General features: G+C 41.8%; 2 protein-coding genes across 2 annotated transcripts; both read left to right on the top strand.

The window, feature by feature from the left end:
* Positions 1 to 21,741: 21,741 nt before the first annotated feature.
* LOC309401572 (uncharacterized protein) lies at positions 21,742 to 37,993 on the top strand (the record flags this gene model as incomplete). Its single annotated transcript, XM_081970642.1, has 7 exons — positions 21,742 to 21,779; positions 29,691 to 29,830; positions 30,685 to 30,723; positions 32,094 to 32,240; positions 37,300 to 37,344; positions 37,733 to 37,774; positions 37,951 to 37,993. Exons 2-7 carry the CDS (start codon positions 29,733 to 29,735, stop codon positions 37,991 to 37,993), a joined length of 414 nt encoding a protein of 137 aa, XP_081826768.1. The 5' UTR covers positions 21,742 to 21,779; positions 29,691 to 29,732.
* Positions 37,994 to 54,983: 16,990 nt separating this feature from the next.
* On the top strand, positions 54,984 to 59,688 carry LOC309401573 (somatotropin-like; the record flags this gene model as incomplete). The annotated part of the gene is made up of 5 exons (XM_081970643.1): positions 54,984 to 54,993; positions 55,776 to 55,942; positions 56,423 to 56,539; positions 57,811 to 57,972; positions 59,488 to 59,688. The coding sequence occupies 5 exons, from the start codon at positions 54,984 to 54,986 to the stop codon at positions 59,686 to 59,688; spliced, it is 657 nt and encodes a 218-aa protein (XP_081826769.1).
* Between the last annotated feature and the right edge of the window lie 10,328 nt (positions 59,689 to 70,016).

The following is a 70,016-nucleotide window of genomic DNA, read 5'->3' on the forward strand; positions in this document are numbered from 1 at the left end:
GTGGTTCGGCTCCTACCTCTCCGGCCGGACGCAACGTGTGTTGGCAGGAGAGCAGAGATCGACCCTGAGCCCCCTCACTTGTGGGGTGCCACAGGGGTCGGTTCTCTCGCCACTCCTGTTCAACACATATATGAAACCGCTGGGCGAGATCATCCGTGGCTTTGGGGTGGGATACCATCTGTATGCTGATGACACTCAGCTATACATTTCCACCCTGAACCACCCCAACAAGGCCGTCGAAATGATGTCCTGGTGTTTGGAAGCCGTACGGGTCTGGATGGGTGACAACCGACTCAAACTCAACCCCTCCAAGACGGAGTGGCTGTGGCTTCCGGCTCCCCGGTTCAACCAGTTGCTTCCATCTCTGGCCATTGGGGGCGAGCAACTGGCCCCCATGGAGCGGGCGCGCAATTTGGGCATCCTCCTAGATGCCCGGCTGTCCATGGATGATCATGTAACAGCCGTGGCAAGGGGGGCGTTCCACCAGGTTCGCCTGGTGCGCCAATTGCACCCCTTATTGGACCGGGATGCCTTACGCACAGTCACCCATGCGCTGGTGACGTCTCGCCTGGACTACTGCAATGCTCTCTACATGGGGCTTCCCTTGAGATGCACTTGGAGACTGCAGTTGGTCCAGAATGCGGCCGCGCGGGTGATTATGGGGAGGACTAGGTACTCCCATGTAACACCTCTCCTGCGCGAGCTGCACTGGCTTCCTGTGGTCTACCGGGTGCGTTTCAAGGTTTTGATTACGATCTTTAAAGCGCTCCATGGCACAAGACCTAGTTACCTGCGGGATCGCATCCTGCCCCATACATCCCTACGACCAATCCGCTCACACAGAGAGGGACTTCTCCGGGTGCCGTCCGCTAAACAGTGTCGGGGGACGATGCCCAGGAGCAGGGCCTTCTCTGTGATGGGCCCAGCCCTGTGGAATGACCTCCCCCTTGACATCAGGATCACTTCCGATCTCCACTCCTTCCGTGTAAAGCTCAAGACCCACCTTTTTCAATTATCTGGCCTGGCTCAACCATAGTTTATCCTTTCCTCCTGACAGTCCTTTTAAATTTGTAATTTTACTATGGGGTATTTTTAATTGTTAATTTATTATTATTATTGTGATATAAGTAATTGTTACCTCCTCCGTGTATGTATATGTATGTCTATGTGTGTATGTGTATGTTTATATGTATTTATGTATGTTTTTATTGTACGCCGCCCCCGAGTCCCTTGTGGAGAGGGAGCGGCTAACAAATTAAATTATTATTATTATTATTATTATTATTGTTGTTGTTGTTGTTGTTGTTGTTGTTGTTATTATTATTATTATTATTATTATTATTATTATTATTATTATTATTATTATTATTATTATTATTATTATTATCTGTGTAGCGGCAGGATTACTCTGCATCTCCCGGGTGGCCTCCCTGCCTAAGCTGCCACATGGTGCCTAGCCTGCGCCCCAACTGAGCTGCCTCCTCCTCCTGCCTACAGGTAAGTCTTGCTATCTCCCCCTCCCCCGGAGCTTCCTGGCTTTTGGCTCCCAGCAGGCTTTAGGGAGGCCTACTAGGCCCAAAACAGCATAGGAGGCATGGGGGGGGGATGCCCAGTTTTCCTCCCAGCAAGCTGGCCTGTTGATCCCAAAATAGGACGGAGGAAGGGGAGGGGAGTACACCCATTTTGGCTCCCAGCAGGCTTCAGGTAGGCCTACTAATCCAAAATAGAGGGGGGAGGGTTCAAGAGAGAAAGAAAAATCGGAGATCACTTCCGGTCCCTGAAGGCAATGGACATTCGCGTCTGCTGTTCGTCTTCTCGGTGGGCTCCCCTTAAGTTTAGGGGGAGCACAGGGAGCCTTGGAGGGGCCCCCTGCCATAGGGCAGCTTGTTGGGACCCCCTGAATCGGCGGCGGCTGCAGGGGGTTGCCAGCTTCGCCCCAGGAGCCGGGGAGCATGGGGGGGTGCGCAACAGTGCACCTTCGCCGAGCGGAGCCTGGAAGGAAACAACTAATCGGATGTTACAGCTGAAATGCGGTGAGGAGGGAAGCTTCCCTCAATCTCCTTTTAAATCTATCTAATTGATGAGCAACAGCCTTTCTAAATTGTGGATTCAATCCTTTGAAAGGTTAAGATTGGAGGGGGGGATTTTCCACCCCCTCTTGGAAGAGCGGCAATTGGAAAATTCCTCTCTCTCGGAAGAGAGAGAGAGAGAGTTAAAAGTTACTTTCTCTTCCTTTAAGCAATGGGAGGATGACTTCATGCTACAATTGCCAAAGGAGGATTGCTGAATTAATTCTTTTAACTACTTTATGGAAACTTTGGACGTTACTTTCTGATTTCCTGTGAAGGCAGAGCCAAGATGGCCAACTTCCTCCTTCTTCTTGCACTTATGAATGAATTTCCCTTTTGAAAGAATTTCTGGCTTTGTACTATATCACACCCTAGAGATCTCCAGGAGCCTCTTCTCGCACGCATCTCCCTTGGATTTGGAACATTGATTTATATCACCTGTCTTGGAGCTGTATAGAGACCTACGCTCTCCTCTGGACTTGCTTGTCTTGTGACTTCTCCCGGTTGTGTCTTTCCACAGACGCAATTTCTTTGTGCAGACTTATAGCTATCTCTGAACCAAATATGGGTCCTAAAAAATTACCACCTGGTAAGCTGTCCTCGGCCCCAACATCATCTACCTCCAGCCCGATTACCCAAAAGACACCATTGGCTTCATTTTTACAACCTAAAGTGACTGAAGAAAGCTCAAAGGAACTATCAGTTGAGCAAATGTTTCAAACTCTCTTAAAGGGACAGGACGAATTGAAAAAACAACTGGCAGACTTAAACGATCAGCTCAGAGAAACGCAACAACAAACAACACAAAATAAACATAGAATAGGGGTGCTGGAGGAGGGCGCGACTGGGCTGAGGAAAGAGGTTAAGGTAATCCAGAAGGGGAATGTAGAATTTGAAAACCATATGATAAAGGTGGAATTTGAGAGAATGTCTTTTTTTCTTAGATTCCAAAACTTGCCAGAAACAGAGAATGAAGATCTCAAGGAGATTATGACCACAATTTTAGCAGAATATATTAAAAGAGACAAACAACAGCTATGGTGGGATATTGATTTGATCTATAGGATTAATTCAGCATACACTAGAACACACAACATGCCAAGGGAAGTACATGTTAAATTTCTTAGAAAGACCACAAGAGATGAGGTCTTAGGAGTGGGACCACTAAAATATAAAGACAAAGAAATAACCATTCTTAAATAGATTCCAAAGAAAGTAAGAGATAAGAGGAAGAAATACTCTTTAGCAAAGAAATTATATAACAATGGAATCTGGTTTAAATGGTTGTTGCCAGAAGGAATGCTAATTTTCTGGGAGGGCAGTAGAATTAGAATTAACACAGTTGCGGAGGCGGAGGTCTTTATTAAAAAAAAATAGTGCCCACCTAGATCAAACAGGGGACAGTACACAACATTTGAAAGAGGGAGGGGCCGTGGCTCTGCCAGCAGACAGGGGGGAGGACGCAACACTTAGAAGACTCAGATCACAAAAATGAATTGAAACATTTTTGCAATTGTTGTTATAATGTAACTCTCGGAAGTGATACAAAAGATGATTGAATATATTGATGATTGAATGTAAAAACAAAAAGCTGCCAATGTTTATTCAAATTTTGATGTTTTTTCTTTTCTTTTTGGTAAAGTTATGAGATTCGGGGGGGATTTCTACCTCCCGCATGATGTAGCTGTCAAAATTTTTCTACACCTATTTACCTTTTCCCCTAAAACATTTGTAAAAAACCAATAAAAAGTTTACAATAAAAAAGAGACAGAGTGAGAGAGAAAGAAAAATCCTTACCATTTGGGGATCCCCAAGTGCATGGAGCAGAGAGGTCTTCAAACTTGGGAACTTTAAGACTTGTGGACTTCAACTCCCAGAATTCAACTCTGTTGACTGGAGAATTCTGGGAGTTGAAGTTCACAAGTCTTAAAATTCCCATGTTTGAATTCCTCTGGCATGGAGTTGAGAGCTTATTTAAAGTGGGGCTAGTTATCCTTGCTCAGGCTAAGCAAATCAATAGAAGAAGGAAGGAAGGAAAAAAGGAAGGAAGGAAGGAAGGAAGGAAGGAGGGAGGGAGGGAGGGAGGGAGGGAAGGAGGGAGGGAAGAAAGAAAAGGGGAGGTGAAAACAAATGAGATATGGATGGATGGATAGAGAGAGGGAGGGAGGGAAGGGGAGAGAGAGAGAAAAAGAAGAAGAAGGAAGGACCACAAACCTGGCACTAGACGCAGCTTCAGAGGATGATTTGAAACAGCACAGCAATCCAGGACTGGAAGGGATCTCAGAGATCATCTAGTCCAACCCCCTGCTGCAACAGGAGACCTTGCATCACCAGAGGTTTATAAGACTCAGGAATAAAACAATATTGACTTGATGGCAAAATAACAAAATTAGCTGTATAAGACTGTTCTCCTTGCAGGAAAACATTTAACTTTCCTCACTTCACTTTTCAGGAGCAAAAAAATAAAATAAAACAGCTTTTGAAAACGCTTTCATGGTTCAAATTGAGAGATGTGAGAATATAAACTCTTTCTAAAATCTTAATCCCAAATCAAAGGAGCACTAGATGTTGAGTCCAAAAACATCCTATGCAGCTAATTGGAGTAGCATGTAAAATTTCTCAGTCTTCAAAAATCTTGCAGCATTATTTGGGCCATTGAAATTTTAAGACTCTTTGTAAATAATGCACTGTGGAAGATGACCATAGCAGAATGAAGGGTAGACAGGTTGTAGGAAAAGTGACAACCAGCTTATCAGCCAAAACTGATGAAGAATCTTTATTTCTTGTCAGAGGCTGCTCAAATTTTTAGCGGCAACCTTGGATCGGGAAGCTCTCTGATAACTCCATTCAGAACTGGATGAATACTTTAAACATATATGCACACTGGTATTCCCTTCTTGTATGCTTAGTTTCAAGATTCCTAATCATTATTCTATCCATAACCACATCATTCTTTATATTCATTGAGGAAAAAATAAATAAACTCAAAGTCATCTACCCTTTGTGGTATTTTTGGATCTCTCTCATCCAGAAATTGATCGAAACATCAAAGTTAACATGGAAAAAAAAAGAAAATCCTTAATGGGACTCTGCTACAATCACTATTAGAAACTAGCCATTCAAGCAAGAATATAACTAGTTCAAGCCTCACATCCAGCATACAATTTATATAGACTGTCCAGAATAATAGAAGGGTTGATGGTATCAAAAGCTCCAATGACATCAAAGTGGAACTTTATTTGTTCCTGAGGTGTTGCTGTTCTTCTTTTAAAAATAGAGCTATTGATCGAAAGTCACATGCTAAAGCACTGTGTCTGCCTTGCTATCTGGGTTTATAGTATGAAAAACAAGCATTCTTGCAGCTATGGGAAAATTATTGTATATATAGCAGAAGCCACAAAGTGAAGCCATCTTGTTATTTTTACACTCTCAAGTGGTAGATGAAGAAAATAAACATAATTGAGAGATTATCAATTACAATTATAATAAATAAAGCATATTAAAAAGAAAGGAGGAGAGGCAATATTTACATAGTAAAGGTTTTGGGGAAGTGGCAAGTGCCCAGTAGATGTCTAAGAACCATGTCCGTAAATATGTGAGAGATATCAGGAGAGGCACCATTTCAGTTGAGGTAGAAGTGGAAGATTGCAGACAGAAAATCCTAGGAATCTGATTTGATGGCAACTGTTGGGGAAGGTTGGCAAGTCCTGGTCTGAGTACCTGGGGTTATTTCTTTTTATTTTATTTTATTTTAATTGAAAAGACAGTGACATGTCAGGATAATAATTGCATATAAAGCAAAGCCAATGAAAAGTTAATATAAATTTTAACACACAAGCTAGTAACTGTAACAATAATATAACAGTAATTATAGTCATATGACCAAAAAGAGCAAAGAAAAAGAGCTTTAACTAAATTTCTACTTACATTAGCCTATTTACAATTTTCCCCTTACTATAGTCTTAGTTTTATACATCTTTATTTTCCATACTAACAATTTTTTCCAAGGTTTTTATTTTTTTATTACAAATTTTGACATATTTTATAAACAAAGTGTTGTCCGGGTCTTTTCTTTTATATGCTCTCATATACATGATCCCTTTTACATCATGGTTCTGTTTCCAATTTCAGCCATATTATTCTCTTTCCGTATTTTTTATCTTAAGCTTATTTTCTTCTTAGGACATAAACAATATCACTAATTGCCCCTTCAAGTTAAACCAAGTTATCATTTCATATTTCATCTGTTGGTCTATTATACTATAAGCAACATACATCCTCAAGTTCAGTTTTTACATAGAGAACATTTAACTTAATTATCCACAATTAACAATGTAAGTATAATTCCCTTATATCTTAATTGACTACATACCATTAACAATATTAATTAAATTCCCTTTAATCTACTAATATGTTTCTTCTTTCCCTTCCTCTCCTCTAACCCCCTTCTCTTATTTCCTGGTTTGTATGCTGCATCTGAATTTCTGTCTTTTTCTTACCATTTAAAGTTTCACACACATTTTTTAGCATCTCAAATAGTTCATCATATATCCAAGACTCCATCTTGCCGGTTTAGCTAATTTAACAAATTTTTAAAACTTTTGGGTTATACAACATTTAATTAAAATATAAAGTCCATGCAATCTTTTTTCCCCCTTTTATTTCCAGATTCTAATATCCAATTCTAGTATTAGTCCAGTCCAATCCAAGTTGAGAATTTATTTTCTTCCACGGCCATAGAGAATCAAAACCAAACAATGTAGCAAAAACAAACACTCCTTAAAAGTTCTCACAGTTCCAAATTATCTTTTCTAGTAGCCAAGGTCAAATTTTGCAGCTGCACTTTCCCTTTTGTCTTTCAACAAATGTTGTAGTATTCTTTCCCCCCCCCCCCCCGCCCCAGCAGATGGCTCTCTCCAATCTGCAATACACTCCAACCAGCTGATTGTCTAAAACAGTCAAAAACCACTTTAAATCCACCAAAAAAAAAAGAAAAAGATTTTTGTGAAGCTCGTTGGAGCCTGCTATTTTCAACCAGTTTTGCCGCAATACTTTCAATTTCTCTCCTCCATACTAACAATTTTGACATTTGTAAACTTATTTTCCCTCTCATTTCTACCTCTTGTATCTATCCATTCATAAAATTAATTCCATATCCGATAATATTTCGAGTCATCTTTATCTTTAACTTTTAAGGTTATCTATCCATTTCAGCACAATCCCAAATTTTCCTAATTATATCCTCATCCGATGGGGTATTCACATTTTTCCAATATTTGGCATATATAATTCTTGCTGCCATCACTATATGTAACACTAAGTATATGGTTGCTTTATCGTAATTTTCCAATAGTATACCTAAGAAGCACGTTTCTGGTTTAAACGCAATATGCTGCTCAGTTATGGTTTCCAATCAATTATGAATTTTTCCCAGTAATTCCTTGCTTTTCTACATGTCCACCACATGTGGTGGTAAGTTCCTTGGATCTGGTTGCATTTCCAACATTAGGCGGAGGAATTCTTATACATTTTTGCCAATCTAACAGGTGTCAGATGCCACTTGTAAAACATTTTATATAGGTTTTTTTTTTAACCATTTCTCTAATTCTATGTTGTTTTGGAAATTCTTTCCTGGGGCAATCATCATTTTTTTAACTAATTCTCCCTCCATTTTATAATTTAGTAAGTAATTATCTATATCTATATCTATATCTATATCTCTATATCTCTATATATCTATATCTATATCTATATCTATATCTATATCTCTATCTCTATCTCTATCTCTATCTCTATCTCTATCTCTATCTCTATCTCTATCTCTATATCTATCTATCTATCTATCTATCTATCTATCTATCTATCTATATATATATATATATATATATATATGTAAATATGTATATATGTCTTTCTGTAAATCTTGGTGGGAGGGGATGGGGTGTTGGCTTTGTTTCAGTAAGTGGAATGATTGGTTGTGTGGTTGTATCATGATTGGTAGATTGGTGCTGATTGGTGCTGGCTGTGTGTGCATTTATTTATTTATTTATTTATTTTATTAGCGTTTATATACCGCCCCCTCTCCCGACAGGGACTCGGGGCGGTGTACAGTCCGTATCCAAATACAACAGATTAAAACATAGAAATAGTTACATAGATACATGTATAAGAGGAGGATAAAATATACCAAACTGTACAGCTAAATAAATAAATCAATACAAAAGTTTAAAATATCAGGTTTAAAACATTATCCCTCTAAAAACCAGTACGAATGTGTATGCCAGGAGGTAGACGTTATAAATTATGCCAAACCAGCCAGTCGGAACAGGTGTGTCTTCAGTTTCTGTCGGAAGGAGCGGAGGTCAGTAGTGGTTCTAATGTCGGGGGGGAGGTCATTCCAGAGGGTTGGGCCCATCACAGAGAAGGCCCTACTCCTCGGTGTCGCCCGTTGGCATTGCCTCGTGGACGGCACCAGGAGAAGGCCCTCCCTGTGAGAGCGGATTGGCCGCAGGGATGTATGTGGGAGGATGCAATCCCGCAGGTAACTAGGCCCTATGCCATGGAGCGCTTTAAAGATGGTGATCAGAACCTTGAAACGCACCCGAAAGACCACAGGCAGCCAGTGCAGCTCGCGCAGGAGAGGTGTTACGTGGGAGTACCAAGTACTCCCCATGACTACCCGCGCGGCTGCGTTCTGGACTAGCTGCAGTCTTCGGGCACGTCCCAAGGGAAGCCCCATGTAGAGAGCGTTACAGTAGTCCAGGAGAGACGTCACCAGTGCATGAGTGACTGTGCGTAGGGCATCACGGTCCAGAAGGGGGCGCAATTGGCGCACCAGGCGAACCTGGTGGAACGCCCCCCTTGCCACGGCTGCCACATGATCATCCATTGACAGCCGGGCGTCTAGGAGGATGCCCAAATTGTGCGCCCGTTCCACAGGGGGCAATTGTTTGCCCCCTATGGCCAGTGATGGAATCAGCTGGCTGAACCGAGGTGCCGGTAGCCACAGCCACTCAGTCTTGGAGGGGTTGAGTTTGAGTCTGTTGTCCCCCATCCAGACCCCGACGGCTTCCAAACACCGGGACATCACTTCCACAGCCTCGTTGGGGTGGCTTGGGGTTGAGATGTACAACTGAGTATCATCAGCGTACAGATGGTACTCAACCCCAAAACCACGGATGATCTCACCCAGCGGCTTCACATATGCGTTGAACAAGAGGGGCGAGAGGACCGACCCTTGCGGCACCCCACAAGAGAGTGGCCTCGGGGTCGACCTATGCCCCCCAGTCAACACATATTGCATCCGGCCGGAGAGGTAGGAGCCGAACCACCGTAAAACGGTGCCTCCGACTCCCATCCCCTCCAGCCGGCGCAGTAGGATACCATGGTCGATGGTATCAAAAGCTGCTGAGAGGTCTAATAGGACCAGGATAGAGGAGCAGCCTCTATCTCTGGCCCTCCAGAGATCATCCACCAACGCGACCAAGGCTGTCTCGGTGCTGTGCCCGGGTCGGAAGCCGGACTGGCGTGGGTCTAGATATACGGATTCGTCGAGGTGACGTGGAAATTGCTGTGCCACCACATTCTCAACAACCTTCGCTAAAAAGGGGAGGTTGGAGACTGGACGATAATTAGCTAGCTCCGTTGGGTCAAGTGAAGGCCTCTTGAGCAGGGGCCTCACCACCGCCTCTTTCAAGGCAGTCGGTAAGGAACCCTCGCCCAATGAGGCGTTCACCAGGCCCAGAAGCCAGCCTCGCGTCACCTCCCAGGATGCCAGTACCAACCAGGAGGGGCACGGGTCCATTGAACATGTGGTGGGTCGCAGCCGTCCACGCAACCCGTCTAAATCCTCGGGGGCAACAGAGTCAAACTCCTCCCAGAGTGGACTCACAAGACTCACTGATGACGGCTCGTCCGGTCCACTGGGGGGGGCATCCGCTCCGGATCTGAGCGACTTTGTCTTGCAGATATTCCCCAAATTCCTCTGCTCTTCCCTGCAAGGGTGCCTCCCGCGTCTCCTGCGACAGGAGAGAGCGGGTCACCCTAAACAGGGCGGCAGGGTGGTTATCCGCAGACGCAATGAGAGCGGCACAATGTCTACGTTTGGCCACTCTCAATGCCACAAGGTAGATCCGTAAATAGGCTCTTACCTGTGTTCGGTCAGATTCGGAGCATGAGGACCTCCACCTGCTCTCTAGACGTCTCCTATGGCGCTTCATCACCCTAAGCTCCTCGGTGTACCAGGGAGCCCGGGTGAGTCGTTGCCGTAGGAGAGGTCGCAGAGGCGCAACCCGGTCCAAGGCCCCCGCCGTCGCCCTATTCCAGGGGTCGACTAGGTCCTCCGACCGAGCGCGGGTCAGGGCTACAGGTAAAGGCCCAAGCTCCGTCTGGAACCTATCCGGTTCCATCAAGTGCTTGGGGCGGTACCAGCTTGAACAAACTGGCTCCGCCTCCTCGCGGTGGAGGGTAGCGCCAGGGAAGTCCAGCCGGAGACATGAGTGATCTGACCATGACAGGGGCGTAATCTCTAAATCCCCTATTCCCAGATCACTCGTCCACTGCTCAGATACAAAGATAAGGTCCAGTGTGTGGCCGCCTTCGTGTGTGGGGCCCTGAATTAGTTGGGTCAGGCCCATGGCTGTCATGGAAGCCATGAACTCCCGAGCCACCTCAGACGTTGCTCCCGTCGACGGCAGGTTGAAATCCCCCATAACCAGAAGTTTGGGTATCTCAACCGCCGTCTCCGAGACCAGCTCGAGGAGCTCGGGCAGGGCCGCTGACGTATAGCGAGGAGCCAAGTATACAATCAGCAGACCCCACTGCCTCCCTGGGCCCCATTTCATACCCAGCGACTCACACCCGGGTATCTGAGGAACAGTGAACTCCCTCGGCTCTAGACAATCCCGTTTAACTACCGCCACCCCACCACCCTTACCCAGGGCCCGAGGCTGATGGAATGCACGGAAACCCGGTGGGCACATTTCCACGAGGGGTAAACCACCCTCGTGACCCAACCAGGTCTCCGTTATCCCTGCAAGGTCCAGCTCCCCCTCCAAGATCAACTCGTTAATGAGGGGGGCCTTGTTGGTCACGGACCTTGCATTGCAGAGCATCAGCCTCAGGCCCTGGCTCTGTAGTTCCCGACCACCTAGGCTGCGGGGGTTGGTACAAACGACCGGGCATAGCCAGCAGCCACGGTCTCCCAACCGACCTTGCGATCTTTTCTTGTCCTCGCATCCCCCCCTCCCCGCGACCGTTGTGATAAAACAACCCTCTACTGGAATAACTTGTTCCCTCTCCCCCCTCACCCCGCTCACTTCCTTCGTAGACTCACCTGTTCGTCTGGCGTTGGCTTCCCTCCTGGCCTGGTTATCCCCCCTCCCCTTCCTAAAACCCCCTAAAAACACAATAAAACATTTTGATAAAAAGCCCCTCAGCTTCCTTTTCTTCCACCTCTCGGGGTTCACAAACCCGTCATCAAGGCTGGCCCTTGAAAGGGCCAGGGGCCAAACCTGCGAGAGAGGGGCTTCTCGCAGGTGGAGCAGGTCTAACCTCGAGTAAATTGATTGAATAATAAAAGTCCCAGTAGGGTAAGGTGCTGATAGAACAAAGTTAATAGATAATAGCCGGCAGGGCTAGTGTCTCAATGAAGGACCAGAGTCTTAAAGTCTAGATGGTCAATAATGATAAATAATGTCTAGATGGTAACTTCAGAGGAAGATGGTAAGTAATAGATGGTAAATAGATGGTAAATGATGTCTAGATGGTAACTTTAGAGGAAGGGGGGGAAATGGGAGGTATTCAAGTGTCTCAAATGGTGGAGAGAGGCAAAGATGGTAAATGGGAGAAAGATGGTTCAAATGGTCCCAGGTGAATATAAATTCCTTAATGGGTGGGGGGGGCTTCTTGTCCCGATTGTTTTAGGCTGGGCAGCTGCTCAGGCCTGTCCATAGCCCCAAGTGCCTGCTCAGGCTGCTCAAGCCTGTCCACAGCCCCAAGTCCAGATCTCCAGTGGCCACAAGGCTCCAAGTTATCCCCAGCCATTATTTCCAGTGCCTCACCGGTCTTTGATGCCTCTCCGGCGCTCTCCGGCGCTCCGTTCTTCCTTCCTTGTTCCTCCCTGTGCCCCCGATGCTGGAAGTGACCCTCCGGTGCCTCCGGTAGCTCTCTGGGGGCTCTCCAGTGGCTCTCGTTCCTTCCCTTTTTGCTTTTCGGCTTTTTTAAATTTGCCGGCGTCAGCGCTGTCCGCGCAGCCGCACTGCGCCGTCGCCATCTTCATAGGCTTCTTCCCAGCCGATTGCCGCTTACGATCTTCCACTCCTTCCTGCCCTCCGATCTTCACCGACCACCCTGGAAGGCCAAGACTGGCCCAAAACAAGCCAGGGTGGTCGGGCTATCAACTCTCAGCCCCCTCTGATGTCATAGGGCCGGTTGCAGTCCTTTACCCGGTCAGGCGCTCCATTGTTCACTCAGGAGCTCAGGAGGCGACCGCCATCGTTGGAAGCTCCTCCTCCATTGTTGTTTTGTATTGTAATGGCCTGGGTGGTGGGTGGTGTTTGTTTGTTGACTAGGGCTGGTTTCTAGATGTTTGGTAGGCGGGAGGTGTCATCACGTTTATTCATGTTGTGGAGGTGTTGTATTTGTGCTGATCAATATATAAAGGGAGACTAGTATAGATCTATTTCAAGCTATTTAGCTCTCATCAGCTAGCCATACCCTTACTGGGATTTGAACCTGGGCTGTATTACACAAATACATACCTACCTCCCTGGCTCAGCTGATAAGGAGGACAAATACAACAAAAATATAAAAAGGCAACATTAAAAATAAAAATATGGTTTTCTGCCTGGATGGTTTTCTGTGATGAGCCGAAGGACAGAAAGAGGGAGTAGTGAGCTTCCTCCCATATTTGGGCATACCAGGGGTTGTAACACAAATACATACCTATTTCCCTGGCTCAGCTGATAAAAGGAGGAGAGCCTGTGCCTTAGTGGCTAAGACTCCTGCCTAATATGTAATACAGCCCAGGTTCGAATCCCAGTAAGGGTATGGCTAGCTGATGAGAGCTAAATAGCTTGAAATGGATCTATACTAGTCTCCCTTTATTTATTTATTTATCAGCACAAACACAACATATATATATATATATATATATATATATATATATATATATATATATATATATATATATATATATATATATATATACATACATACATACATACATACATATACACATACATACACACACACACACACACACACATAATTTTTCATCCAGTCCCCATAAAAATTTTATCCAATGCTGTTTGTTATTTATTTACACCCCATATTTTAACATCTTTTTCATACCTTGACTGAATCTGAAAATACAGCCACCAAGGTAAGTCCATCCCCTCATACTGCAGTTGTTGTCCGAATTTAAGTTCACCCTTTTCATCTAAGATATCTTTGTAACATACATTTTTCCCCAATTTATAAGGTTTGGATATATTATTGCCTCCATTGATGAGAGCCAGACTAGTATTTTCCTATAATGTTGTGATTTGCTTCCCCCCCCCCCAAATGTTAAGCAACACCCTCCTCACATAAGGTCTCTGGAAATATTTGTGCATCATATTTCTGCCATACCAATGGAAAGCATGACAGCTTAATTGCAAGTCAAGCCTTCTAGTAATAATAGTCTTATGTGTTTCAAATTTACCCAATCTTTTAGCCAGGTGAGAGCTGAGGCCTGATAATATAATTCCCAGTCTGGGAGCCCAAAACCCATTATTTCTGTAACAATTTCATTTTTATTCTCGATTTTTTTACCTTGCCAAATATACTTCAAAGCAGTGGTGGGTTGCAGGTGGTTCACTCCGATACGGGCGTAGTGGCTCCTACCTGGGGCACTGGATACCATTCCAGTAATGGTGCTCCATAGGGCCCGCTCACCCATGCTCCTTACCAATGCTTTATGTTGTTGGCAGTTCCGTGCACGGGCATGGTGCATACATCGCCTGCGCAATGCTCCGCGGAGAAGCTGGAGCATCATGGAGGCGTGCAGAAGTGTCATTTGATGCTAGACCGCATGCGCACAGCACGTGTGTGTGTCCGCACAATGCGTGTGTGCACACACAGCATGTGTGTGCACACACAGCATGTGTGTGTATGCGCACAGCCCACATGTGCACGCGCGCGCCACATGCATGCATGTGAGTAACTCCAGGGTCGTTCCAACGGTACCAGTTGGAACGGAATCCAGAACCCGCCACTGCTTCAAAGTCATTTTATTTAGTTCATTAAAGAATTTCTTTTCTAATTTTACTGGAATGGTTTGGAATAGGAAACCTAATTTTGGTAAAATGTTCATTTTTACAACTGCTATTCTCCCTATTGTAGATAACTGTACATTTTTTTTGGCGGGGGGCGAAGTCACGACGACACGATGTGCAGTCTCAATGCTCTGAGATCGCAATTGACACTTTTGCCACTGGGGGGGGGGGGGCATCCAAACGGATCTAAACTGTCCCGTAGAGAAAGTGAACAGGAAGAATATGTCTTGCTGAACTCGGGGATATCACAAAATCCCCGAAAGAAGCAAGAGAAATTTCTTCAAGCCGGTGACAAAAAATCCAGCCAAGGCTGATGAAGTCGGCCCCAAAACGGAAGGAATAGAAAGTGAAAGTGTTTCCAGCTGATGAGGAATCTTCATTGTTTTAAAAGAGAGACTGCCTATAAAAACTTAAAAATTGATTTAAATTGAAGAATAGAAGGATCAAGCTGCAAAATTAATCTTGCAACTGTTCTGGACAGTGGCTATTCCATTTTTTTATATGCTATCTTCATGGATGAAACCTTTACAAGCTTTTTAAAATGAACGGATTAACTCTTCTATTTCTATTTTTTTTCTGTGACTCTCGGTGATTCATAGACCAAAGCTTTCCTCTTTCATCGCTGTGAGTATTATTATTATTTAATTCATTTAAAGACAGGACCTCTTTTTCTAATTTGAAATATGAAACAGATTTTTTTAAAAATATTTTAAAAGTGCTACATGCCGGGAGGTTTTGTTGATTGGAGCTTGTGTATTCAAATGGAACTTTTCCCTTTCTTTGTGGTTTGTTTTGACAGCTTTTTGCACAGCGATAGGGGTAAGCCAAATGTCCCTTTGAAGCGTGTTTTCAACCAGAGAAGAGGGGGAAAATGGCTTTTGTGAATCCATGTTTTAACTTAAAAAAAACCTTCCAAGCGAGAGCACTTTGTTTAAGATGGCGGAGTATCAGGAAAATGGAGAGATTGTAAGCCTGCAGACAATATTTTCAGAGTTACTAAAATCAACAAATACATATGAGAGGATTGAACAAAAACTGGAACTTTTGGATCGAAAATTTGATGATGTTCACCAAATGCAAAATGAGGGGATTAAAATTCAAAGAATTAAAGTGGAAAATGAATATAAAGCGATTAAACTTGCTGACATTTATGGTAATTGGTTTGTTTTTGAAAATGCAAAGAATGGGATACTGAAAGAGGAAATAAATGGAGAGGAAACCTATTTCAAAGGGCAAGATATAGAAGAAGAAAGTAAAGAATTTATGGACTATGAAACTTTAGTCCATACAAAGCTGATTAAGAAGAAGCTTAGAAGATTGATAACACAAATGACAGAGGACATAAGATTGTTTTGTTATTGGAAAGATACAGGTTGATAGATGGAAAAGTATAATTTAAAACTATTAGCTAACCTAGTGAAACTCTAGTGATAATAGGTATAGTTAAATAAAAAATGATAATGATGTATACAATGTGTAGTGTTATGATAAGCAATAATTGGATATGAATATTGAATGATACCTGAGATTATATATAAAGGTCAATAATAATATTAACAATAAAAAAGAGAACTAAATTAGACACAGTTGCGTTTTGATTATTAGGGGGAAAATGTTGTGACATAGAATATAGCGAAATAAAGAAAGGATAATAATAATAATAATAATCTATATTTATGTATGGGTATAATATAAGAAAATTGGATGTAAATTGTAAACAGAGATTTGGAAAGGAGGATTAGAAAACTTTGTTATTAAATATTATGGATGTTTAGCTAGAATAGGATATAAGGATATAATGTTAATGGAGGATTTTATAAATAAGTAAATGAAATGCCAGTATGTGGCTATGTATTAAATTTTGCTATATTTTATGATGAAGAACGTTTAAACAATTATAGTCAAATAAAAGTGGAGGCATGATGATGGTAATATGTATAAACATTTGAGTTAAGATACTAGAGTTAATATGAATTATACTTGATGACGGTAGAAGAGATGCCAAGAGATACAAAAACCATTTGTAACCAACTGATACACTTTCTACAGGATGTAAAGAAGGAGGATTTTTATGTTTGTTTTGAAAGTTACAAATAAATAAAAAGGTTTTTGGCAAAAAAAGATCACACATTGTACTATGCAACAAGCTACAACAACAAGGCATCGTTTAGCAATATCTGCAAACTCAACCATTGAGTTTCAGATCCACATACTGTTTGAATGCAAGTCTTTCGGCTCCAGCTTAAATCTACTACACTGGTAAAAGGCTGTTAAATTGGGATTCCTAAATAAAATGAGGAGTGTAAATGAAATAGAACTAGACCAATTTTTATTAACTTTATTTCCATATGTCAAATAAAGCTATTTATATGTTAAATCTGAATTAAATTTGAACAGGCTATTGGTTCAAATATTCAGCAATGCCTGAGCTACAAAGAAGTCTTGAATCAATGTATTATTTTGAATTTCTGTCTTCCAGAGTTTCTCAGGCCATCTGCAACTCTCAGAGGTTTGCAGTGCAACAGAAACTCTCGGATGCATTTCGGAAAGTACTTTCAACCATCAACCTTCTTTTCAATTCCTTTTTCCATACTTCCCTTCATTTTTCGTCAGGGAAATAATTGAATATTCCTATAATCAAATATGCATTCGAAACGATCTGTTGGCTCTAAATCAGACCTTCAATTTTTAAAAATGTTGCTTAGTTTGAAATCTTAAGCACATTTCCAGGAAATTTACTCTAAGCCTTTATGTGGTTTGGTTGCAGCTTAACATACTGCAGAAACTCAGTTTGACTTGTTCAACAGATAATAGATAACCAGGCCTTACAATCTGATTTTCCAGTGGAAGCAGATGGTATTCCCTACTGTGACTCTGACTCAAAAGCATTAATCACAAATATCTGAGTGATCTCCTTAAATCAACTCATATCTACAGAAGAGGCCACTACCTATATTGTTGCCATGGTTTTTGGCAATTCTATGATGTCAGGTATCATGGTAAACTGATGTCACAGCAGTGGCATTATCCTGCAGTCTCCATATGGAATAACATGTGGTTGCTTGGTAACCACATAGAATCACCCCAATTGTTGGCTGCAACATTCCAAGCAGCCTTCATTTGGGTAAAACGAGCAAGAGGGGATGGGCATCATGAGATGTGTTGCCCCCTTTGCGACCCAAATTTTCCTGGTTGGAATGCTGGTATTTTTTGAAAGGTTGGATGGATTCGTACTTCCATGCCCAGCCTCAAACATTTATTGCAAAAGGAATACCAATTCTCCCAGTTATTACAATGCTCATGTTCGGGAGACAATTGGTAATTCCATTGAATTTATTAGGTCATCAATTTTAAAATTATGGAGTAGATTAACTAAATCAAATCCTCATGAATATTTGGATGAAACTCGTGAAAATCTGCTGAAACAACTGTACAAATCATCCAATGTCCTACAAGTGGAACCCAAAACAAAAATAACCAAAAAGGAAAAGATTCAAGAGTTGGAACTTCAAAAGGATATAATGACAGAAACTTTGGAAGTTTCTAGGGAAATCAGATTGAGGACTAAAAGTTATCTAGAAGGGTTAAAGAACGATCAGGATATGGTAAAGAGAAATCATTGGTTTCAAAAAAATCAAAGAAAAAAAGTCTTAGATCTTCGATTACCAACAAAGAGGCAAGGATTAGCAAAAAACACAGGAAAAGATCAAGTAAAACATAATTCACATGCAATGGCTGAAAAAAGTTGGAAGCTAGCAGGGTGGCAAGTGCCCCTGGCTATCAAAGCAAAAATTGCAGGAAAAAAAGAGAAAACTCATAAGTTGGAGATCCAAAAGGAAGTGGCCGCAGAATTTTCAGAAGTTTCTGGTGACATCAACATGAGATATAAAAGACATCTGGAATGGTTAAAAAGTCATCAAAAAATAGTACAAGAAGATCATGAGTTTGGAAAAAAGCAAAGAGGAGAAGACTTATTTCTTACATTCTTAACAAAAAGGCGACAATTTGCAGAAAATATAGGAAAACTGCAAATAGAGCAATTAAAACGTGCTTCACACACAATGCCTCAACAATGGTGGAAGCCTGCAAGACAACAAATAGCCCTGAAGGTTAAGAAGTGGCCACAAGTCACTTCCAAAGTAAAAATAACAGAAAAAAAAGAGAAAACTCTTGAGATGGAGATCCAAAAGAAAATGGCCACAGAAATCTCAGAAGCTTCTGGTGAAATCACCCCCAGGCCTATAAGACTGAAATACTTAAAGAGTCATCAAAAAATAGCACAAGAGGTTCATGTGGTTGGGAAAAATACAAGAGAAGAAGACTTCTTTCTTCAGTTGGTAACAAAAAGGCAAAGACTTGAAAGAACTAAAGGAACACCTACAGGGGAGCAAATAAAACCAGCTTCACATAAAATGGATGAAAAGCGGAGGAAGATGGCAGGGCGACTACTCCCTCTGAAGAATAACAAGTGGCCACAGGTTGCTTCCGAAGCAAAATTTACGGAAAACAAAAAGAAAACCAATGAGTTTGAGATTCCAAAGGAAATTACTAGAGAAATTTCAGAAGCTGTGAAACTTAAGTGGTGGCCAAAGGTGACTCTAAAAGAAAAAGTAAGAGGGAACAAAGAGAAGACTCATGAGCTGGAGATTCAAAAGAATGTAAATACAGAGATTTTGGAAGCTGTGAAGGTTAACACAAGGCCAAATGTGACTCTCAGAGAAAAACTTCCTCAAGCATCCATTCATACTTTACAGAAGCGTTCAATTTTACATCTTCCAACTGAGCTGCCTCCTTTGACTACTTCAATTGTAGTAGATGATGATAGTGAGGAAGAGCCTGGTAAAGTCTTCTTCATTCTGGAATCTGGCAACAAATCAACAAGGCCCCATCATGGAAAACACCTTGTAATCAGTCAGCAGGCAAAAGAGAAAGATCCTCAGAATGAAGAAATAGCAGAGGAACTTTTGGAGCAGGAACTTGAGTCTCAGGAATCAAGACAGGAAAATCTTCTCAGGCACTTAATAATTGGAAGAAACAACTCCAGAATTAATACCGAGGAGTCTGAAACTTTGACCGAACCGTTGCCTGATAAAACATTCTCCAATGAAGCAGATTGGGAGTATCAGGAACAAACCGATAACTATTTTCTTCAGGCCGATATCTTTGAAGCTGAGGTGCAAAAACAGTTGGCACACCTGATCCCTAATGAGCCTCTGAGGATCCTAATTGCCCAGTTGATCCGTATGATAAAAGTGAACTGCAGAGACCTGACTACCCAGACATCCTGTGATTTTCTCATCTCTAGAATAGGGCTTGCAATGAGACTCTTCAATAAGAGAAAATCCATCCAGGAACCATCTGCTCGGTTGAAACCCTACTTGTTGGTGACTAAAAATGAAACCAATATGACTACAGCAAGCTCCAGAACAATGGAGGAACCTTCTGAAGGGGTAAAAGCAACCTAGATAAATAATCCTAACAGGGGTATGAATAGGAGCATTACAAGAGTTGATTACCCATATGTCTCCCTCCCCCCCCCAAAGCCAAATTGATGCAAATTGTGCATTCATTTCTGTAAAGACAATTACTCTTTTTGAGTAAAAGCCTTGTTAGATTGTTTATTGTAATGTGCATGTGCCAAGATAGCTTTCCTGCCTGACTCCCATCTCTACATAGAAGGATAAGCGACATGTAAGCATCTTACAAATTGTGATCTGGGGAGAATTGCGTATAGCACAAAGTGAAAGTAACTGAAACCTGAAAATAGGAAAAACCGAATTAGGTTTGTTAGTATTAAATCAGAAATTTCAGATATGATTACTTTAATAAAACTGGATTGGTAAAACTGTTGTTGCTTTTAAAGGGTAGGTGAGCCCGAATGTACTTTTCTTCTGGGGAAAAGAGCTCTTATGTTAAAATACCAAAGACCCATCTTCCACTTTACTTCTCTTTGTTTAACACAGATACCAAAGCAGGGAATTCGACAATATGGGAATGGCTTCAATTGGAGGTTGGCTGTTTCAGTGACAACAGCAATAGTGGCTGTTATTGTAGTAATTTGTTTGATTGAGGTAAGCTGAAATATTTTTCTAGAGATTCTTATATTAATTTATTTATCCACTATATTTGAAAGTCCAATAATGAAAAGATAAACTTTTTCAAACTCCCAATATACTGCTTTAGTGAAGAGCCAGCATTTGCTTGAACACCGTAACTCAGAAACCACTTTACTGCAGTCAGGATTTAATGTAATATATTCAACCTCAAAGAAAGGTGGGATTGATTTTTGTAAAATTATTGGTGAGGGGGACAAATCATGAATAAATGTGTGTATTAAGCTTGGATTCATTACATCTTCAATTCTGAGAGGGAACGTCTGGCTGGTAGGCTTAATTTGCTCCATAAGACCTTCTTATGAGGTTTATCAAGACCAGGTTGGAGACCCCACAGCTTTTTACAAGCAGAAGATGGAGAAAAAGAAAATTTTCTTATTGAGAAGCAGAGAAAAACATTGTTCTCTATTATTGTCATTGATTCTTTTTCCTCAGTGTGAAAAATATTTACATTTATCCCTCACAACCACACATCTCTTTTTGGATTCAACAGATCTGTTGTCATCAAACTGCCAAAGGAAGAGAAGGAACCCCTCCTGTAAAAGGGTAACTCTTGCCTGGAGATACTTAGTTATTTGTAACACTCTACTGTGAAAATCCTGTTTATGAGGAACCGTCTCAAGATTAGATGGCAATGCACTTATAAGTTTCACTCTTAAAAAGCAAATTTTAGGTCACAAGATGCTGCATCTAAAAATTGAAAACACTGAAAACATTGCCAAATAATCTGATGATTTTTATTTTTTTATTTTTTGCTGGCTGAATTTGTATGTTTAGCATTGGCTTCCTGCTACATTCCTCAATTGGTGTCATATCCTTTTGTCCCTTCTCCTCTTGGCAACTTTCAATTATTTTCAGTGCTAAACAAACATTAAAGTTCAGATTTCCAGGGCAACATGCATGCTAATGAAGCCAAAAATAAGTAAAACCCCAAACAGCTTTGTTGTTATCTGCAGCGTGCACTCTTTGGAGACAATTGCAGGTGTGTGATTCAATATAAGAGGCAATTAATTCTGCTGCTTGGTTATAATTTGTACATGCATAGAAGAGTCTTGCGACTCAAAAGCCTTTTAAGTCCATTTTGAGAAACAGAAATATATACATCTTTCATTAAATGATAAGAATTTGCATATTCCTCCAGTATAGAAATGGATGCCATATTTGGTTTGAACATTGTCAAAGGGGTTTTATCCAATCTAAGATCTCACTATTTTTCTTTTTAATTGTTTTCTTTAAGGACATTTCTGGATAGAGAGAAGGAAGATACACCTGAAAAACAGGTAGGTAAATGCAGAAGCAACCACTGGTGATATGGCTAGATTCAATTTTCTTATTGGATCTGAAAAGCATGGCTCCACATTCCCATAAGTATTACAGATGTGGCTCAGAAAGCCTGAAAATAATAAATAAATAAACAACAACGATGATGATGGAAATGGAGAAGATAACAAAATACAAAGCCCTACAATAGAAATAGAACAACTATGGCAAAGGCAAGCAACGGTAGTACAATAGTAATAGGATAATTATTATACGATTTATAATAATAAATAATTCTGGAAGAATTTGTGGGAAAACCAACAAGAAGCACAACAGAAATGCAAAATGGATCAAGTAGGTTGATGATTCTATTAAAGTGCATAAAATGGAAGATGTGAAAATAACAAAAGAAATGGTGCAAAGGCAGTCAAGAAAAGTGAAGAATTGGAGTGCACCTGGACCAGATGAGCTACATGGCTTTTGTTTAAAGGCGCTTACAAGCGGGCATGAAAGATTGGCAGCCCAAATGAACCAGATCTTAAAAACACCTGAAAATGATGAATGGGTGACAACTGGAACGAGATTTTTGATCCAAAAAGATAAAGAAAAAGGAAAGGACTCTGGAAACTATAGGCCAATCACTTGTTTGCCAACAACATACAAGTTCCTTATTGGGATCATTGCAAACCAAATTTACGGATACTTGAAAAGAAATGATTTGCTTCCTATAGAACAGAAAGGATGCTGCAAAAATTCAAGAGGAACAAAGGATCAACAAAGGATTGACAAGCTAATCCTAAAGAATTCAAAGAAAAGGCGGACCAACCTGTTCATGACTTGGGTAGACTATAAGAAAGCATTTGATTCAGTTCCCCACAGCTGGATCAAGAAATGCCTGAAAATCTTTGGCATTAGCAGCAACATACAAAAATTCATGGAAACTTCAATGAACCTCTGGAAAACGAAGCTTATGGCTAATGGAGAAGAACTGGGTGAAGTTGAAATTAAATGAGGCATTTCCAGGGTGATTCTCTTTCACCCCTACTTTTTATACTCTCAATGCTATCACTGACAACCATTTTGAAGAAGGTGAACTGTGGATATGAACCTGCAAAGAAAGGACTGAAAATTTCACACTTGGTGTACATGGATGATTTGAAGCTGTTTGGTAAAACAAAAGCTGAACTGAATTTATTAATTGAAAGCACAAAAGAATTTAGCCAAGATATTGGTATGCAGTTTGGAATGGACAAATGTGCAGCAATGGCTACCAAGGCAGGCAAGATCCTAGAAGATGATGGAATACAACTTGAGAATGAAGAAATGATAAAGGCAGTAAAACCAGAAGAAGGCTACAAGTACTTGGAGATTTTAGAGGCCTCTGACTTAATGCATAATAAAGTCAAGGAATTAACTTCAGACAAGTACATTCGATGAATTCACAAGATATTAAAGTCCAAATTGAATGGAGGAAACATCATAAAAGCCATAAATACCTGGGCTAAATCTGTGATTTGATACTCTGCAGGAACAATTGACTGGATCCAGATAGAGTTGGACAATCTGGACTGAAGGGCCAGAGATAGGGGTTGTTCCTCTATCCTGGTCCTATTAGATCTCTCGGCGGCGTTCGATACCATCGACCATGGTATCCTGTTGCACCGGCTAGAGGGGCTAGGAGTCAGGGGCACCGTTTTACGGTGGTTTGGCTCCTACCTCTCTGATCGGACGCAACGTGTGTTGGCAGGGGAGCAGAGTTCGACCCGGAGGCCACTCACATGTGGAGTGCCACAGGGATCGGTGCTCTCGCCTCTCCTGTTCAACACATATATGAAACCGCTGGGCGAGATCATCCGTGGTTTTGGGGTGGGATATCATCTGTATGCTGATGATACTCAGCTATACATTTCCACCCCGAACCACCCCAATGAGGCCGTCGAAATGATGTCCCGGTGTCTGGAGGCCGTACGGGTCTGGATGGATGGCAACCGACTAAAACTCAACCCTTCCAAGACGGAGTGGCTGTGGCTTCCGGCCTCCCGGTTCAACCAGGTGCTTCCATCTCTGGCCATCGGGGGCGTCCAACTAGCCCCCATGGAACAGGTGCGCAATTTGGGCGTCCTCCTGGATGCCCGGCTGTCCATGGATGATCATGTAACAGCCGTGGCAAGGGGGGCGTTCCATCAGGTTCGCCTGATGCGCCAATTGCGCCCCTTATTGGACCGGGATGCCCTACGCACAGTCACCCATGCGCTAGTGACGTCTCGCCTGGATTACTGCAATGCTCTCTACATGGGGCTTCCCTTGAGATGCACTCGGAGACTACAGTTGGTCCAGAACGCGGCCGCGCGGGTGATTATGGGGAGGACTAGATACTCCACTGTAACACCTCTCCTGCGCGAGCTGCACTGGCTTCCTGTGGTCTACCGAGTGCGTTTCAAGGTTTTGATTATGATCTTTAAAGCGCTTCATGGCACAGGGCCTAGTTATATGCAGGATCGCATCCTGCCCCACACATCCCTACGACCAATTCGCTCACACAGAGAGGGACTTCTCCGGGTGCCGTCCGCCAAACAGTGCCGGGGGGCGACATCCAGGAGCAGAGCCTTCTCTGTGATGGGCCCAGCCCTGTGGAATGACCTCCCCCGTGACATCAGGATTACTTCCGATCTCCGCTCCTTCCGTGTACAGCTGAAGACCCACCTCTTTCAATTATCTGGCCTGGCTCAATCGTAATTTCTCTTATTCCTCCTAACTGTTTTTTAAATTGTCTTTAAATATTAATTCTTAATTGCATATTGGGTTTTTACAATTGGGGTATTTTAATGCTGATTTTTAACTGTCTAAATGATGAAATTTGTTACCTCCTCCGTGTATGCGTGTATGTGTGTTTTGTATTTATGTACGTTTGTGTGCTGTTATATATCTTCTATGTTTTATGCTCCATTGTACGCCGCCCCGAGTCCTACTTGGAAAGGGAGCGGCTAATAAATCCAAATTATTATTATTATTATTATTGAAAAACAAGGAAACTTATGACAATGAATCATGCCTTACACCCTAAAAGTGATGTTGACCGATTAATAATAATAATAATAAGTTTGAATTTATTAGCCGCTCCCTTTCCAAGTAGGACTCGGGGCGGCGTACAATGGGGCATATAAAACATAGAGAATATACAAAAACACATAGGCATACATACAAAACATACATACGCATACACGGACACGGACTCGGAGGAGGTAACAATTTACATCATATAGATAATTAAAAAAACCAGCATTAAAATACCCCAATTGTAAGAACCCAATATACAATTAAAATTAACGTTTAAAATACAATTTAAAAACAGTTAGGAGGAATAAGAAAGATTACGATTGAGCCAGGCCAGATAATTGAAAGAGGTGGGTCTTCAGCTGTACACGGATTATACAGTATCTACCAAGAGCAGAGGGTGGTCGAGGACTCCTACAAGTAAAGCAGACTGTGGAAGAAGAAAGACACAGCTTGAATGATTACACCAGGAAAAGTGAAGAACCAATGATTAAGGAAGTAAATAATGGAGGCCTTTTGAAGACAACTAAGTTGAAAGCTGAATATAAGAAAGAAGTAATTGAGAAGCGAGCTGAAAATTGGAAAAGCAAAGTTAATACTTGAAAAGTATTGAAGGCAAAGCTGACCAAAAACTAACTTGGAACTGGTTAAAATCAGGAGTACTGAAAAAAAGAAACAGAAGGCTTTATTTTGGCAGCTCAAGAACAAGCTTTAGCCACAAATTGCATGAAGGCAAAAATTCAGCATGTTACCACCAACAGCAAATGTTGCCTCTGTAATGAGAAAGATGAGACAATCAACCACTTGATCGGTGGGTGCAGCAAAATTTCACAAACTGACTACTTACAATGCCATGACCACGTTGCTAAGATTATTCACTGGAAATTGTGCCAGAAGTTTGGATTTGAATACAGCAAAAACCACTGGGACCATCAGGTTGAGAAGTTTTAGAGAATGAGAAAGTCAAGATCTTGTGGGACTTCAGAATTCAGACTGACAGGAACTTGCCTACAACACACCTGACATAACAATAATTGAAAAGGAAAAAGTATGGTTCATTGACATTGCAATATCTGGCAAATTGAAGTTGAGCGACTGTGAAAAAAGAAATTGTGTGTTGTCCCGATTGTAATTGGAGCCCTTGGACAATACCTCGCTATTTGGAAATTCTAAATTTACCGGACTTGAACATTCTGATTCTACAAAAAAACACCCAATTTGGAACAGCTTATATACTCCGACGTTACCTTAACAGTTCCTAGGCCCTTGGTTAGGACTCAAGCTGTTGAGCTACAAACCAGCTCCAAAGGCTGTGAATCTCACCAAAGATAATCATCATCATCATCGTCATCGTCATCGTCATCGTCATCGTCATTGTTGTTGTTGTTGTTGTGTCACTGAATGGTGGATTTTTTAAAATTTTGCAAGCTGCTTGGAATCACATGTATGAGTTGGATGGTTACTTAAATATGTTTACTTCATTTTGGGAGTATATCAAAACTCAATGAGATTTTCTTCTGATTAAATAAGCTTGAGGATTGGGTTGCAGTGTGTAACATAGATTGGCTTTTATTTGGTAACTGAAATTTTTAGCCATCTCTCTTAATATACCATACTTTTGGGAGTATAAAACGCACTCCCCCCCCAAAAAAGTGGATGGAAATGTCTGTGAGTCTTACACACCAAATGTTGCCAAAGCCCCCCCCCCCATCTGCCGGCTCCCACCCTTTGGCCATTTTTGCCCTCTGCACCTGTTGTGTTTTCAGCCTCTACATACTGCATTTTAGACCTGTTTCAGGCTGTGGGGATTGCCACAGCACATCATTGCCTCTATGTGTTGCATTTTTGATCTCCGCACATCACGTTTTGGGCCTCCGCACGCCCTGTTTTTTGGCCTCTGCCAAAAACCAGCCTGAAAATGTGACACATGGAAGCCAAAACATGATGCATGGCAGGGACGTGCGGTCAGGGGAGGCAGGGGAGGCAGAGCCTCACCTCTCATCATGGAATAATAATATATAATAATAATATCCACAAGGGAGTTTCATATATATAAGAGGAAGAGGAGGGAGGAGGAGGAGCGCACGTGGGGCGGTGCCAGCTGGGCAACCGGTGGAGGCAGGAGGGTTCTCGGAAGCGCCAATAACCTTCCTGCCTCCGCTGTACTTTGCCCGCTCCTCGCAACTGCAATAGACGTCCAGAAGTGGCAGGGGCTTGATGACGTTGCCGCAGCTGCCATGCGCGGACGGACAGAAGTAGCCAGAGTGGCGTAGAGGCAGTCCGGCAGACGAGCGACCAAGGATCAGGCTTCCTGATCCTCCATCGCTCGCTCGCTCGCTCTTTCGTCCGCCCGGACCCCTTGGTGCCACTCTGCTTACTTCCGTCCGCCCACTCCCAGCAGCGACGTCGGCAACGTCATCAAGATGAAGTGACTTGGAGGCGAAATGCTTTTCAGTGCTTTTCTGTGCGTCTGGCGTTTAGGTAGATAACCGGATGTCCTAAACGCCAGGCGCACAGAAAAGCAGCTGCTGTTGGGGATCGCGGAGCACGAGCCGGCGGAGCACGCTCAGGAAGGCGGGGAATGAGATCACGATCCCATTCCCCGCCTTCCTGAGCATGCTCCGCCGGCTCGCGCTCCGCGATCCTTTTCTGTGCGTCTGCATTTAGGTAGATAGCCGGATGTCCTAAACTCCAGACGCACAGAAAAGCAGCTGCTGTTGGGGATCGCGGAGCGCATGCCGTCGGAGCGTGCTCAGGAAGGCGGGGAATGGGATCACGATCCCATTTCCCGCGTTCCTGAGCTCGCTCCACCGGCTCACGCTCCGCGATCCTTTTCTGTGCGTCTGGTGTTTAGGTAGATAGCCGGATGTCCTAAATTCCAGACGCACAGAAAAGCACTGAAAAGCAGCTGCTGTTGGGGATCGTGGAACGCGAGCCAGCGGAGGGCACTCAGGAAGGCGGGGAATGGGATCACGTGTGCTGGAGGCGAGGCAGGCTCAGCCTCCAGCACACGTGGTCCCATTCCCCGCCTTCCTGATGACGTCACCAGCCTCACCAGCCATAAACCTCACCGCACATCGCTGATGCATGGAGGCTGAAAATGTGACACACAGAGGTGGTGATTGGTGGTGATATGCTGTGGTGATCCCCACCGCCTGGAATGGGTCTAAAATGGAGCATGTGGAGGTTGAAAATATGACGTGCAGAGGCCAAAAATGTGACGTGTAGAGGCGGCAATGGACTGTGGTGATCCTTGCAGCCTGGAACAGCTGATTGGTGGTATTCCGGGAGGCCAATCCAACCGCCAATCAGCTGCTCATACTGAATCAGGCTGCGAGAACGTGCTGAAGCTGACCAGGCTGTTTGCTGCATGGATGCTAGTCAGATGAATACCAATGGATGCTGGGAGGCAGCATTTTTTTCCTTGTTTTCTTCTATAAAAACTAATGTGCATCTTATACTCTGGAGCATTTTATATTCTGAAAAATACAGTAGCTTTCCTGTTTTAAAGTCACTCATTGAGTTTTAAAGTCCTTTAAGACAGGCAGGATAATTGTTCCATATTGACAGTACTATGGATAAAGATGGCAGCTTCCCAGTCATTCTTCCGGAATTTACCAGTTTCTCCCGCTTCTCATCATTTCTTCTGGATCCTGTAAGCCAATCAGAGGCATCTTTATTTTCTGTTCAAGTAGAAGTAATTCAGAACCACTTTGACTTCTCCCTGTAGAATGAGAAAAAGGCCATTGTAACCCCCAAGGGTCTGGAGCCCAGGCTTTCCAACACTTGTGATTTCTAGATGACTGACAATTTAAAATGTCTAAATATATGCTACAGTATTTATGGGGAAAAACAATATTTTAAACTATTTTGAAGACTTTTTATGACACAGTTCCAGAAGTGGTATTCAGCCTGTTCTGACAGGTTCTGGAGAACCAGTAGCGGAAATTTTGAGATTGGGGAGGGAATGGAGGTTTTGCAGTATCCTTCCTCTGCCACTCCCACAAGCCACACCACAGAACCGGTAGTAAAAACAATCCCTCCACTGCATAGTTCCCACATTGCATCAAACTGTGGTGACCAGAAAATTATTTATGGAATAGATCCCAGTGGCTGGATTCATAAAACTTGAAGGGAAAATCTGAATGCGTGAAGTGCATTGAGTCAAATGTGGAAACCGTATCTTACAGTGTTATGTATTTTGTGCATTGATCATTCCTAATGCATCTTTTCAGGAGAAAAGTTTTGATACAACCATTTGTGACTTTTTAAATATACCAAAGATGAACAAACATGACTTTGGAAGATTTTGCAAGCATCTTTTCCAGCTATGTCAAACCCATTAATGTGGGAGATAGTATGCATGAAGCAAGATTAATCTTTTGAAAAGATCCTATAAGAATAATCGTAACAATTCACTAAAATCAGAGTTGTAATGACCAGATGAATTGATGAAAGCCTTATTTCCATACAACGTTAGGGCATACATTTATTTCATACATCATAATTAAATCCAAATTAAATAATATATGTATATTGAGCATAACAACACTTGCAAAGTTTAGGAATGCTAATACTTTTTAAACTGCAGGTAACTACTAATGTTATTGGCTATTAACACTAACTAGCAGACGTACAAAATACATTCCAGAATTCTCTATCATAGATAAAGAAGGAGCTAAAACTCATGACCTAATTAGGAGTTCACAGTTAAGTTTGCTCTCATTTGCTAGCCACATATTCCTTCAGAAAGAGCCTCCATTCCAGGGTTTGGAATTTGAATCTGAGATATAAATAAAATGACAATGCAACACGAACATTAAAATCTCAGGCTGAAGTTTTATTTTCATCATTTCACATCCTTTCTTCATGCTTAGACTTCAGCATCTTCTTTGGACAAGAGTAAATGGCTTGAGGAAATGTATTATGATAAAGCAAGGAAAAAATACAGCACTGATAAATCTCATGATGAAGAATCCTCTGAAGAGGAAGTGATATTCAGTCGTGAAACCGCAAGGTATTTTTCTTTTCTTTTTTCCCCTTTGGCACATATTACAAGAAAACTCACAAAGCAGGAGGAGGATGTATTGAATCATGTCCACCTCTTGGCAATTCTATGGACCAGGTCTCGCCACATCTTCCTTTCTTGCACTACTTCCTTGAGTTTTTGTCTGCTCTGGTTGATGTCAGGCTTTGATAGTGTCCAGCCACCATGTTTTCTGACAGCCTGGCTTCCTTTTACCATGGACTCTTTCAAATGTAATTGCATTCTGCAGTGAACTCCCCTGTGTGACATGACCAGAGGAAAACTAGAGAGGGAATCATTCCAACCTGCAACGTAGAGAACATCTTTATATTTTTAATTACAAAACTCTTGAAATAAAGTTGGATGTGTTCAATTGAGATCACTGCAATTCATTTTACATCGGTCTGTCCTTGAAATCACTTCAACTGCCCTTGAAGGCAACTCAGAAGCTACAATTGGCCACAAAACCAGTGGCACATGCAACTCTAGATTTGCAATCTTACATCTCTATTGTATGAGCTGTATTGGCTCCCAGTTTTCTCCTGGGTGTAATTCAAGCTCCTAGTTGTCACTTTTAAATGCCTGCATGCCAGGGATCAGGATATTTGGAGGATTGCTTCTGCCTGACAGTATCTGCCCTTCCTACCACATCGGATAGGGTAGGTACGCTCCAGCTGCTTTCCTGAAGTCTTGCCATCTGGTGTGCCTTTTTTCTCTAAATATGGGCATACATCACTGCAGAACCCTTGTGGGTAATATCATTTTGAAAACAGGTTTGTTTACAACCGTCATGTACAAGATCTTATTGTTGAACAACAAACTCTGTAATTTCTGCTCTTTATCAGGCCTCCAAAAACACTTCAGCCTCGTCCTGTGGAAATAACGTAAGTTACTACATATACTACAAATCTTTTACTAATGTTGTTTTCCTGTTTAAAATGTAGAGCACCACAGCAATTCTTCTGCATTTTTGTTGAAATGAAATTATTAGAAAACTTTAGAGTGCTGTTTCCAACACAATTGAGTAACTGAGCAGAGTTCAAAACTTTGGAAGGATACTTATGGTATTTCATTGACTTTTTAGATTTTGAGTATATATTTGAATAGATATATTTTAGCCTATGTATTATAGGACTTATCCTCTGCAATAATGTATTTTATTTTTGATATAGAAACCAGGAGGTGGTGAGTTCTAGTCTCACCTTGGGCATTAAGCCAGGAGGGTGACCTTGGGTCAGTCACTCTCTCAGCCATAGGAAGGAGGCAATGGCAAACCACTTCTGAAATCTTTCCTAGAAAACTGCATAGACAGTCCAGACATTTGCCAGAAGTCAACATTGATATAAAAGCACCACATAAACAATGATTGTTAAATAAATAAATCCAACAAAAATAGCTTAAAACTGGTTATTAACTTAGAGCAAGAATGCCATCTGGGTGCAGAACCAATTAAACAAACAACTGTGCCTTTAAGATGTGCTTTTACATGTTCTTTAAAGCCTTAGAGCTTTAAGGCTTTAAAAGAACTGCAGAAAAAGACCTTTATGTTGGGATCAGATTTTATTTTCTTCAAGGACACATACAAATTTTACATTGGCTAAAAGAATTTGTTATTCTATTGCATCCTGTTTTGTTGTTTCTCGAGGCATAGAAGAGACACGAACCACTGGTGCTTCCAGAAAGCTAATCCACTTCTAGTACCAAAGTTAGAGACATATTTCTTTATGTTCTTATTTGTTGGATATGTGTTTTACCATTTATTTTCCTGTGGGCTCAAGATAGCATATAGGGGAGCCCCCACTCATTTAACCCCAACAGCAACAAACCTGTGAAGTAGATTTATCTCAGGAAGTCCAAATTACTCGGAGGGCTCTGTGACATTTGTGGAGATTTGAACCTGGGTCTCCCCACACCTGGTCCAACAGTTTAACCCAGCTATCTTTTAAGTCACACCCTCAACTATGAATCAACAAGCTGAAGCAGAATGAGAATACGTAAAATAAATACATGTATATAAGAATCAAAGACTTGAAAAAAGCTAGCAGAGTCTGCTTAGACGTTTTGGAAAAGCTAAACTTCAAATTCAACAGCAAAGCCATTTTGCAGCAAAGCCATTTTAGGATTCTTTTGAGCAAACACACAATTGTTGCTACCTTTAGAGAAATTGTAAAATTCTGGGAAAGGAAATAAAAAATCACAACTTTGTTCTTTATTAACCATTTAAACTGTTTTTGTTTCTGATTTATCTTCCTAGAGAGATAATGACACCACCCCCACCAGCAGCAACTGAACCTCCAGCTCCAGCTCCACTTCCAGCTCCAGCTCCAGTTCCAGTTCCAGTTCCAGCCCCAGCTCCAGCTCCAGCTCCAGAGCCAGTTAAAAAGGCCAGTTCAAAGAAACTGTGAGTATCTGTAGAGTTATATGCGTGGAATAGTATTCCTTTACTTGAAGGTAGATCCACCTATAGATTCTCATTCATTCAGTTTATGAAAGAGCCATGGTGGTGCAGTGGTTAGAATGCGGTACAATACAATACAATACAATACAATACAATACAATACAATACAATACAATACAATACAATACAATACAATACAACAAATACAATACAATACAATACAATAGCAGAGTTGGAAGGGACCTTGTAGGTCTTCTAGTCCAACCCCCTGCCTAGGCAGGAAACCCTATACCATTTCAGACAAATGGCTATCCAACATCTTCTTAAAGACTTCCAGTGTTGGGGCATTCACAACTTCTGGAGGCAAGCTGTTCCACTGATTAATTGTTCTCACTGCCAGAAAATTTCTCCTCAGTTCTAAATTGCTTCTCTCCTTGATTAGTTTCCACCCATTGCTTCTTGTTCTACCCTCAGGTCCCTTGGAGAATAGTTTGACTCCCTCTTCTTTGTGGCAATCCCTGAGATATTGGAACACTGCTATCATGTCTCCCCTAGTCCTTCTTTTCATTAGGCTAGACATACCAGTTCCTGCAACCGTTCTTCATATGTTTTAGTCTCCAGTCCCCTAATCATCTTTGTTGCTCTTCTCTGCACTCTTTCTAGAGTCTCCACATCTTTTTTACATCGTGGCGACCAGAACTGAATGCAGTATTCCAAGTGTGGTCTTACCAAGGCATTATAAAATGTATTAACACTTCACGTGATCTTGATTCTATCCCTCTGTTGATGCAGCCTAGAACTGTGTTAGCTTTTTTGGCAGCTGCTGCACACTGCTGGCTCATATTTAAATGGTTGTCCACTAGGACTCCAAGATCCCTTTCACAGTTACTACTACTGAGCAAGGTACCACCTATACTGTGCATTCCATTTTTGTTGCCTAGATGTAGAACCTTACTCTTTTCACCATTGAATTTCATTTTATTAGATAGTGCCCAATGTTCAAGTTTGTCAAGATCCTTCTGTATCTTAAGCCTATCTTCTGGAGTGTTGGCTATTCCTGCCAGCTTGGTGTCATCTGCAAAGTATTGCGCCACTCTTATTGCGTCCGCAGATAACCGCCCTGCCGCCCTGTTTGGGGTAACCTGCTCCCTCCTTCAACAGAGGCCGCGGGAAGCCCCTTTGCAGGGTAGAGCAGAGGAATTTGGGGAGTATCTGCAGGACAAAATCGCTCAGATTCGAAACGAGTTGGTCCCTACTAGTGGTCTAGAGGGGACGTCGGAGGTGGGTCTTGAGGCTCCACTCTGGGAGGAGTTTGACTCTGTTACTTCCGACGATATGGACAGGTTGCGTAGGCGACTGCGAGCCACCACATGTTTACTGGACCCGTGTCCCTCCTGGCTTGTACTGGCATCCTGGGAGGTCACACGAGGCTGGCTCCAGGAGTTAGTCAACGCTTCTTTGAGTGAGGGGTTCTTGCCGGCCGTCCTGAAAGAGGCGGTGGTGAGGCCTCTACTCAAGAAGCCTTCCCTGGACCCAGCTGTGTTAGCCAACTACCGTCCCGTCTCCAACCTTTGCTTTCTGGCAAAGGTTATAGAGACTGTGGTGGCACACCAGTTTCCACGCTACTTGGAGGAAACTGATTATCTGGACCCGCCCCAGTCCAGTTTCCGGCCCGGCCACAGCACGGAGATGGCATTGGTCACGTTGGTGGATGATCTCTGGAGGGCCAGAGATGGGGGTTGCTCCTCCATCCTGATCCTATTAGACCTCTCGGCGGCTTTTGATACCATCGACCATGGTATCCTATTGCATCGACTGGAGGGGCTGGGGGTGAGGGGCACCGTTCTGCGGTGGTTCTCCTCCTACCTCTCTGGCCGAGTGTAATTTGTGTTGGCAGGAGGGCAGAGGTCAACCTCGAGGCCGCTCACTTGTGGGGTGCCATAAGGGTCGGTCCTCTCGCCTCTCCTGTTCAACACATATATGAAGCCGCTGGGCGAGATCATTCGAGGGTTCGGGGTAGATTACCATCTGTACACGGATGATACCCAGCTGTACATCTCTACCCCAAACCACCCCAACGATGCCGTCAAAATGATGTCCCGGTGTCTGGAAGCCGTACGGATCTGGATGGGAAGTAACAGACTCAAGCTCAACCCGTGCAAGACGGAGTGGCTGTGGCTACCGGCACCCCAGTTCAACCAGCTGATTCCATCACTGGCCATTGGGGGCGAACATCTGGCCCCCGTGGATCGGGTACGCAATTTGGACGTCCTCCTAGATGCCCGGCTGTCAATGGACGACCATGTGACAGCCATGGCAAGGGGGGCGTTTCACCAGGTTCACCTGGTGCGCCAATTGCGTCCCCTATTGGACTGGAACGCCCTCCGCACAGTCACCCATGCGCTTGTGATGTCCCGGCTAGACTACTGTAACGCTCTCTACATGGGGCTCCCCTTGAGATGCACCCGAAGACTGCAGTTGGTTCAGAATGCGGCCGCGCGGGCAGTTTCGGGAGTCGCTAGATACTCCCACGTAACATCTCTCCTGCACGGGCTGCACTGGCTACCTGTAGCTTTTCAGGTGCGTTTCAAGGTGCTGATTATCATCTTCAAAGCGCTCCATGGCACAGGACCTAGTTATTTGCGGGATCGTATCCTGCCCCACACATCTCTTCGGCCGATCCGCTCACACAGAGAGGGACTCCTCCGGGTGCCGTCCACTAGGCTGTGCCAGCGGGCAACACCTGGGGGAAGGGCCTTCTCTGTGATGGGCCCGACCCTCTGGAATGACCTTCCCCCTGATATTAGAACAACCACGGACCTCCGCTCCTTCCGCAAGAAGCTCAAAACCCACCTGTTTAATCTAGCCGGCCTGGCCTAATTCCAGCTCTCCCACCTCAGTCTGTATTTTTAAATTTTACGGGTTGGTCTTAAGGCTGAGTTTTTAATTTTTATACTTGTACAGGGGTTTAAAGTTTAATCCGATTTTAATTATATTTACTATTATTTGTATGGTTTTTAATATGGTACCTATACACCGCCCTGAGTCCCTTCGGGGAGAGGGGGCGGTCTAGAAATAAAATCAAATAAATAAATAAATTTGATGAGTTCCCCATTTATTCCATCATCCAAATCATTGATGAAGATGTTGAAGAGTACTGGGCGTAAAACAGAGCCTTGGGGTACTCCACTGCATACTTCCCTCCATATAGATGCAGTTCCATTTAGGACTACACGTTGAGTGTGGTTGGTCAGCCAGTTACAAATCCATCTGGTGGTGATGCTGTCTAACCCACATTCTTCTACTTTATCTAGTAGTAGGTTATTGTCTACCTTATCAAAAGCCTTACTGAAGTCCAAGTAAACTATATCAACGGCATTCCTCTGGTCCACTAATTTTGTCACATTATCAAAGAATGCAATAAGATTTGTCTGGCATGATCTGTTTTTGACAAATCCATGTTGGCTTTTGGCTATTACTTTGTTTGCTTCTAGGTGTTCACAAATTCGTTGCTTGATTATTTTTTGTCTGTAGTTTCCTGGATCTAATTTTTTCCCTTTTTTGAAGATGGGAACCACATCAGCTCTTTTCCAGTCCTCTGGTAGTTCCCCGGTGTTCCAGGATCTCTGAAAGATATAATTCAGTGGTTCTGAGATCTCGTCTGCTAGTTCCTTCAGAACCCTGGGGTGTAATCCATCCGGTCCTAGTGATTTGAACTCGTCTAGGGTAGACAGGTGCTCACTTACCATTTTCTTCCCTATTTCAATTTGTGTTCCTAATCTGATTTTTGTGGTGCTGCTTTTGATAGGTTGGACTGTTTTATCCCTTTGTGTAAAGACAGATGCAAAACATGAGTTAAATAGTTCTGCTTTCTCCCTGTTGCTTGTCACCTTCTTGCCACTTTCTCCTAGCAATGGACCAATTGTTTCCTTAACTTTTTTCTTGTTTTTAACAAGTTGGAAGAAGCTTTTTTTGTTAATTTTTACTTTTGTGGCAAGCCTTTCTTCATTGTGAGCCTTAGCTTTCCTCACTTCATCTTTACAGGCTCGGGCTATTTGCTGATATTCTGCCTTAGTTATGTTCCCCTCCTTCCACTTTTTATACTTACCTTTTTTGTCTTTCAGTTTGTCAGATAGTTCTTTATGCAGCCATGCTGGTTTCTTTTGAGAGCTGTTATTTTTCTTCTTCATTGGTATTGTGCTAGGCTGGGCTTTTGTAATCTCATTTTTCAAAATTTCCCAAGCTTCTTGAGTTTTTTCCCCTTGAAAATTCTCATCCATGGAATTTTTCCCAAGCTATCTCTAAGTTTATTGAAATTAGCTTTCTTAAAGTCCAAGACTCTAGTTTGACTTTGTTCTACTACTTGTGTTTGGATAATGTTGAATTCCAATATTGCATGGTCACTTGCCCCCAGGTTTCCTATGGCTTCAACACCTTCTATCATTTCCTCTCTGTTAGTGAGAATTAAGTCCAATATGGCTGATCCTCTTGTATTGAAGGGTAACTCAACCGCTCACTGCCAGGAGTTCAATCCTGACTGGCTCAAGACTGACTCAGCCTTCCATCCTTTCAGTGTCATTAAAATGAGGGTTCAGATTGTTGGGTGCAATATGCTGACTCTGTAAACCTGACTCTGTAAATTAGCACAGCAAAGAGGTATATAAGTCTTAGTGCTGTTGCTATTCTTAATCATATTTATATAAACTGATTGTGTTTTATAGTTGCTATATTAAGAGAGACTGTTCAAAATTCCTAGCCTTATCTATAGGCAAGCAAATTGGGATGGAGCGATATTTGGTTTAATTTGTTCAGGAGGAAAAAAAAATCAAATAGAATGGAGAGGATCATTTATCTACAGCATGTTTCTCAATCACAGAACCTTTAAGATGAGTGGATGCCATCTCCCAAAATTCCCTAGCCAGCCTTCCTTTCATTTTAAGAAGTTTGAAAAGAAATGAGCCATTACCCTTCCCAGGATAAAGTGTCCATAAGAAGGACGCAATCTCAGTTGTAGCAGAGTTCTTTTTAACTTCTGTTAAAACATCTTTCTCTTCTTTGTCAGGTCTGAAAAAGGAACAACTGCTAGTGAAACCGCACCAACAACTGAGTAAGTAGTAGAATCTCTCAAGGATTGTTATTTAACTTATATTCTTTTTCCTCCAAGATATTTCCTGGGAATTTTACAATTTTAAATTGACAGCTAAAATGACAATTTTAGATGCAACAGTATGCTTTTTAACTTCTGTTCATTTAAAATGTTTTCTTATTCTTTGTCAGATCAGAAAAAGAGACGCCCAGTGAAACCGCACCAATGACTGAGTGAGTAGTAGAGTCCCTCAAGGATTGTTCTTTAACTTATAATCTTTTTCCTCCAAGATATTTCCTGGGAATTTTATAATTTTAAATTTTAAATTGACAGCTAAAATGCAATTTTAGATGCAACAGTATGCTTTTTAACTTCTATTCATTTAAAATGTTTTCCTATTCTTTGTCAGGTCAGAAAAAGAGACGCCCAGTGAAACCGCACCAATGACTGAGTGAGTAGTAGAGTCCCTCAAGGATTGTTCTTTAACTTATAATCTTTTTCCTCCAAGATATTTCCTGGGAATTTTACAATTTTAAATTTTAAATTGACAGCTAAAATGCAATTTTAGATGCAACAGTATTCTTTTTAACTTCTATTCAGTTAAAATGTTTTCCTATTCTTTGTCAGATCGGAAAAAGAGACGCCCAGTGAAACCGCACCGACTGAGTGAGTAGTAGAGTCCCTCAAGGATTGTTATTAAACTTATAACCTTTTTCCTCCAAGATATTTCCTGGGAAGGGAAGGAGACAATCTTAGTGCAGCAGAATTATTTTTAGGGTCTATGTTTGTTTGTTCTTTGTCAGGTGAGAAAAAGAGACGCCCGCTAGTGAAGCTACTCCAAAGACTGATTAAGTACTACAGTCTGTCAAGGGCTGTTCTTTCACTTAGAACTTTTTTCCTCCAAGTTATTTCTAAGTAATGTTTAATTTTTACTGTTACTATTGCAGCTTCATCATTATTAAAATCAACATCTTTACACACCTAAAAGTCTTTGCATATATAAACCAAAAATAAAATATGCTCCCCCCAGAATTGAAACATACAAATTCTTCCTGTACTGTAATAATATGAAATAATCTGGAAAAATAAAGGGTCCATTTTTGGTAGCTGAAGACATTTCAGATTCTAAGAGCATTCTGAATTAAAAAATTAAATTGGGGGAAGCAGAACTAGGAAGCAGAGGATGCCTCTTAGTTCTAGGACTCACTAACCTGGTTGAAACTACAAGGCAAAAAGCAGCATTCTTTCCAGACTGCCCCACTCCCCAAATCCAAATGAGTGTTTCTAGCTGAGTTCAGGAAACTGTCCAAAATAATTTGCTGCCCAAATTTGAACAGTATAAAGTGCCTCCCTCCTAGGGAGGCTTACTTTATTTTGGTGCACATTAAGGAAGGCTTTGTGAAATCTTCTCACTCTCTTTAGTGTAAGTAAATGGAATTAATGATGCTACAAAACTTATTTGTTTGCTAGTACAATAAGGATGAAAAAGTGTCTTGCACTTTTTGTGGATTGACCTCTTCTGCCACAAATCCATTTACTTGCAAACTCTGTTGCAACCTCACTGGCACTTAGATAAAAGAAGGCTTAAATATGGGGTTGACTGTCCTCTAAGCCCAACAGAAGAGACCACAATGTGAGATGAAAGAAAACCTTCTTGCTAATAAAATAAAATAAAATCCCCATGACTGAATTTGAGAGACAAAGAAAAGCAAGTCATAAGCAGTAGTATTTGGATGGCAAGGACTAGAATGGTAGCTCTAGTGCGTGAGGAACCCATACAAAAAGCAAGATTACATACAAGCGATGTATGCAGAGAACTGCTGCAACACAGGCAGTTCTTGAGGCTCCTAGAGTGGCCCATGTTGCATCACTGCTCTAAGACCTGCCCTGGTTGCTGGCTTGCTCCTGGGTGCAATTCAAAGAATTGGCTATTGCCCTTAAAGCCCTGCATGGGATAGGTCCAGGCTATTTGAAGAACAGTCTCGCCCCATCGGCTCACTCCACTCACGTCAGTAGAGGAGGCAATCTTCAGGCTCCGCCAGTCAAGGAATTGTGGCTGCCGGGGTCCAGGAGAAGGACCTTCTCTGCTGTGGCTCCTGCCCATCGGGACAACTTACCCTTGAGGTGAGATTGTCTCCCACCCTTCTGACCTTCCATAAGGTTAGCCCTGAAGACCTGACCCTGCCAGATGGCTTGGGGCCCCAACAAGAGACAGCATCACACTGGAGGTGGCTGGTGAATTAAGTGGCAATCCCCCCTCCCCCCCTCACTGAGCATCCTGCTCCCTCCTTCCCTATCTTTTTATTATCTTTCATTTATTAACTTTATCTTTGATTATAGCCATTTTTGTAATCTTAGAAATATTTATCTTTTAAGCTGTAAGCCTCCCAGGGTTGCTTAGGAAGAAGATGGGTGCCAATTAAATGGAACAAATAAACAGATAAATGATGAGGGCAAGCTGATCAGGTGAGGATAAAATATTCAACTGCTGCCAGAACAATACTTAAATTCTGCTTTTTTTTTTCTTTTAACCAGGGCTTCAGAAGCAGAAGAAGAAACTGAAGGTACTTCCAAGAAAGCGTAAGTAGCTCCAGTGGGCAAGTCAGGAGTAGTTCTCTTTAAGAATTTTTGAAGTGATTCAGAATGCATTACGAGATATTTAATGTGTAAAACATCTCATAATCTCATCATTTTATGTTACTGTTCAACAGTAGAAAGAAAAAGTTCTAGTAGGAAATAGGAAAAGGAAGGAGCAAAACTAGAAAAGAGCAACAACTTTTTACCTTTTCCCGTTCTGGAGTACCAAACCCCTATTACAAAAGGGAGCAGATGCTCCTTTCAGTGTATATTCATTGTATGTTTCTGTTGCATACATTTGGATGTAATTTCCAATCATTTTTCTATCTATCTGGTTCTAATAGATTGGAGACTTTTTCAGTTTTGCTTTTCTATTTCTATTTAAATTGAATCCTATATTTACTCCTATACTGGATCCTATATTTGAAGAATAGTCAGAAACGTACTGCTCACCTTACGGCTTCACTTCTCCCTTTCCCTATCCTCACCATAGATAGAAAGTGATGCTGCCAGACCCAAAGTAGATATTGTGGGAAGATTGTATGGGTGATTACAGAAGCCTTTTCTCTTAGAGCAACTGGCTATGAGAGGGTTGTTGAAATGCAGCTCTGAAATACTGAAATTCTTGCTGTTCTCAAAAAAATAATGGCATCTCAATATATGGATATTTCTTTAGAAGCATCTGAGAATAATAGTACTGGATCAATTATAATAATAATATCTTGACAAAAGTTGAACAGACGATTAGAAAATATGTAGCTTTATAACCACATCGTAATATCATCTTTCATTTGTTTTAAATCTACAGAAGTTCAGAAGAAGAAGAGGAAGAGGAAGAAGACTAATCCTACTTATATAGAACATTGTTTATTGCTATATATTTTAATATTAAATACATTTCTCTGTGCACCTTTTTATTGTTATCCTTATCCCGAGGCTTTAAAACATTTCAGAACAGCTATTCTTCCATCTGGAGCAACTGCAATTGGGTTGGGCCAAGGTTCTTATTATTCATGGCCCTGCTGGTTATCAGTGATAAAATCTATATAGGTTTCCTGGTGCCATAATAATGTTTTACAAATGTGTAGATCATTCACATGACATTTGTGTAGTGGCAGGATTACCCTCGTATGTATGTATCAGAGGTGGGTTCCTACCAGTACAGTACAGTTTGGCTGAGATAGTAACTCCAGTGGACACATGACTAAGGTGACCAACTTTTTTACAATGAAAAGGAGGACAAATAAATTGGGAAAAAAATATCGTAAATAAAAGAAATATTTTATTCATTGCAACAATAATACACTAAAATATGATATATGCATAATAAAAACATTTGTAACATTTTATATTGTAATTATGCTTACATGCCTGTTAATTATTATTTAAATGAGTACTTTTCCATTGAATTAATATTTTTTGTCAGTGTATCATCTTCTAACAATATATTGGAAATATCTGAACAAGAAATATCCTTCATATTGAATTTTATGGCAGGTGCTGCAGCTAGAGTATCAACATTCAATCTCGATTTCTCACTTGTCCAAAAATAATTGGCAATTGAAAAAACTCTTTCAACTGCTGCATTAGTTCCAGGGCAGCACAACGTAAATTGAACAAGCATAAATAAATTTTCACATGGAATATGTTCATTTTTGAAATGGCTGAAAATATCCACCCATCTTTTATCAATTTCAACGTGTTGATTTTCCCATTGTATTAATTTTTCAGAATTTAAATATACATTCACTCTTCTAATTTCTTCAGAGACAATTGTCGTCTATTTTAATGTCTGGCATTTCTTTAGATAAAAACTGAACAGAAGATTCAATATCTGTCCAATATACTTGCAATGAAGTCAAAAAACACAATTGAAAACTGTTATTTCCCGTGATATTTGTTTCAGACCATTCTTCGATATATTGAAAACATGTTTGGTAAAAATTTTGCATTTCTTTGATAAATTTTCCATTATGCCCGGATTTGATTCCTCTAAGTCTGACAATTTTCTTTTTATAATTAAAGGAAGAAATTTATCTTCAAATCAAGATTTATATTGAAGAATAAAGTCATTCAAAATAAGACTAACTTCTGTAGCTGAAATGTGTTCACCTTCAATCTTTTGAATCGTTTTGTGAAAAATGGATGCTTGATTATGTACAAAATACATTAATATCTCAGATATTTCATTATTGAAAAACGATTCCAGGATTTTAGGACATTTGTCTAAACTTAAAAAATATGAACGGAGAGGCTCAAATAATTGTAGAACACGCTCTACAGGTGTTAGAGCAAGCCATCTAACTTTTGAATATCCTAAAAGTTTTTTGTATTCAACATTCACTTCACAAAATTGTTTTAAAATAGCCACACGAACGGTAAAACAACTAAAATATAAATAAATTGTAGTTATTATAACTTCTACATCAATTGACATGGCACATGAGGCCGTGTTCAAATTGTTTTCATTTATTACTCTATATAGATGGTTTGACAAAATTTCAGCAGTTTCACCCTCAATGGATTCCAAATTTAAAATTTTTACTTGAATCCCCTTGGTAACATTAAAATATCTTACTAGTATTGGATACAATTTGGTTTCATTATGATTTGATGCATCAGATAAAACCGTTACAAATGCTGCAATTTTCAAGTCTGCTGTAAGTATTTTATCACAGTAATTTTTAAATACTGATTTAATAATAGCCTCGCATTTTGTTCTGGCGCATGAAAATTTAGCATTGTGAAACTTTTTCAATAATTTAGTTGTACAATCCATACTACGAAAACTTTGATTGTGAATTATGGTATGAAATGCAAATGTTCCCTCCATTGCAGCTAACTGTTTTTCATCTTCAGAATAATTTGAAGTTTTAAAAAAACCTGTTACTTTACGACTGGAAGCTGATCCATCTAATGATTGCTTATGTTTGTTGGTAGACAAGTATTTCGTTATAGCTGCTCTGCCCCCAACTGCAATACAAAATTCTCCTCTGCAAATATTGCAGAAAACAATGGCATCTTTCTTTGATATGAGGAATGGAAATTCCTTTTTCAATTGATCGTTGAAATGGCATTTCCTCTTTTTTTATTTTTCCATCCTAAATGAAATTTAAAATTTAAAATAAAATATAAAGCTACACGAACAATGCAAGCACATTATGAATAAATAAAATTAATTATTACAACTGAAACTTTAATAACATAAGCGAATAAACTTCACTAAAATTTAAATTTAAATTATTTTACACTTCTGTTGACAACAGGGTTGTATAAATTTGTAAATAAAATTGTACATATTTGGAAATTATTAAATAGATAATGAATTAATAAAACGTGAATTGTACTTACCTCTGTATAATTGAATATTCACTGAGAAAGAAATGATTACCGTGAGTCATTCAATTGCCGACGTGCCGTGAGTCTACTGCGTGTGTATGTGTTGTGTAAACAAAGCCACTTGCCTGCGGCGCTCTTTCTCAAGGTCTCCCGTGCGGAGCGCATGCGTCGCATAATCTCGTCTTATACCGCACTATACCGAGCCTTGACAAATTGTCATTTCAAATACAAATACGTCACATAGCACGTAACAGATTAGTCTTCAAATATCGAAAAGGATATGTAGGAGGACACTTTTGGAGGTAGGACAGAACTTACAAGACAAGGACTGTGACGATTGGTCACTTTGCACATGACCGTACTGGTTCTATCCTCAGCGGCAGGACCATCTTGGTTTTCTGTTCTGCACATGCACAGAACAATCTTCATTGAAAAATGTATGTTCCCCCTTTTTTAATGTTATGCGCATGCACAGACCGTTTTAAGTGCAAATGCCCTGCCCAACCAGTTACTCCTCATCTCCCGGGTTGCGTCCCTGCCTAAGCTTCCACGTGGTGCCTACCCTGCACCCCACTAAGCTGCCTCCTCCTCCTGCCTACAAGTAAGTCTCGCTATCTCCCCCCCCCCAAATGGAGCTTCCTGCGCTCACCACCACCACCATCCCCACTGGGCTCGCAATCTTTCCTTCCCCCACCCCTTCCAGGATTCCGAAGAGCCCCATTTTGTCTCCCAGCAGGCTTTAGAGAGGCCTGCTAGGCCCAAAACAGCATAGGGGATGTGGGGGGGGCGTGCCCATTTTGGCTCCCAGCAGGCTGCAGAGAGGCCTACTAGGCCCAAAACAGCTTGGGGGGGGGGGGGGAGACACATGCCCAGTTTGGCTCCCAGCAAGCTTTAAGGAGGCCTGCTGGGCCCAAAATAGGGTGGAGGGAGGGGAGGGGTGTACACCTATTTTGACTCCCAGCAGGCTTCAGGTAGGTCTACTAGGCCAAAAATAGGTGTGGGGCGTTCAAGAGAGAAAGAAAGAAAAATCCTTACCATTTGGGGATCCCCAAATGCATGGAGCAGAGAGGTCTTCAAACTTGGGAACTTTAAGACTTGTGGACTTCAACTGCCAGAATTCAACTCTGTTGACTGGAGACTTCTGGGAGTTGAAATGCACAAGTCTTAAAATTCCCAAGTTTGAATACCTCTGGCATGGAGTTGAGAGCTTATTTAAAGTGGGGCTAGCTATCCTTGCTCAGGCTAAGCTAATCAATGGAAGATTGAGAGATTATCAACTACAATTATAATAAATAAAACATATTAAAAAGAAGGAAGGAAAGGCAATATTTACATAGTAAAGGTTTTGGGGAAGTGGCAAGTGCCCAGTAGATGTCTAAGAACCACGTCTGTAAATATGTGAGAGATATCAGGAGAGGCACCATTTCAGTTGAGGAAGAAGTGGAAGGTTGCAGACAGAAAATCCTAGGAATCTGATTTGATGGCAACTGTTGAGGAAGCTTGGCAAGTCCTTGTCTGAGTACCTGGGGTAATTTCTTTTTATTTTATTTTATTTTATTTTAATTGAAAAGACAGTGACATGTCAGGATAATAATTGCATATAAAGCAAAGCCAATGAAAAGTTAATATAAATTTTAACACACAAGCTAGTAACTGTAACAATAATATAACAGTAATTATAGTCGTATGACCAAAAAGAGCAAAGAAAAAGAGCTTTAACTAAATTTCTACTTACATTAGCCTATTTACAATTTTCCCCTTACTATAGTCTTAGTTTTATACATCTTTATTTTCCATACTAACAATTTTTTCCAAGGTTTTTATTTTTTATTACAAATTTTGACATATTTTATAAACAAAGTATTGTCCGGGTCTTTTCTTTTACATGCTCTCATATACATAATCCGTTTTACATCATGGTTCTATTTCCAATTTCAGCCATATTATTCTCTTTCCCTATTTTTTATCTTCAACTTATTTTCTTCTTAGGACATAAACAATATCACTAATTGTCCCTTCAAGTTAAACCAAGTTATCATTTCATATTTTATCTGTTGGTCTATTATACTATAAGCAACATACATCCTCAAGTTCAGTTTTTACATAGAGAACATTTAACTTAATTATCCACAATTAACAATGTAAGTATAATTCCTTTATATCTTAATTGACTACATACCATTAACAATATTAATTAAATTCTCTTTAATCTACTAATATGTTTCTTCTTTCCCTTCCTCCTCCTCTAACCATTTTCTCACAAAGATTCCACTTTTTATTAATTTTCTTCTTTTCTCCCATTCTCCTAGCTTCTTCTTCTTTTCCTTCTTTTTATAATTATTGTATCTTTTCTTCAGAATCCTTTTTCTCACTTCACTTTTATTGTTCTAATAGTTTTCCTCAGGGTTTTTCCTAGTCTCTTTCCACTATTTCCTTTTTTGCTGTTTGTTTCTTTTGGGGGGGGGCATTCCCCCCCCCCATCTACCCTTTTTGTGCCACTGTGAATCCCAATGATATCATCTGTTTTTTTATTTTCAGTTTCTTTTTGTTCAATATTATTTTCTCCTTTGGGGAGAGGGGGCGGTCTTATTTTCCCCTTTGGGGATAGGGGGCGGTCTAGAAATCAAATAAATTGAAATTGAAATTGTTCTTCATTTGTGCCCTCTTTTACCCCCTTCTCTTATTTCCTGGTTTGTATGCTGCATCTGAATTTCTGTCTTTTTCTCATCATTTAAAGTTTCACACACATTTTTTAGCATCTCAAATATTTCATCATATATCCAAGGCTCCATCTTGCCGGTTTAGCTAATTTAACAAATTTAAAAAACTTTTGGGTTATACAACATTTAATTAAAACATAAAGTCCATGCAATCTTTTCCCCCCCTTTTATTTCCAGATTCTAATATCCAATTCTAGTATTAGTCCAGTCCAATCCAAGTTGAGAATTTATTTTCTTCCACGGCCATAGAGAATCAAAACCAAACAATGTAGCAAAAACAAACACTCCTTAAAAGTTCTTACAGTTCCAAATTATCTTTTCTAGTAGCCAAGGTCAAATTTTGCAGCTGCACTTTCCCTTTTGTCTTTCAACAAATGTTGTAGTATTCTTTTCCCCATAGCAGATGGCTCTCTCCAATCCGCAATACACTCCAACCAGCTGATTGTCAAAAACCACTTTAAATCCACACAAAAAAGAAAAAGAAAAAAGGAACTTTTTCCCTGGGTTCTTTCCTTTTCTAATATAAATACTAAATCATCAGCAAATGCTTGGCGCTTATATTTTTTATTTCTGATTTCCATTCCCTTTATCTCTGTGTCTTGTATAATATTTCTGGTTAAAACTTCTAATGTTAAAATAAGTAGTAATGGGGAGAATGGACAACTTCGCCTTGTTCCTTTTTGTATACTAAAGCTTTTTGTCACATCTCCATTTACCAACACATTTGCTTTCTGTTGGGTATAAATTGTTTTTATTGTATTCATAAATTTCCCACCAAATTCCGTAAAATTTAATTGTTGCAGCATAAATTGCCAATTTATACTATCTAATACTTTCTGCACATCCAGAAATATTAGCACAAGTTGTTTTTCATTATGCATTTCATAATATAATATTCTAGTATATCCATAGTTATTCTGACATTGTTTCTTATTTGTCTCTTAGATAAGTGTTAGATATTAACTCTGTCTGCTATAGTTTCCAAACAGGTCCTCTGTTCAGGCGGGAACAGAGATTGAATCCTATTGGTTAAGAGGTCTGACAGCTCCCTTCTTGCTATGAGACCAAGAAGTTGCTGGAGTGTACAGACTTGTTGCTTACAATAAAGAGCTGTTGTTACATCAAGCCAGTGTCTGCCTTCTCACTACCCGATCTAACACTGGTGACGAGGGTGGGATTAAGAGACAGATAGGCGAAGAACGAGCAACGAGATGTCTAGCAAGTAAATCCAGCCCAGAGTTCGGCGCGGCAATCGAGCTACCATTTTGAGTGGTAAAATTCGAACCGCCTCAACCGAGAATGGCCATGCACGCCCCGCCAACTCTGTATGACCGATCTCCGGACGAAAGCGCGCTTGGCAAGCACACCCCCCAAAAGCCTCCCAGTGCCTAGGGCAAAACTGGCAGCCCCCCTGCAGCCGCTGCTGCTCCAGGGGGCTCCAGCAAGACGCCCCCTCAGCAAGACGCCCCTACAAGGCATCTGGTGCCCCCCCCTTGATCAGGGGGGGGCCACTGGGGCAGCAAGCGGCGGACAGCATGTCCGTCGTCCACAGAAACAGGAAGTAGAATCTGGATTTGTTATTTTTATCTATCTTTCAAGTCCATTTTGAGGACCTGGGATAGGCAGATATGGATGATGTTGCAGATATTATTGCAGGATGGAAGCTGTTTCAAGTAACCTGCCTTTTGCAACTGACTTATGGCAGATTTGTTGATGCCAATAGTGTTCATGTGGTGCTCCAGTTGTTTTGAGATTTCACCCAAGGTGTCTATTACAATTGGCACCACCTTTGTTTCCTTTGCCACAATCATTCAATTTGTAGGCCTATGCATTTTGTTAGCTTCTCCAGTTCCTCATCTTCTATTCTGCTGTCTCTAGGTACTGCCACGTCCGCTGGCAAGACTGACTGGCTTTGGGTACCTGATGAATTTGACTGATTCACAAAAGCTTAAGTAAGATTAAACTAACTAGTTTATATTTTAGTTATTCATTTTTTTGGTGCCTTTGAGTCAGTTTTTGACTCCTGGAGACTGGCTGGACAACTCCCACAGTTTTCTTGGCAAGATTTCAGAAGTGGTTTGCCAGTTTCGTGTAGTTGTTAAGACACAGGCTAGAAATGAGGAGTCTGGGAGTTCTAGTCCTGCCTTAGACAAAAGGTGTCTAAGTCTGACATTGCCTCTTTCTTAAGGCTGAAAGAGAGGGACTGGCCCAAGATCACCTAGTTGACCTTGTGTCTGAGGCTTTTTAAATAACTGTATCCCACCTTCTTTATGATGGTCTTGATCGTAATGAGGAATTTATTTGATTTGGTACTTAATGCAACTCAACACAGTATCTAAGTAGTTGCTGATCAAAAGCTAAGTGCTATTGAAGACCTCTGAAGCATTTTCCCTACCCATTTGATGCTGTCTAACAGATGCCTTTTCTTTCAGTGATAATTTCCTAAGCCACACTGCCTTCCACACCCCAGTTCTCTCTGGTTAATTACAACTCCCAGAATCCCAATGAGCAAGCCTCATAGTTCAATACATTGGAGGCTGCCAAGCTAGGACACATTTCTTCAAAGAAAATGTGTTCCATTTTCTCTTTTGTGTAGTGTCCAGCAATGATGCAACCTCATGAGGTGCAAGTGACCAGAATTTTATCATGTGTTCAAAATGTGGCCGTTATCTAAAACCAACTGTGGGGGATAGGAAGAAAAAAACAGTCCCAGGTGTTTCTGCCTCCTCGGTTATTAGACATCAAAGATGGATGGGATGCAACTTCTTTCTTTCCCTCCCACAATGGCTTTCCTAGGAGATGACCTTTATATGGTGTTATCATCATGCCCATATGAGGGGTTTCTGAGAAGAGGCACACAACTCGCCTCCTAAATCTGTGTTTATTAATGGAGTGACATCAAACCTTTTTTTTTTTAATGTTACAGATTGGAAGATCCCTGGCTGGCTTGCATAAACCCCTGTGGGCGTGTTACCAACTCCGATGAGCAAACAATACACTTGATATGTAAAGATTAACATACTCAGCATCATGACCTAAATAACAGAACTTTGCTCTCAATTATTAAATCCTCCATATTCTGAACATTGAGTGTTTTTAGTTTTTAGTCCTCAATGGGACTAAAGCCTAAAAGTTTCATTCAAGTATAAAAAGAGATAAATCAATACCATAATTGTGCCTAATGAAACATTATACAACTGGTTGTTACCATTGTTTAGAATCCAAAAGGGATTTTTAAAAGGAATAGATAAGAACTCAATCTTTTCTTTCACAATGACAATCATTAGCAACTTTTAAATTATGCAAAAGATGCTTTAAAGTTGTACACTTTTTGCATTCAAACAGTTTATATAGCTACCCAATCAGCAAATGTTTTAGGACAGCACACACCAATGGAAATCACATATAATAACTGCAAGAGAAGACCCCAGTCAGAGCTAGGGGATGGAGCTAAACATCAGCCTAGAATCATTACATTCCCATAAACGGTACAACCCCTTTTGTTTGTTGTTTGTTTGTTTGTTTAATTGGATTTATATGCCGCCCTTCTCCCAAAGGACTCAGGGCGGAGTACAACATTAAAAAACACATATCACAAAAGTTAAAAGGAAATTAGATAAATATACAAAAAAAACAAACCCAATTAATAGGACAATAACATTTTAAAAATGAGATAAAATTTACAGGCCAGGCGGGCTTGCTGGAAAAGCCAACTTTTTAGGGCGCGTCGGAAAGCCCTGAGGTCAGGGATTATGCGAAGCTCTGGGGGTAGCTCATTCCAGAGGGAAGGCGCTCCCAACCAAGAAGGCTCTCCCCCTGGGGGTCACTAGCTGACACTGCCTGGCCGCCGGCACCCTGAGGAGGCCAACTGTGGGATCATACTGGACGGTGGGAGGCTACTGGTGGCAGTAGGTGGTCTCGCAGGTACCCTGCGCCTAAGCCATGGAACGCTTTAAAGGTCAGAATTAATACCTTGAATCGCACCCGGAAAACAACCGGCAACCAGTGCAGGCCGCCTAAAAGGGGTGTAACATGGGAGTACCTAGGTACCCCCATGATAACCCGCGTGGCCGCATTCTGGACCAGCTGAAGCATCCAGGTGCTCTTCAAGGGCAGCCCCATGTAGAGAGCATTGCAGTAGTCCAGGCGAGAAAGGACGAGGGCATGAGTGACTGTGCACAGAGCATCCAATCCAGGAAGGGGCGCAACTGACATACCAGGCGAACCTAGTAAAAGACCCCCTTGGTCACGGCCGTCAGGTGTTCTTCTAAACTAAGCCGCGTATCCAGGAGGACTCCTAGATTGCGGTTCCTCTCTGAGGGGGCTAAAATTTCTCCCCCTATCATCAAAGATGGGACAAGATGCACAAATTGAGATGACGGAAACCACAGCCACTCAGTCTTGGAGGGATTGAGCTTGAGCCTGTTCCTCCCCATCCAGAATTGCACAGCCTCCAGGCATCGGGACATCATGTCGAGGGCATCATTTGGGTGGTTTGGGGTAGAGATGAAAAGTTAGGTATCATCAGCATATTGATGATAACGTACCCCAAAACCACGGATGATCTCGCCCAGCAGTTTCATATATATGTTGAAAAGGAGGGGTGAGAGAACCGACTCCTGGGACACCCCACAAGTGACGCGCCTGGGGGTCGATCCCTGCCCTCCAGTCAACAAGAACTGCGACCAATCCAACAGGTAGCAGGAAAACCACCATAAAACGGTGCCCCCCACTCCCAACCCCCCGAGTCATCGCAGTAGGATACCATGGTCAATGGTATTGAAAGCTGCCGAGAGGTCTAATAGGACCAGGACAGAGGAGCAGCCCCTGTCCCGGGCCCGCCAGAGATCATCGACCAACGCGACCATTGCCGTCTTTGTGCTGTACCCAGGCCTGAAACCCGACTGAAACGGATCCAGGTAGACAGCTTCATCCAGGTACTGGAGAAGCTGACGTGCTGCCACACTCTCGACAACTTTTGCTACAAAGCGAAGGTTGGAGACCGGACGATAGTTGGCTAAAGAAGCTGGGTCCAGGGAAGGCTTTTTAAGGAGGGGCCTCACCACTGCTCCTTCAAGGTGGTGGGAAAGAACCCCTCTCTCAATGAAGCATTGGTAATTGCCTGGAGCCAGCCTCGTGTCACCTCCCGGGAAGCCAAAACTAACCAAGAGGGACACGGGTCCAGCACACAAGTGGCAGCACTGAGTCTCCCCATAATCCTGTCCATGCCCTCGAATTCCGCTGACCTTTATTTGGTGTCAATTTAGTGTTGAACTTTTAGTTGACTAGATCCTTGCGTATAGGCTTGAAGAATAAATCTTCTGAACTGTAACTTAATGTCTGCTACAGATACTTTGCATCTGACGATAGGCAAACATAGATTAAAACTAATAAAGCATATCATGGCCAACTTCATCCAATCAAGAATAATGCAGATGGGTACAAAATCTCCAGACTTAGTGCCGAGAGAAAATTTGGGTTTTAAAAGCCCCTGAAAGAGAGCAGAATCAGGCCATCCACATTTCAAACTGTCCCATAAGGCAGGCATTAGCACTTCTCTTGGATCCCACTAGATGAAATTGTTTAGGTGATGGGTTCTAGGGAGAGAGAAAGCATTATAGGCAGAATAAAAACATTGTAAAGAAATAATTTTCACTTTTCTGATATGCTTGCTTTAAAGAACATTTTTGCAAAGTGTTTTAAATATTTAAATAATCCCTTAATTTTTTATTATTAAATAATACAGGAAATTGCACAACTATTCTTCTAAAATGTTTTTACAGAGTTAGGATGTGAAGCTACAAACCTGTACACATGTTTTAACATTCATTTAAGTTAGTATAAAAAAACAGTACAATAAGAAATAGGGCCTTTTCACCCACATAAAGTAAACCAGAGCACAGAAATATATTTATACCTGTTCTTTCCTCTGCACATACATTTTGAAAGTACAATTTTTCCTTGGGTGCATATTCAAGTCCTCAGAGTGTGGAACTCTGGCAGTGTAAACCTCTGATTTTTCAAGTGTCTATTTCATGAAGATCATGTAGGCAACTGGGATGAGTTAGAAAACCTATAGAAGGCAGCATAAAAGAATAAAATTATACAACATCTAACATACCCCAAAGTGCTGAGGGAACAAAATTAAAGTTCCCGATCCTGAATCTTTATGAAAATACCAATCCTGGTGTGGCTATTCATCTTTTCCCCAGCACCCTCTTTGATTAGCTAGATCAGAACCGGGCAGTTTCTGCACACACACACACACACACACACACACACACACACACACAATTCCAAGAACCATTTTCCCAATCCAAATCCCTTCCAAAGATGGCAAGCCAAAATTGGTAGACCTTTTAAAGATTTGTGAGGGAGAAAGCCAAGAGATATGCTACCCATTTCATTTTTCAATAACAATTTCATAACCAACACTACAATCAACACAAAACAAATTTACTTTTCCCAGTTTGGAAGAAGGTCTGTATGTCATCCATGAAGTCCCCTCAAAGAAGTCTGACCTGTTAGCTACAAACACTCCGATGGTGTCATGATTCCTGGGATTCCAGGCAGAATATAAAGGCAAAGCATAGCATCCTAGGGGGAAACATTCTTACCCATTCTTAAAGCAGGTTTTGTGAAGTGGGTGTGGTTCTCCAGTCTCAGCAAGCCACACAAAAGGGCTGCTTGGGCAGGTGGCCACATGTTCTCAGCAATCTAAGCATTTCATATAGTTGAAGGAAGAGAAACTTGGTTCTTTGAAATGGAAATGCCAAGGTTTGGCTGTGGAGCCTTTTGTTGATATGTCACTTTCACCCCAGACCAGTAGCCTAAGGCTCCATAGCACTGCTTGACTGTCCAAGACCATCTCCGTAAATCAGTGACGTGCGGTGAGGTTTATGACTGGTGAGGCACTGACACAGTGCTGGGTTTCAAATATTTTTAGACTTGTGGACTTCAACTCCCAGAATTCCACAGGCAGGCATGCTCAGTTCCAATTTAAAGCGACAGCATTTGTTTTTCTCCTTTGCTCCTTCTTTCTTTTTCTTCTCCTTCCCCTCCTTCCTCCCTCTCTCCCTTCCTCCCCCTCTCTCAAACACACACACACACAAGTTGGATTGGACTATCTCTCCTACCCCTTCCCTCTCTCACTCACTCTCAAACAAACCCCCCCACACACAAAAGTTGGATTGGATATCTTTTCCAGTGGCTCGCTTGTGCTCACCCTCCCCAAGTGAAGTTTGATTGCAGGCGGAGCCACGTTGCCTTTTCAAACTTGTAATCAGTGAAGCTGGGCTAGATTTTTATATAGTTTTATCCAGCTGTGTGTGTGAGAGAGAGAAATGAATGGGGGCCTGGGGAGGAAGTCACTACACTTGGGGAGTGAGAGCACCAGTGAGGAGACCACAGGAGGAGGCAGGAAGCCAGGCAAAGAGCCATGCTTTAGCACACACACTGGCCCCACAACGTGGCTCTGCCTGCAATCAAACTACTCTTGGGGAGGGAGAGCACAAGCGAGCCAGGGTCCTTCCCTCCAGCCTTTGCCCAAAGCCCTGCACAGCACCAGGAGGATGAAGTTTGAATTCCTCCCCCTCCCTCCAACCCACACGTACCTTTTCCAGCTTTTTTAACAGTTAAGCAGAGTCATCCACGGTGAGGCAGTAACTAGCTCAGCTTTTTCCTTTTACTTTTTTTTCCATGATGAGAGTGGTGAGGCTGTGCCTCACTTGCCTCACCTGACTGCACGTCACTGCCGTAAATTCAGGCAGGGAGACTGTTGGGTGGGAAAATGGTTTTCCAAAGACAGGAGAGGGAGCTCTTTCTTCCATCTAGACCTCCTGAATGAATGGAGGGGTAATAATATAATCAATAAATCTATACTCCCCCCCCCCCACGTACAGTATTAAACAAAAACATTGGCTGAGAAAACTTTGTTCAGCAGGGAAGCAGACATATTAATAGTGCAAAGCATAGAACATAGAATAATAGAGTTGGAAGGGACCTTGGAGGTCTTCTAGTCCAACCCCATGATCGAGCAGGAGACCCTATATCATTTCAGACAAGTAGCTATCCAGTCTCTTCTTAAAAGCCTCCTTCTTGAGGCAGTACCATGACAATGAGACAGTTTAGGGTGAAACTGGTGCCTAACTGATGTACTCTATTCTTTTTTCCCACTTTTGAAATCTGCTTTAGTTATGAAATGTCTCGGGCCAGGACTGAAAAGTACCAAGAAATGTTCAACAAAGAGCAGTAAGTGTATTCTAGATATTGGAGGAGAGTCAGGCAGAATCAAATTCTAATGCAAGTCTTTGCTGGGATGATTCTACAAAAATTGTCATGCCAGCTCTTGCTGCAGTTACTGTTAGTTTGATATGTTTCTGGAGAAAATTCAATTCAAAGGATCCATCAAACACCCCCCACCCCAAAAGCCCCCAATTTTGTGAAGAGACTCATGAAAAGTGTGAGGATTAGCTGCCGAGAGCTTATTCCTAGCCCAGCATCTGAAATCACGTGGTTGAAAGCAGGAGACATGACCTTCACTGCTACCCTTAAAATTCTTTTTTCCACGGAATATGATAGCTGCACTCTTGGGCTTAATTTCAATATCAAATATATATATTTTTCTAATTGGCACCTTTTAAGGGGAGGATTTAGATTGCCAGATTATTTTATTGCTCAACTATGGCATGTTCTATATTGTGATCGTTGTTGTTTATTATTAATACGCCATCCATGATTGGAATCCTGCAATAGCGTTGCCAAAAAAACAAACCAAGGGACACAGCTGAGACCATTTCCCCTTCACACCTCTGGGTCATAGTATCCAGGTTGTAGCACTCCCGTTTTACTCATGGCTTACCCCTCCATATATGCATCAGTGCATGTTGATGAGCTTCCAGAGATGAATAAACATATGATTGTGTATATATGTATTATTATATTCGTGTATAAAAACAGCTCAGAATGGAAGGGGCAGCATCAACAAGAAAAGTGAAGAACACCTCTGTGATTTGCTGATACGACATGGCTTCAGGTAAGCTTCTGAATAGCAACAGGGAAGTTACTACTTTTTAATGGGTGGGAGAGCTAGAATCTTTCATAGCTATAAGACATCCATTCAGTGGGTCCAGCCTTTATGTCAAAAAAAGGCTTCTTCTCTAATTTTCCATGCAATATATATATCCATTAAGCAAAATATAGGAAGCAGTCCTGGTTATTACTAAATTTGGGACCTAGAAGGGTGTGTTTGTTTTTATTTTCTTTAGTGAAATTTTAAAATTTTATACCAGTGAGGATCAAACTGAAGCAACAGTGAGACCCAATTCTCCCCAGGGAAAAATAAAAAACAAAGAGAGAATGCCACTAATTGTGGTTTACTCGGCACAAACAGGTATCTGAAAAAAAATGCTCAACTAACAAATGGAGAAAACAAGAACTGCATATATGTGTGAAACTGTTGCAATGGCAACTTGTAAAGCCTCCTATTTATCAACCCCTCCCCCAGGAGCATTATGACGGTCAGTTTGAAGAGAAAGAGGGAGTGGATGTTCAAATCATGCATCCTGTGTGGTTGTGTATAGCAGTGCTTCTGTTTTTTACATGGGTTCCTATTTTCTTCTGCCACCCAGAAACCCAACTGGTGCAATGCTCAACTGAAGCATCAGCAGAGATGGAACCTTTGTGCATGTGCGTCTTTTGGATGTGTTAAGTCATGAAAAGAACTTGCAGTTAGTGCTTCATTGTACATTAGAGTGGTGGACTTACCAATATGTCCTCTTTATTTAAGAAGTCAACCTCTTTCATCTTCTTCTGCAGGAACCAGTAGACCTTCCTCTTTGCTTACCATTGGCTTGCTTATCTTGGCTTTGCAATGGACAGACGGAGGAGCCTTCCCCACAATACCACTCTCCAGTCTGTTTACCAATGCTGTGCTAAGAGCACAGCATCTCCATCAGCTCGCAACAAATACCTACAAGGAATTCGTGAGTAGCGGTCCATCTTTTAGATCAGCTAAATTTTTAGGTTGCATCATTATTCCTGGTAATAGCAAACTAGAGTGTTGAGCAGTTTGGGAGCAGAGTAGGTTCATCTAAAAGTAATATGGGGAATTCTCTAAGGTCACAGGATATATTAAAGCATAAAAAGGGGTATCCAAAGTGTGACAAGTAGCACTTTAATTTTTAAAATGATATGGAAATGTGTTTTCCCCCCTCACATGTTTTTTATGTTCTCAGATCTTCCATTACCATATCAACTTAGAGTTGCCACAAACCAGAACAATTTTTACATAAGGTTCTCTTTTGAAATGTTTACTATCTTCCAAGTAATATTAGTATGTCATTGCTTCTGATTTAATGTCTTTGCTGAGTTAGTAAAATTTTAGATAATGTTATTCAAGACTCCGTACACTCTCACCTTTTCTTCCTATTTGTAAATGGTGGCATTTTATGGGACTTATAAAGGAGCGTTCCTACATCCCAGAAGAGCAGCGATACTCCAACAAGAATTCTCAGACTGTACGTTGTTATTCTGACACTATCCCTTCACCCACGAGGAAAGAGGAAACTCAACAAAAAACAGTAAGCCAACTCCTTTCATGTTTTATTCCAGAGAAGAATTATTTTGGTGCCCCAAATATGCATAATCTTGTATTGCCTATCTGAAAACTTCCCACTTTCACAAAATTTCCAAGAAGTGTTAACAAAGAGCAATAAGTGTATTCTAAACATCGGAGCAGAGTCAGACGGCTAGAAAGACACCCTGGTAAAAGTGAAGGGGGACTTGATGTCATAGTCAATCATCTGAAGGCTGCCAGGTTCTCATTTCTATCTGATTCCTTAGAGGACACAACATTGGAAACTCTATGCTTTATCACATTTGCAAATTTTAAATATATTTGGCCAAGATTCAGGCAAAGATCTAGAAGTAGACTATGACTCTCTTGCATTTAACCATGGCACAAACATGCCCTGGCAATATCTGTTTTCCTCTGATGTTTCCCTATGATGTTACCTTTATCTTGACCACATACTTAAGCTGTTGACTACCATTAAACAGTGAATCAGAATGAAGATAAACACTAGAGACAACACATTTTCTGCAAACAAATTGTACTTTTCTGTCAATGCAGGGATCTTCTGTATAGCATTTAAATTCAACACTGAGAAAGACCAACCTACTTCACTAAGCTGAAGTCATGCTTTACAAATCACAAGCCTGGATTCATAGAGCACATGGTTAAAGGATTATGATTTTGTATAATGAACTCAGTCATATTATGCCAATCCATTCCAGGGCATGCTGCTCTCGAAATAGTACTTCCTTATTGCTTCTTTCATTTAATCAATGTCATACCTAAGCTAGGCAAGAATGCTTTTGGCTTAATTAAATGTCTAAAAACCCATCCACTGTGGCTTATAAACAATTATTTCCTATATAGAGAAGCTTCCACATTAAGCCAAAAAGAAATCAGATCATATTATGGATTAGTTTTACATGTCCTGTTTTCATTGGAGCAAAAGAGATATATTCTATCCATAAACATCTAAAAGCCATCTAGGAACCATTTTTATCTATTACTGTCCATACAGGTCCTCTGCAATAATGAAAAGTGTGTAACTGCTGTTTAGCAAGAAACTGGGTTTAAAGCAGGCTGAAGGAACTGATCAGAAAATAGAGAGTTTGTCCTGGCTGGAATTTTCCTTGCCTGTTGAACCTCTATTGCCGTTTATCTTAAGACAGACAATTGAATGCTATTATCCTTCTTTGCTCTCCTTCTTTGGCTCTAGGAAATCAAGAGAGTAAACAGAAGTCTTTAAATTGCTTTTTTTAAGTGTATCTATTTTTCTAGGACATGGAACTGCTGAGGTTTTCACTGATTCTCATCCAGTCCTGGCTAAATCCAATACGGTTTCTAAGTAGGATGTTTACAAACAGTCTTGCATTTGGGACCTCAGACAGAGTCTACGAAAAACTCCAAGACTTGGAACAAGGTATCCAAGTTCTTATGAGGGTAAGCAATCCCTTCCAAGGAGCTTTTTAACTTTTTAAATGTTGTCACAGATTGTGCTTTTTAAATGTTGTCACAGATTGTGCTTTTTAAATGTTGTCACAGATTGTACTGTCCCACTTGGCTAATGTTATGAATATGAACCTAGAGAAGGCAGACCTCTCTATTCCTAAAAATCAGAACAATCACAGGCATCAAAATTATTAATTTATCAAACTTCCAATGAGAAAGCCTTGCTATTATGATCTATTAACACTACAAAAATATAGAAATATAGAAAAATATAGGTAGTCCTTGACTTACGATGAGTCGTATAGTGACCATCTGAGGGTACAATGGTTCCTCAAAAAGAGTCTTGATTCAAAGTTCCAATGGCTGCTCCCTCCTTGGTCACATGACCACATTTTGGGCACTTGGCAATCAGTTCTCATTCACAGCCTGCCACACTCAATTTATGACGTTTCTTGCAGAAAATTGGTATTTATTTCCAGTTTTCAGGGAAAAAAAACCCTCCCCACACTGCTCTGCGTGTGTGTGTGCTTGGGCAATGGGCTTGCTTTTTGTATTTGCTTAACTGCCACAAAAAGAAATAAAATCAGGTTGGTCACCTACTTAATAACCAGCATGACTTGCAGTCATAATTCCAGGCTCAATTACAGTCATAAGTTGAAGACTACCTGTATCAAATGATAACATGAATGAGGCTATTGATGAAGGATAAAGAAAATTACATGATGTTGAGATTGTAACTAGAAAGTATATGGACTTAAGGTATTCTTTAAGATCAAAAGAAAAATAAACCACAAAATGAATTCACAAGTATCTGTGTTCAATAATCATGGAATCTGCAGAATGAGATTAGCCCTTCATAATTATTGTAGCATTTTTCAACTCAGTGTCTTCCAGACACATTTAACTCTCCCATTAATTTGCAACCGGCACAGCCCTTGGCCTCCTGCTCCAGAACTCAAACGTTGGTAAGCAACATGGAGCTCAGAATATATTCCCAAGGTTAGGAAAAGTGGGAATCCTGTCACCCACCTATAGTTGTCCATCCATGGACCATGGTGGAATGCAATTCAGAGGGTCAATGTGATGCACTTGCAGGCTCACTATTCTTTTTATGTTCATAAAACAGAAAGTCCACAAAATCAACCATAAAAACACAGTATGTCCCAATCCTTGAGTACTGAAAATATTATAAATGATATTGGATAAAATATATATTTCATTGTAATTATATATGTCATTACATAAAATATATTAGAAATTATATACTATTATAAATTAATTTCCTAGCTTAAGTACTTAACTCAGTAAATCTGAGTTGAAGTGTGTGTGTGTTTGTGTGTGTTTGTGTGTGTGTGTGTGTGTGTGAGAGAGAGAGAGAGAGAGAGAGAGAGAGAGAGAGAGAGAGAGAGAGAGAGAGAGAGAGAGAGAGAGAGAGATTTTTTTGAAGCAGAATGAGATTCTTAATACTTTTGTACTACTCTTTCCACTTACAACATGTATTTCCAGGAGGTGGATGATGGTACTCCCTGGGGTCTTCAGCTGCTTAGACCCACCTATGAAAAGTTTGAGTTCAATCTCCGGAGTGAAGTCGCTTTGCTGAAAAACTACAATCTCTTGTCCTGCTTCAAGAAAGACCTGCACAAAGTGGAGACCTTCCTGCGAGTGATGAAATGCCGTCGTTTCAGAGAGATCAGCTGTGTCCCCTAAAGGCAGAAAAGACCCACCTCTCCATTCCACTTTTCCTACACAGTTTCCTAGAACCTGGGAAAGAGAATGGGCTACTCCTGTGCCAACTGCCTACATGCCTGGGTCAAGTAAAGATCAACCTATTGCATTTCAAGCCCTGTTGTTTGTGAAGTCCCTCAATGCTCCTTGATATCTGTGCAAAAATAAATGCTATTTTGCTGCTGAAGAATTAGTGCTATAAGCTAACTGGCTCAATTAGATCTTCTCTTAAATGATAAAGAATATAACCTTAAAGGCGTTGACCTCATTTTACACAGGATCACAAACTTGCTTTCAGAACAGTGATTCTGCCAAAATAAAGTATGTCTAAACCTGTTTATAAAAGTAATTTCCCCTCACTCAATTCCTATATAATTAAAGCAAGCAAGTTTTTTAAAAAAAAAACTACTCTAAAAGATCCCCACTCGAATAAACTTATTAACTTGTGGTTTATTTTTTTTATAATAGCAATAGCCCTTAGACTTATATTGCTCCCAACAATCTGGGTTCTCGGAAGGATGGAAGACTCAGTCAACCTTGAGCCAGTCAGAATTGAACTCCTGGCAATAGGCAGAGTCAGCCTGCAATACTGCATTCTAACCACTCTGCCACCCCGGCTCTATGTTCTCCATAAGATGTTCTCCAAAATATGAGGAAAAAAATAAGGATATTTTAAAACACAATTTTTCCATTGAAAAATTGTTTGAACACATTCTAACTATTTTGTCTTTTAGCAAATAGCCTCATTGTATTCTAGAATGCAACTTTCATTTTAAGATTATTCGGGAATTATTTCCCAAAGGCTATCAGAATGTTGGCTCCATCTTGCCTGTGTAGCTGGCTTTTTTCAGCCTTGTAACTATTATAAGAGGGGGGAAAGTACTGGCACAATCCCAGTTCATACTGAAGGTAATGTTCCTTCCACTTCCGCTGATTTCCATTTAAGGCAACATTATTTTAATGGGACTCAGTGGTATCTAATATATTTTTCCACCTTCATTTTTCCCCATATCATAGTGTGTTTACTATCAGCACTTTACGGCTTATTCTATAAAGTTTTTTGTTCATTTAAAGACCATTCTGATCAAGTCAATCTTCCAAATGCAGAACTAATGCAAAAGGACACTAAACAGACTTGTGAGCATACATAAGATACAGGTAGCCCTTGACTTATGATCACGATTGAGCCCGAAATTTCTGTTGTTCAGGGAGGGATTTGTTAAGTGAGCTTTTTTCCACTTTGCATCTTTCTTGCCTCAGTTCCTAAGTGAATCACTGGAGGTTATAGGTTTGTAGCCCAGTTGTTGAGTGAATCTTGCTTCCCCATTGACTTTGCTTGTCAGAAGGTCGCAAGAGGGGATCACATGACCTTGGGACACAGCAATGGTCATAAATATGAACCAGTTGCCAAACATCTGAATTTTTATCACATGATCATGGGGATGTTGCAAAAGTCGTGACTGTGAAAAATGGTCATAGGTCACATTTTTCAATGCCATTGTAACTTTCAATGGTCACTAAACAAACTTGTACATTGATGAGTGTATTTGCTTGCAAACAGTGTCAGGCTAGAGGGTATTAGATCTAAAATTCCCTGCCCACACAAAAAAAATATTTAATTTCTAGAATAAGAGAGGTAGGGCAGATAAAAGGGACTCATCTGTTGCTCATTGTTATTAATAATGGATTAATGAAACAAATAAGCATCATTTGTTAAAAAAAAAAAAGCCCTGCTATCAAGCTTTCCACACTAAACTGCTTTAATTTCTGACCTTGGTATGGATTGGATTTGGATTTGGATTTATTGGATTTATATGCCGCCCTTCTCCCAAAGGACTCAGGGCGGCATACAACATTAAAAAACACATATCACAAAAGTTAAAAGGAAATTAGATAAGTATCCAAAAAACAAACCCAATTAATATAACATTTTAAAAATTAGATAAAATTAATAGGCTAGGCCGGCTTGTTGGAAAAGCCAACTTTTTAGGGCGTGCCGGAAGGACCGGAGGTCAGGGATTATGCGAAGCTCTAGGGGCAGCTCATTCCGGAGGGAAGGCGCTCCCACAGAGAAGGCTATCCCCCTGGGGGTCACTAGCCGACACTGTCTGGCTGACAGCACCCTGAGGAGGGCAACAATCCTGTGGGATCGCACTGGACGGTGGGAGGCTACTGGTGGCAGTAAGTAGTCTCGCAGGTACAGAGTCCAAGCCTGTCCGGATCTGAGCGATTTTATCCTGCAGATACTGAACAAATTCTTCAGCCCTACCCTGCAAGGGGTCTTTCCCAGTTCCTTGGTTAAGTAAGGATCGGGTCACCCTAAACAGAGCGGCTGGACAGTTATCTGTGGACGTGAAAAGAGCGGGAAAATGTTGCCGTTTTCCTGCTTTTATTGCCACTAAGTAGGATTTAATATGAATTCTTACTAGTGTTCAAACTAGCTGGCCCTCCAGCTGCTCTCTAGGCATCTTTTCTGGCGTTTCATCTCCCGGAGCTCCTTGGTAAACCAGGGAGCCACCCGGGATCGACACAGGGTCAGAGGCCGCAAAGGCACAACATGATCCAAGGCCCCAGTGGCCGCCCTATCCCAGGCTTCTACTAGGGCTTCGGTTGAGTTGTGAGCAAGGGACTCAGGAAAAGTCCCAAACTCTATCAGGAACCTTTCAGGGTCCATCAGGCACCTGGGGTGGAACCATCTAATCGGTTCCACCTCCCTACGGCAAGGGGTAGCAGTATGGAAGTCAAGCCTGATGAGGAAATGATCCAACCATGACAAGGATTGAATAGAAATAACCCCTAAATCTAGATCATTCATCCACTGCCCAGAGACAAAAATCAGGTCGAGCGTGTCCCCCCTATTATGGGTGTGTGTGTGTGTCTTGAATTAACTAAGTTAGGTCCACAGCCGTCAGGGGAAGCCATGAACTCCTGAGCTGACTCGGATGTCTCGCCAATGGAAGGCAGATTGAAATTCCCCAGGATCATAAGCCTGGGGAAATCAACCGCCAATCCAGCTAACACATCCAGCAGCTCTGGCAGGGCCGATGAAACGTAGCAGGGGGACAGGTATGTAACAAAAAAGCCCACCTGAACTCCAAGGCCCCATTTCACAAAAAGGGACTCATACCCACCTATCTGAGGCACAATGACATCCTGAGGTCCGAGACTTTCCCTAATAACCACCGCCAACCCCCCCCCCCCGCCCCTGCCCTGGGCTCTCGGCTGGTGAAACACCCAGAAGCCTGGTGGGCATAGTTCACTAAGGGGAACATCCCCCTCATGGCCCAACCAGGTCTCCGTAATGCACGCCAGGTCCACTCTACCCTCTTGTATAAGGTTGTAAATGCGGGGAGCCTTATGTACCACGGACCTGGCGTTAAGCGACACCAGCCGGAGACCAGGGTCCTGTAATCCCGAGCACCTGGGGGTACAAGAAGGGTGATGAGGGTCGGAATGTGAGATCGCTCTTAAACAGCAAACCCGCGTCCCCCAAACATAATTTGGCCCTCGGCCCCCACCATATCTGCTTCTCCCATAAACAGTAGAGATAGTGAACCCCCCAATGGAATGGCTTAATGTCTCCCCCAGAATCCCAACCCTTCCCAGCACTCCCAACCCGCGCCCATTAGTTAGTTCTGGCCTGTGCCCTGGCAGACTCCCCCCCCAAGCCTGTCTGAGCCATCCGAATCAACCGCCCTCCCCTTAAAATTTGATTCAAAAATCCCTACAGGGATTTTTCTTACAAGAAACCCCTAAGAAATCTCTTCTTCACATGCCATCTCTCTGGATCCCAAGATCCATCATTAAGGAAGTGTCTTGATAGGCAAGAAGGCCATCCCCAGGAAAGAGGGAGTTCCCGAAGGGAGTAAAGTTCTGTCGCAGTATAACATAGAGGAGAGTGTGCCATCAACCAAATGGGATGACATCATGGGGAGATGTAACGAGGAGATGACATGTTTTTTGGGGGGGCAGCCGATAGTGTTCAAGGGGGTAGTGGTAAACTTATGTCCATCATAGAAATAGTCGGTGTTAAGGGCAGTATGTAAGAGTAACGGCCAGCTGTCAAAATCGCAGCAGATGCTAACTTGCGAGGTGGTGAAGCGGTCAGTGATGGTGGCGGCGAGGACAGTGGCAGCAGCGGTGGCTGCTCCAACTTCAACTACTCCAACAGCTGAGCTTCGTCTACACCAGCCGCACTCATATCTGTCGCCAGGGGTGCACTCCATTGACCCAGTCCATAGTGTCACAGGAGGAGGGGCCAAATGGCCAAATGGCACAGTATGGTGACCCAGGCAATGGCGGTGATATCGGCCAGGGCCACAATGAAGGACCCCCCCACTCCAACCATGCCCATGCCAACTACCGAAACCATCTTCCGCTGGTGACAATATCCATGCCAGCTGCCTCAGCCACTCCCCACTGATCCAATTTATCATGTCCATAAGCAAGGTGGAGGGGGGGAGCAACCAGGATAACAACATGGCATAGGGAGCGGCAGCTGCAGAGACCCAGACCGGGCATCCCACAGCCGCTGCCGCCAACCACACCCACGCCAGCTGCAGAGACCCCAGGCTGGGCGTCCCGATGACGACAACCACACCCACATCAGCTGCAGAGACCCCAGGCCGGGCGTCCCACCACAGCCACTGACCACACCCACGCCGGCAGCTGCCGACGCTCTCCATTCTCCTTTCACTGCCAACCCCCCCATTTCACTCACGACGTTCCGGCTACAAGGCAGGATATCGCAGCTCAAGGGTATCCCCAAGGTCCCAGGAAGTTCTCATAGCTGGCCCTGGAACCGATGGGATAGAGTACCCCCTGCAAGCCCCAAGAAGGACAATCATCTCCCCGAAGCTCTCCTCAAATGCGACAGGACACCATCTTGGGCATGCGTACTCAGAATATCTCATTGTGACATTTCTTCCCCTGGTGACTTAATCCTTTTCTGCTGAGTTCCTTCCTTCCTACCTGCCAGAATGGTGTTAATAATAATTTATTAAATTGTTATGCCATTTAGCTCCCAGAAGTTTTGGGCAATTTACAAAGACATTTAAAAATAAATAGTATTCAAAATATAACCAACAGGTGATGAAATTTATCAGGAAAAAACTCTGGATGGGAACTCAGAAAAAGAAGGAGTATCACGCACTGTCAGCAAAGGGCTGGGTGAAGACACAAGTCTTCAAAGCCCTTCACAACACCAATAGTGTGGGAACCATTCAAACATCTTACAAAGAAGGCCTAACTATTTCCATAATCAGGTTTTCTTTCACATGCCCCTCCTACTGCAAAATGTTCCCCAGAATACATTTTACATACCGTACTAAAAAGTGATCAGGTCCAATTTATGTAAGTATTTTAAGCTCAGATTCCCATTTATTTATTTTTAACCCATGTCTATTATTTTTATAGATAATTTCAAGGCAGTGAACATATTCAACACATCTTTATTTAGTAGCATAGGCTGTAGGCTTACCTTTTCAGAGGTTTTATCAGCATATAAGTAACAAAAAGGAAAATACCAGGGTATATCAGAGTTTAATGTGTGGCTAAAGGAGTGGTGTAAAAGGGAAGTTTTACTTGGTTTTATTAGTCATAATATCTGAAGCTGGTCCAATGAAAAAAAACTGTACAAAAGAAATAGTTTGCATCCATCGAGGAAATGGACTGAGTTACTTGGCATTAAATTCACAGATTTTCTGGATAAATATTTAAACTAAACAGCAGAGAATTAATTGATACAAAACATTTTTGTCCCCAACAATCTAAAATTAATAGGATTATCAGTACAAGTAACATAGATGCTTGTGAGGGTAAGAATATCAACCTTGCTATCAAGCAAAATCAAACGTTTAATACTGAGTGCCATACTATGTGCGCTAATCAAACAGGTGGTAAGAAAGTAGGGGCAGTCAGGCATAATACAGGTTTGTAGAAAGTAAACACAGGGTCAATCAAAATGGACTCAAACGTCTGCACACCAACGCACATAGTATGAGGAATAAACAGGGTGAATTAGAAATTCAAGTAAATTAGGGCAGATATGATTGTATTGTCATTATGGAAACTTGCTGGGTTGAAACCCACATATGGAACGTACAGCTAGAGCTTGGGTCCTCACACTACGGCCTATAGTTTGACCATAGTTATTAATTAATTAAACCATTAATCCAGCCTCACAGGAGCACAAGGCTGTCCCGCCCACCCTTCAGCTGATTGCAGGCTTATCTTCATGAGCCCCGAACTGAAAGATAAGGTCAACAATTTTTGCCTGCAGAGACGTTCTGAAGGTGGGGGGTGGGTGAAAAATGGGACATACAGACACCCCAGGAGGCTAAAAACTGGCATTTCTGCCATTTTTGGCCTGTAGAATACTTCTGGAGGTGGGGGTATGTGAAAAACAGGGCACACAGATACCCCAAGAGGCCAAAAAACGGGCAAAAATGGCCCATTTTTCATCTCTCCCGCCTCCAGAAGATAGATAAAGAGAGAGAGAGACAGAGAGCTCCTTGGGCTTGAGAAGAATTGCTGCAAAACTGAGTTTCCTGAAGTGGATCACTAGACTCCTAAAGAACTGAAAAATGATTTAGTAAAAAGAAAAGGCAACCAAAAGAACAACATACAAACAAAAGCAAATAAAACACCCCAGGAGCAAAACAAATGAAAGTTTAATTGTGTGCATTGTTCAATGGATTGTTAAATTGGGCATGCCCATCTAGTCACATGACCTAGCCACATCCACCCAGCCAGTCTGGCCCCCAACAGTCTGAGGGACCATGAATTGGCCCGCTGTTTTAAAAATTTGTAGACCCCTGAGCTAGAGGGATTTAAATTATTTAAAAGAAATAAACCAAATAAAGTGGAGGTAGAGTTGCACTATATATAAGAAATAGCGCACAATGATGAAAACTGGCTTGAATGCATTTGGGACAATATTAAAGGGGGGGGGGGGTGACATTGCCATAGGTGTATACTATAGGCCACCCAACCAAACAGACAAAATAGATGAACTTTTTGCAGTCAGTTAATTAAGGTATGTAGGAAGCACATCACAATAGTAATAGGGGATTTTAACTACTCTGACATCTATTGGGAGACAAACTCTGCACCAAGTGGAAGATCCAACAGGTTCCTGATAAACCTAGCAGACAACTTTGTTTCCCAAAAAGTAGGGAAGGGAATAAGGGGATCAGCTATATTGGATTTAATTCTCACAAACAGAGATAAAATGATAGATAGACACACCAACAAGAGCCAAAACAGAAGTGTGCTCCTACAGGTTCGGCCAAACCAGTAGCAACTTGACGACCTGGGTCACTGGAACTGGCAGTGATCCAGGCCTGCCACGCCCCTGAACCAATTCTCTAGGTGGCGCTATCTTGTTTTTGCCTTCTGCACATGCACAGAGCAATTTTGTTGCATTGTGCATGCGCATGTCCATGGTGCATCTCTGAGTGAACCAGAAGTAGCAGCAGCCAGAACCCACCTCTGACCCAAACCTCCTACAACTGACCCCACCCATTGGGTTCACAACCCCTGGTGATCACAGAAAAGGAAGTGCAAGATCTATTTCACAGATAGAAGCCAGGAAAAGCACCAGGCTCAGGCAAGATTACTCCTTGCTTAAAAGTCTGTGCTGACCAATTGGCCCCCATCTTCACCGAATCTTCAACAAATCACTAAATGTGTGCCTTGTTCCTTCTTGCTTCAAACACTCCACTATCATCCCAGTGCCAAAGAAGCCCTCTATCAAGGAACTGAATGACTACAGATCAGTTGCTCTAACATCTGCAGTTATGAAAACCTTTAAAAGGCTAGTGATGTCCCACTTGAAAATCATCATGGATCCACTGTTAGACCCCTGCAATTTGCATACTGAGCAAATAGATGCACAAATGATGCTATTAATATGGCTCTGCACTACATCCCACAACATCTTGAATCTCCAAAGACCTACACAAGGTCCTCTTTGTAGACTTTAGTTCAGCATTCAATACCATCACACCATACATTCTTCTAACTAAACTAAATCAGATAGCTGTACCTGAACATCCCTGTAAGTGGATCACAAGCTTCCTAACAGTCAGGAAACACAGGTAAAGCTAGGCAAAATCACAAAATCACAAAATCACATCAGATACCTGTACAATTAGCACAGGAGCCCCTCAGGGCTATGTGCTCTTTCTACTTCTCTCTATATACCAATGACTGCATCTCAAACGATCCATCTGTTAAACTACTAAGTTTGCAGATGATACGACAGTGATTGGTCTCATTTGAGACAATGATGAAATCGCATACAGATGGGAGGTTGAACAACTAATCTTGTGGTGCTACCAGAACAATCTGGAACTGAACATACTCAAAACCATAGAAATGGCGGTAGACTTTAGGAGAAACCCTACCATACTACCACCTCTTATAATACTGGACAACATAGTATAAACAGTAGAGTCTTTCAAATTTCTAGGTTCTATTATATCTCAAGACCTAAAATGGAAACCTGTTCTCTCTCCATGCTTGTGAACAAGCCAAAATACAGGCTTGGCTGTTTGCCACTGTTTAATTGCAAGATAACAAACCCTTTGGCCGAGGGCCCAGATAACTCAGAATACAAGAAAAACAAACCAAATTTTCAAACACAGCTCTAAGACATCGACTTTCTTCACTGCTAATTTTGAACTGTTGTTTCCTGCAAATGTCCCCTGCCAATGCCTCACCTATAAGCTCTCTTGGGAGGGGCCAATTACAACTATTTGTGCTAATTATCGTCTGTGAGCCTGCCTATGAAGTTGCTGCTTTCGTTTCTCAGCCCTTCTCACTCTAGCATCAGGGACTGACTGCCTTTAATCCTCCCCACTGCTCCATGCCTCAGGCGCCTCCTGGTGGCCAACCAGCCCCTCTGGTCCCTGCTCTGAATCTGCAACCTGCACAGGGTCTTCCACATCATCCAAGGCAGACTGAAATGATCCCTCGCTATCTGAGTCCATCAGCAGCTCAAACGGATCCTGCTGGGCCACAACAGAAACCTAACATCAAAAACGTCATCAAAAAAGCACAACAAAGAATGTTCTTTCTGCGCCAACCTAGGAAGCTCAAACTGCCCGAGGAGCTGCTGATACAGTTCTACAAAGGAATTATTGAGTCTGATATCTGAATTCCATAAGTGTCTGGTTTGGTTCTGCAACCCAACAAGAAAGACACAGACTTCAGAGGACAATCAGAACTGCAGAAAAAATAATTACTGCCAACCCGCCTTCCATTGAGGACATGTACACTGTATGAGTCAAAAAGAGGGCCGTGAAAATAGTTACAGACCCCTTGCATCCTGGACATAAATTATTTCAACTCCTACCTTCAAAACGATGCTATAGAGCACTGCACACCAAGACAACTAGACACAAGAACAGTTTTTTCCCCGAATGCCATCACTCTGCTAAACTAATAATTCCCTCACTACTGTCAAACCATTCACTAAGGTTGCATTACTATTACTATTAGTCTTCTCATTGTTCCAGTCACCTATCTCCTCGCACTTATAACTTGTTACTTGTATCCTTATGATTTATATTGATATTGTGTTCTGTAGGGAGAACGAGGCAGACAGGAACTGAGGAAAGGCAGGTTGAAGTTAACGCAACCTTTATTAACAGTATAACATGGCAAAATGTAAGGCAAACCTTGACCCAGCAAACAGCAACACTTGACAGCTGACAGCCCTTTTTATACTAGAGCTGTCAGATGCTGAACCAATAGAATGGCTGCATTCTCCCACAGTTGGCTGCTAGCATCTCAACCAATCAGGGGCTGGCAATGATAGTCAATGGCACCGTAGCCTCGAGGACTTAACACACCTCTCCTCCCAGTTAGCACATGCGTAGTCAGCCAAATATGCCGGCCGGCGTCGGCTCCGCCCAAATCGCCTTAGTTCAGGGTCAGTGGCTAAAGGAGGAGCCGCTGGTGGAGAGTCTTGTGGAACATCAGGAGACTGCTGAGCTGAATTGGTGGGAAACTTGACTGCCATGGGACTGACCGGATTCTCAGGTAATCCTGGTGACAAGAACGCATTGGTGGTGGGTGTTGCGTGCGGCTCTGTCTGCGCTGGAGCAGCCTTTGTTGATATTAGTTCCCTGGGGCAGGATTGGGCCTGCACTGGGTGTTGGTCTGCTCACCGTCTGAGCTGGTTGATGTGTCGGTGCCACATTCGCCTGTCACTGAGCTAGACCTTATAAGAGTAGGGTCCAGTTAGTTGCATGATTTGTTCGGGAAGCCACCTTGGTTTGACCCCATAGTTTTGGGCGTAGCCT

The sequence above is a fragment of the Natrix helvetica genome, assembly GCF_964273705.1.
Source record: "Natrix helvetica genome assembly, chromosome: Z".
Classification (NCBI taxonomy): Eukaryota; Metazoa; Chordata; class Lepidosauria; order Squamata; family Natricidae; genus Natrix; species Natrix helvetica.